The sequence below is a fragment of the Primulina huaijiensis genome, chromosome 8, assembly GCF_012295235.1.
Source record: "Primulina huaijiensis isolate GDHJ02 chromosome 8, ASM1229523v2, whole genome shotgun sequence".
In the NCBI taxonomy this organism is placed as follows: domain Eukaryota; kingdom Viridiplantae; phylum Streptophyta; class Magnoliopsida; order Lamiales; family Gesneriaceae; genus Primulina; species Primulina huaijiensis.
Window position 1 is genome coordinate 5,266,123 of NC_133313.1, and position 72,089 is coordinate 5,338,211.

The following is a 72,089-nucleotide window of genomic DNA, read 5'->3' on the forward strand; positions in this document are numbered from 1 at the left end:
ATGAAGATCAGTTAAGACTAACGAACAATAAGAGTGTGTTAAGAAGAAAGGTATGCTTAAAGTCTTATCAGCTTACAAGAAACAATCAACCCAGTTATGAGGGAACACTTCAACGTGTTATCAGCTTAGTATAGAAGCTTTTTTCCCTCAGTGTGTGAGAACACCTTCCCGTTGTATTCATTGTTCAGTTCTCACACACGCACACACCATCACTCACATATATAAGATAGTAGAGCTTAAAAGATCACAAGAAAATTTAATTTACCTTGATTGGGCCAACAATATAGAGAACGAATATGCAAGAAATAAATTATTTTCACCTTTTAATTAATAATCAATAAATATTTTATCCAAATAAACAAAGACGATAAAATAATGAATAATTTCATATTAATTTTATTTCATGCATTTAAAATTTGAAATTGTCGAATCTAATTTTACAAATCAGAATTACGGAAGTCAAAATTTAATAAAACATCAAAATTCTGGATTTCTAAATTTGGTTCAAAATTGGACAACCAAACAAGGTTTTAAATCACCAAAAAAAACCCAACTCCAAACCCTGACCCTAAACACGTAAACTGGCGTCGTCACCTCCTCCGGCGATACGGCGACCATGACCAGACGTCGTCTTACCACGGCCGACCACCTCCATACCATCTCTAACCACCTACTTGTTCAAAAACGATCAAAATCGAACGGAAATCATTCGGCAAATATACACGATTGCATGCCTTTTATGGTGGTTTTGCGGTCAATAGATGGCAGTAATAGGGGCGCCTGCAGATGGCGAACAAAATGCCGAAATAATATCCCGCAGGAAAATGGGCAGAGAACGTCTGATTTGTCCAAAATCTGGCGACCCTAAACAAAATTCGAATTTTCAACTTTTGGATTTTTTTTAATTCGAAAATAAATCTGAATTTTGGATGTAAAATTCGAAAATACTTGATCCAAAGAACATGAATTTATTCAGATCCAAATTCAGAAAATTTTTAAAAAAAAGTCAGATCTGAATCCAAAAAATTTATAGACAAGAAAAACGCTTCAGATCTGAGAATAAAACATTAAGGATCGGTTCGGGCATCTGCAAATGTGCTTCAAACACAATATTCTCCATGAGCTTCAATAGCTCGTGTTCTAAAAATGTAAACATCGATGAATTAGATCGAGTTTAGTTTTAAAACAAGCGGAAAATACTCGAAATAATCATTCGTTAAGAAAGCTGACTAATTTGAAAGCTTTTTAACTTGTGTAAACTGATTAACTAAAATAAAGAGAATCAGTTCTTGTATATATCAGTTCAGTTATGGTGAGAACTGAACTGATAACTGCTCGAACTGATCAAATTAGTTTGAGAACAAAAGTTAAACAGTTAAGTACACAAGATATGTTTATGGATGTTCGGAGACTTACACTGTTCCTACGTCACCCCTTCTACCACCTCGGGTAGGATCTACTAGAAGACTTTGATTTATACAATGCCTTGTATAAACCTACTCAGCTTAGAACTTACCCTACTACCTAACTGAACTCCTAATCTAGACTGAAGGCAGCACCTTCCATCCTATACCTGTTTTACGTCTGTGTGTTAAAGACTACAAACACATTGTTTAACGTCTTTGTGTGAAGACTCACTCAGCTATTCAATAAGCTTAACTCTCTGCATATGGAGTGCTTGTGTGTGCATGTGTATGAGAACTGATAAGATTACAACACGAAAGTGTTCTGAAACGTTTTCTTAAAAAGTACTAGAATTTTTTTTATTTTTTCTCTCATAAATTCGGCCCACTACATATACATAAAATACTTTTGCCCTATTTTAAAATAAAACATCCACCTACTATTTGAAAATTCAAAGGAAATAGTCAAAACATGCAATCGTTAAACGTTTTACCAAACCTAAAAAGCAATAAATATGAAAAATATAGCCCATACTAAACCTCTTAAAAATCTCTCAAAACATAATTAAACAGTCGCAAAATCTTTAACGTAAATCATAAAATTTAAATGCGGAAAATAGAAGCGTTGGTCCTCGGGTTATGTGCACTGACAGTCCAGCAAAGTCACCCATCAAGACCTCCAACATCATAATTATCAATATCACATGCATCAATCACACGTAGTGAGTCTAAAGACTCAACACATCATATCCTTGATAACAAGTAATACATATACAGATCACATACAACAATGAAAAATACTTGTACTTAAATAACATTTTCATAATAATGCATAACTTTAAACATAATCATTTTCGTAAACATTTTCATAACAACATATTCATATTAACATATTCATATTCGTGTTTGTTGAATTCAGATCGTGATTGTGACTCGTATTCTTAATCGTATTGGGCGATGGAACAGTCTAGAGAAAACAACAGTACTGGGCGGCGGGGACACCAGCGGGACTCTCACCGGTCAACTGGGCCTTGGCCAACGTATTAACATATTCGTATTCGTATCCGTATCCAAGAAAATACGATCGTCAGGCTCCCACTGGGACCATAACCCTCACGATATTTCCAACATATCATCGTATTTAGTCACAATCCCTTCACGTCCTTCAACATGTCGTATTTCCATCACTTAATAAAAACATGCATATAATATCGTTTTTATTTTAAACCAAGCATGCAACATATCTTTTAAAATGTCCAAATTAAACCATAAAAATTCATGAACATTTTAAAAATCATAATTTGGCAAATAAAAATTCATAAACATTTGAAATAAACATATTAGCATATAAAACAGCAATTAGAGCACTACCATGACGTTTTCTAATTTCCGGGTGTAAAATGACTGTTTTACCCCTACACGTAAAATTTCATGTTTTTGACTTGTTCTTAATTTCATTGGCTCTAACATGTCCCCAAATATTTATTTAAGCCTAAATTAAATTTCTCAAAATTTTATTTAGCTTAAATACTATACTTTTTAATTAATTCGCAATTAGTCGTTTTGAAGGCGTTTTAATCCCGAAAAAATCCCAAACTTTAATATAAAATTCCTAAATTAAAAAATTAGTCTTTTTATATTATCTTAGCCCTCGTGAACCATGACTCGACCCCCGTGATCCGTGTTTTGATTTATTTTAACTTTAAAAACCCTAACTTGACCCATAAAAGTTCACCCCGAGCCATCTTTGTTTTCTCTCGAGCCACCCTCGGACCATGTTGGACCAGACCTTGAACAACTCCCTTAGGGACCATACTGGACCCCTGGAACCTTTAGGAACCCAACCTAGGTTGAAACCAGAAGCCCCCAAACCAACCATATGCTAGCCGAGAACCCCTAAAGTGTAAGGACCCTACTTTTTGGTGCTTTGGACCCTAGCCATCGACCCAGCCCTTGAACCAGCCTGTTTTGCACTCACCTAGGATCTTAAGGACTCACTCAAGCCCAACCCTTGAACCCCAGGATGAGCCTCCCTCCCTGCGCAAGCCACCGAGCCCTGCGCATTTTCCTGAAGCTATCGGGTGGGAGTCCTAGAAAGCTAGGACTCCTTCTCTTGCCCATGACTCGAGTCCTAGCATGGCTAGGACTCTACCCTTGACCATGAACAGGCCCTGGCTAACCCCTGGTCCCAGCCGAACCAAGCCAAGCCACCAAGACATGAAAACCGAACCCTATGATCGCCTTGTACCCGATCGTGGTTCCAGCTTGTTTCCTCTTCCTGTGCAGCATGGTGCGAAGCATCCTAGGACTCTTGTGTCATGTAAAAACCATGCCCTTACCCTTCCTGGTTATGGCATCCCCTAACCACTTAATATACAAGTTTTTTTGAATCATAACCATGCTTTAAACATCACCTATTCTTGAAAAAAGAAAATCTAACCAAGTGCTTCTTGTTTTTCATGCAAAACAATTTTAAATAATTACTATGACGTGAAAGATGAGAAAAAAAAAAAAGAAGTATGATGTGTCTTTGCGTTTTAAACGCACGAATTCTCGTTGACGATTGCGAAGAACGATGACGACGGGACCTTTGGCTTGAACCATTGAATTTTTTCGAATTTTCTCTTAAAATTTTGATGTGTGTCGTGAATATGAGTTGGGGTAAGAGTTTGAATGCTCAAGGAAGGTGGTGTGTGTTGTGTAGGGGCTTGGGGCGGTTTAACATATAATATAGTTAATTATTTCCTTAATTAAGCTTAGGCACATCAAGCTCACAAATTAGGCCCATTAATACTTAATTAGAATTTAATTAAAATATTAAAATAGTTTTGTTAAAATAAGTTTGTGAATTAAATAGCTGGGTTGCCAAAAAGTTCGTATTTTTTTGTTGAAAAACCAACACCAATAAAATTTACGTCCCGACGTATACAATCACCTCAAAACTCCTTATTTTCAAAAATATGAAAATCCATCAATCATATTTTAAACAATTAAAAATAATTATTTAATAAAAATATTTTACGTTTTTCAGCCCTCGGTCTCCTTTCCTCGATCGCAACTCGAATATACCTTAAAAATACAGTTTTATGCATACTGACAATTAAATCCTATTTAACATATATTCATGCACGTCACATAATCAATTAAGCAATTAAATCAATTAATTACCCATTTTTCATATTCCCTAGATTTGCATGCAGTTGAATTACGTCGACTTAATTTTGGACCTTACATGTTCTCACACACTGAGAGAAAAATGCTCCTAAACTGAGCTTCTAATACATTGAAGTGTTCTCTCAAATCTGGGATGATTGCTTCTGTAAGCAGATATGCATTATGCGTGCCCTTCTTATCTCTTGTATTTCCGCACACATATATTTTTCCACACTTGTATATTGATAATCTTGGTCTGGTATTTATAGAGGCAATGCGACCGTACACCAAGACTCATCAAATATGATCGTTCCAATTTGAATTCGTTCCTCGAAATGTGTCTGTACTTTCCGCCATTCTGGAACATTTTTTCTTTAAGCTCTGATGCAACGTCCATTATTGTCCTTTGAGTGGACAAAAGCTTTTCCTTAATGCACACAGCTGGATTCCATTGAATAAGTTTTTCGTGTTCTGCAAACTGATTGATTCCTAACTGATGTTCTGAAGTGGTCAGTTGAACAGGTTCGGAGAAATCAGTTGGCTCGTCAGCTGAACTGATTTTGCTGCTTCAGTTGAACTGGTCAGCTAGGCTCTTCATCAGCTGGCCGGGCTTGTGAAGTTTTTCTGCTGAACTGCCTATCAGCTAGACAATCAGTTGAACTGGTCTTTGATATATCAGTTGAACGGATTCAGTTTGAGCGATCAGTTGGCGCTTTCAGTTTGCGTCTCGATAGTTTCAGTTTTTGGCTCTATAACTGATCAGTTCTAACCCCGATCAGTTTCAATTTCTGCGCACTTAGATAAATTCATTAGAAAAAAAATAACAAATTTTGTTAACATCAAAATCAAGATTGCGAACATGAAATGTTCCAACAAAACATAATTTTCTGTTTCGATCCATCAATAAACAAAATTCTCATAATTCAACATTAACGTGTCTCTGATACCACTAGTTGGAGATTTAATAAAATAAATCTATAAATCATGTGATTAAATTCATATATCACAAAAGCTAGGAATTCATGTCGAATTATCAGAAAATATAAGTAACAGTAAACATGTAACCTTATTCTTGCCTTAGATGGGAGAAAGAGAGAGATCTAAAATATGTGTGTCGTGTATATTCTGTGTTATTCTCTGCCTCGGGGACCATAACCTTATACAAATTTAGCAGTCTTCGACCCATCATAGAAGACCTAGTTGGGCTGGGTTTCTAACATAAGATAGACCATGTACAATTAATTAAATACTTTGGAAACCCATAATTAATTAGATCACGTTATTGAGTATTTTATTAGATAGCTTGTCCATGTCCAATTAATTCTAACAGACGAATCATAAGAATTTGCGGTATAAAGTAGTAAAATGAATAAATTACAACATTTGTAATTAAATTTATTGTGCAAAATTAGCTCCATGATTATATTTTTATTATTCAACTGTATCATCAGGAAAGACGCTAGGAAAGTCTCTGATAACATCAACATCCTCTAGCTTCTGATTGTCAGGAACATGTACTGAAATAATACTTTCTAGAAAAGCTTGGCGACCTAGTTTCATAAGTTTCCTCCCACAGATGTAGGAGATAATATGCGGCATTTGCTTGTTCCTTGCTGCTTCAAAGAAAAGATTTCCAGCTGGGAGATCGAATAGATACAGGCCTCTACCGGAAATCTATCGAAGCTCCATTCAAAGATAGTCAATCCATGCTAAGAATGATGTCAAACTCAGGCATCGGGAGTACGATGAGATCAGTCTGAACCACATTCTTCTGCAAACGAATATCCAGATTCCTCACAATACTCGTAGTAACCATCTGGTCACCAGAAGGAATAGAAACTCTAAAGCCCAAATCCAAATCATCGGGTATAATTTTCAGTCGCTTGACAAACGTCTCGGATATGAATGAGTGTGTAGCTCCTGAATCCAGCAACGTATAGGTACTTACATCTTAAATAAATATCCTTTATGCAACAAATATACCAACAAATCCATTTGAGTCGAAAAATTAGAGAATTTCTATAATTAATAACCCAAAATTCTCGAAAATTTCTAACTTAGCCCTTAGTAAATTTCGAAATTACACAATTTGCTCAGAATAATTTTCGAAAATTTCATTTCAGCCCCTTAAAGTTTCGAAATTCTTTCATTTGGCAGTTAAAATTTTGAAATTTGCACCCTACCCCAAATAAATTTCGAATTTCATCAATTCAGACCCTAACTTCTCTAAATTCATTGTTTTGATCCCTAAAATTTCAGAAATTACAGAAATAGACCTTGATTTCTTAGAATTCGCAAAACAGCCCAAAAATTCCCAAACTTTACAATTTAGTCCTCGAATTTTCAAAAATTTCAAATTTCAGCTTAGAACTTTCGTTCATCTCAATTTCAATCCTTGGAATACTTAAAATTACCGATTAGCCCTTGAAATTCTCGGCTTTGTGCAATTAAACCCTTGAGCTCTATGTTTTTTGCATTTTAGTCTCTCAAATTCTCGATTTATGCAATGCCAACCTCATATTTTATTTTTCTTCATTTTTATGCCCCATAATTCTTAAATTAGTTCAATTCATTCCTTTACATTCTTAAAGCTTATATTTTATGCCCAATTTTTATAATTATTAATGTCATCCCTTAAATCTAACTAAAGTAGAGCATACAACCTAGCTTCCTCTAAGTTCTTTATTATCCCAATCAATTCTACTAAACAAATTAGCATTCCATGCAATAAGGGCAACGACAAATAACATCAAGCACTAGGTTACCAGTGATCAAAGTCGTGTTTGGCTCTGCCTCTGCCTCTGCCTCTGCCTCCTCAGCATGCATGACATAAGCTTTGCCAACTGTTGGTCGTTTCTTCTTTGGGCAATCAATGGTTTTGTGACATTCTTCCTTGCAAATGAAGCACTCGAATGATCCCCACATGCACTTGTCATAGTGTGGATGGTTGCACTCTTTGCACAGTGAATTCTCATCAGATTTTGGGACGGCTCCAAACTGTGGTGGCTTCTGCTGCCCCAGCTTCTTAGACTGTCCTTGGGGCTTTTGCTTCCCCTAAGCTCTGGGAAGTCCCGTATACTGACTCTTGTTTGGCCGAGAGTTCTGCTGCCTCTTGCACTGCATTTCAAAATCAATATCATTCAAGGCATGTTCAGCTTGGAAAGCACAAGCAGTGGCAGCTGCATAATCCGTTGGTCTCATCAACATCACATCACGACGAATAGTGTGTGGGGTCCTTAACTCCTAATCGTTATTACAATGTAATTTGATTAGAGTTAATTAATTACAGCAGAAAACGAATAAAATTTTTTTTTACAATGAACCCAAAATGTGCCAACTATAATTAAAATATTAAAAATAGTATATAATAAAGTATCGTCTAAACACATCAATATGAAATAAGCCCACACATGACTGAAACCAACTACATACAAGCAACTCATATCCCCTGGACATGCCCGGGTATATAGATACATATATACACTGGTATAGACAACTCAACCTCAACTCAGATGTGACTCCCTCCAGAAGTATCCTCTCCGGTCTCTTAATAACCTGAAGTACCTACATTTGTCCACACACAAAGACAACAACACCTTCCCTCACTTGCGGGTGAGCAACTCTATATGTAAATACAACATGTATATACACAATGATATGCAATGCAATGCATGCATGTCGTGGAGATATCAGGTCAAATGTCCATCCACTGAGCATGTATCGGAACCAATCGAATTGCTATCAAATCAATGCTCGAGCTGGTACACCGACCTCAGTCAAGTATAAGGATGATCCATATGATAGCGTCGGCAAAACGTCATCGAATCCTAAATCTCAACCAATCAATCATAGGGGTCACGAATGGCTATGTTTTTATGGGCCACATAATATCAAACATAGTATCGTGCTCAACCCCAAAATCAAAATCCAATTATATAAAGGTATCCAAAGATCATAGATCAACGTGCATGTCATGTATCGATGTATGTATAAAATGATGTGTGTTAACAAAATATTTATTTATACATCGATCTACCAATCTTGAATGTCATGTATGTCACATGAACACAACAAATAACGCATATAGACACATTTTTCAGTCAAATCAATCAAGCATATATCATATGACACAGATACATGACGTATGTTACTCGTCACAACATACCTTAATTTTTCGTTCCCATTTAATGTAGCTCTAGGATTTCAGTATAGAAAATCTATCTACATGATCAAGATAATTATTTAAATCAATAAATTCATTCAAATGTAACACTAATAGCGTATTTGAATGTATCAATTCGTTCTACGCTATTCAATTTAGCCGTTACATTATTAGGATAATTATATCGCATTATAAATCCTAATAACTCGTTATTATACAATCATTATTATACATCCAATCATTTACAATCAAAATTCAAGTTTCAAAAATTTTTTGAAACTTTGAAAATTCATATAAAATTGAAATCATAATGTAATTCAATTCCGACTGCGAAAGTTAGTTTCTCGTCGGTTATTCAATCGCATATATTGATTTCGAAATCAAATACATGCTATAAATCAATTCAATAAATAAAAGTTCTGAATTAAAGAAAAAAATTACCTCAAAAGGACGCTCTCAATGTGAGGATTACGAATATATAATTTGTTTTAAGTTTTGACAACGTTTCGATATAGTTTTGAGGGATAGAACCCGAATTCTCCTCTTTCCTCTGTTTCTACCTCTATGTTATCTCTTGTTCATTATTATGATTATTGATTAAATTTTTTTATATGATGTTAATACACATCCACGTAAATCTCCCAAAATTCCACACAAAATGCCAATTCACATACATACATTAGCCTTTCCCTTTCTAATTACCATTTTTCTATCTTTCATTTATATTAAACTTTTATTTATATGTTCATGTTATCTTTTGTTCATTATTATGGATCGTCATACATGGAATACAATAGAACAAATGGAATAAAATCAAACAAGTGCGAATATGATAGCACGTAACATGTCTTCTAAACTTTCATTTATATGTTCCTGTTATCTCTTGCCAACCAATTTTGAAATCCATCACAATGGCACGTAACATATCTTCTAACATTTGAATTGTAAGCTCAGTTTGGCCATCATAGCAAAACGCATGCCCATAGCTTCTTGGAAACTGCCCCAAAATTTAGAAGCAAATTTGGGATCATGATCTGATACAATCGAGATTGGCACACCATGCAGTCTCACAATATTCTCGATGTATAAGCGGGCCATTTTCTTATAAGGATAAGTTCGCTCATATGGAATGAAATGTGTAGATTTCAAAATTCGGTCGATAATAACCCAAATAGCATCACAACCCTTGGACGAACGAGGTAAATGAGTCATAAAGTCCATAGAAATATGTTCCCAATTCCATTTTTGGATTTCGAGACTGAGGAGTAATCCTCCCGATTTCATTCTTTCAACTTTCACTTGCTGGCAGACAAAGCATTTCGAAATAAATTCAGCAATCTTCTTCATACGTCTCCACCAGAATTGAGGTCTCGATGTCAAATATATTTTTCGACCTCCAGGGTGAATACTGTATTTGTTACAATGTGCTTCAAGAAGAAGGGCAGATTTCAAACCAAATTATCAGGGACTACCAGCCTATCATTAAGTCGTAAAAAACCATCAGAAGAAATATGAAAGCCAGAAAGATGTCCCGCATATACAAGTTCTTTAGACTTTTGAATTTGAGCATCACTCCGTTGGGCCTTTCATATTTTAGATATCAAATTAGGCTCAATTTGCAATGCGGAGATGGTGACATAATTCCAATTCGAGTGAAAAGTCCAGCCAGAAGTACATATATCCTCGTATACTTTAGCAACATTAATAGAAGCTAAAACAGAGTCATGAACTTTACTACTAAGAGCATCCGCGGTAACATTCACCGATCCGGGGTGATACTGAATCTCACAATCAAAGTCCTTCAAGAGACCTATCCACATGAAATCTGATTGAGAAAAGAGATATTTCAGACTTTTATGGTCTGAATAGATGATAAATTTTTCTCCATATAAATAATGGCGCCAGATTTTCAAAGCAAATACAATGGCAGCCAATTCAAAATCATGAACAGGATAACGAGTTCCATGAGATTTTAATTAACGAGACGAATAAGCAACTACCTTGCCATGTTGCATCAGAACACAGCCCAAACCTTTACCAGATGCATCTGTACATACTACAAATCCTCTTGTGCTTGAGGGAATAGTAAGCACAGGTGTTGTTGTCATCTCGTCTTCAATTCAAGAAAAATAGCTTCACACTCATCCGACCAAATAAATTTATGATTCTTCTGTGTCATTTGAGTAAAAATTTTAGCTATTTTCGAAAATCCTTCAATAAAACGATGATAATAACCAGCTAAACCCATGAAGATAAGGAACATTCGTAGGTCTCGGCCAATTCAATACAGATTCAACCTTAGCAAGATCAACAAATATGTCATGTCTCGAAATGACGTGGTCCAAAAATACTTTGTCCATCCAGAAATCACATTTGGACAATTTGGCATATAAATGACCATTACGAAGAGTTTGAAGTACCAGTCTCAAATGTTCAGCATACTCTTTTTTCGATTTCGAATATACAAGAATATCATCAATGAAGACGATAACGAATCGGTTAAGAAAATATTGAAAGACACGATTTATTAGATCCATAAAGACAGCATGAGTATTAGTGAGATCGAAAGGCATAACCAAAAACTCAAAGTGGCCATTCCTGGTACGAAAAGCAGTTTTAGGCACATATTCTTCACGAACTCGTACTTGATGATAAGCAAAACGAAGATCAATCTTAGAGTAGATAGAAGTACCCTGAAGCTAATCAAATAAGTCATCAATACGAGGAAGTGGATACTTATTTTTATAGTAGTCCGATTCAGTTGCCTATAATCAATACACATTCGCATAGTATCATCTTTCTTTTGAACAAATAAAACTGGAGCTATCCAACGTGATATACTCGATCAAATATATCCCTTATCGAGAAGATCATGTAATTGTTATTTCAATTCTTTCAATTCCAAAGGGGCAATACAATACGGAGCTTTAGAAATAGGGCGCAGTCCTCAGTACAAGATCAATGCTAAATTCGACTTCTCAATGAGACGAAAAATCAGAAATCTCATCGGAAAATACATTCGAGAACTCTTTAGCAACAGGAATATCAGATAAAGATGGCTCATTTTTAGAGACATCAACAACATAAATAAGAAAACACTCATTCTCGCTAAATAAAAGACGGGACATTTCCAGAGAAGATACCAAAGGAATTTTAGCTTGGGAACCCTTGCCATAAAAATTCCACTTGGGTCCATCAACAGGTCGAAATTGAACCACTCCATGAAAACAATCAAAAATAGCTCGATTGGTTGTCAGGATATCCATGCCAACAATACAATCAAAGTCGTGCATTGGAAGGACGATCAGATTCAGAAATATCTCATTATCCTCATAAATCAATATACAATTATGCACAACTTGTTCAGATAGAATAATCTTTCCTGATGGCGTGGCTATCGATAAAATATCATACAATGGAGTACACATAATATCATGGGATGCAACAAATGCATGAGATATGAATGAGTGAGATGCTCTTATATCAAATAAAACACGCGCAAAGATAATCGCAAAGCATGCAAATACCTGCAATGAAACCACCAAGAACTTCATTTGCCTGATCTTCGGTCATGGCATAGACTCTAGCTTGAGGAAGGCCTTGGACAGTCTGATCACCAGGTTCTCGATATCGTGGAAAATTTAACTGCTGGAAAGAGGGAACAAGAACAGCAGATCTCATCATACAAGGGCCACCTCGAAATCCTGGCTGAGATTGGAAAGAAGGCATACCCCTATTCGAACATACACGTGAAAATAGCCTTCATGCCCACATCGATAACATGTACCAAACATACCCCGAGATTGCTCCATAGTATGCTTCCCTCCACAGTAGCTACAATAAGGAACAATAACGAGACTCCCTCGCTGGGATCCACTGGAACTAGAAGAAGATGAAGAAGCAGTAGAACCTGTTTTTTTAAACTTTTTACCTTTCAGACGCAAGGTAGGCTGCTGAACTGACACTTGAGGTGGAGGAAAGTACTAAGGACCTCCTCTTCTTAATCCAGCTTCGGCTGCCTTGGCTCGTTCAACTTCCTCTGCATAGTTAGTAGGCAATCCAGAAATAACAAAAGTATATATAGCAGGATGTAAACCATTCACGAACCTGTTATATTTAGCTTTTGGGTTTGCAGCTACATGAGACGCATATTTCAGCAATGTAGAAAATTTAGAAGCATATTCTGCAACCGTCATTGTTCCCTGCTGCAGACTATTGAATTCATTTTCCTGGGTAGTATAAAAAGATGGAGGAGAGTACTGCTCAAGAAATTGGGCCTTGAAGACATCCCATGTGACTTCAACAAAAGCCTTGTTTAGTCTAATCTCAGCTACTTCCCACCAAGATTTTGCATGGTCCTTTAACTGATCAAGGGCAAGTTTCATTCTTCGAGACTTGAAATATTCCACAATATTAAACAAGTGCTCGATATTCAGCCATGCCTTTGCTCTTTATGCACTCTCAGTGCCAAAGAACCTCGGTGGCTTCAGATCGTGGAATCGAGCCAAAACCATATCCATGAACATTTCTTCGAATTTTCCGATCATCCTCTCAGAACTACCACTCATAGTAGTTTCAAGATTTGAGGGATCCATCTAAAAAAGCATAGTATGATTATCAAATATCAACTATACATACTCATCATATCAAATCATTAATCTCATCAACAACTTATTCAAACTAAATAATATAGGAGCAAGTAATGCAATTAAGTCAAAAACAAACGCACAATTCATTCGTGCCCATTAAGTGTACACAAGCCTCAATCGAACATTCCCAATTATACTCTGATACCATACTATTTGGGGCATTTAACTCCTAATCGTTATTACAATTCAATTTGATTAGAGTTAATTAATTACAGCAGAAAACAAATAAAAATTTTCTTTACAATGAGCCCAAAATGTGTCAACTATAATTATAATACTAAAAATAGTATATAATAAAATATCATCTAAACACATCAACATGAAATAAGCCCACACATGACTGTAGCCAACTACATACAAGCAACTCATATCCCCGGGACATGTCCCAGTATATAGATACATATATACACTGAGATAGACCACTCAACCTCAACTCAGATGTGACTCCCTCAAGAAATACCATCTCCGGTCTACTAATAACCTAGATTACCTGTCATTGTCCACACACAAAGAAAACAACAGCCCCCCTTGGAGGTGAACAAACGCTCCAGATGAAACAACCATAATAAATGCAACATGTATCTACACAATGATATATGATATGCAATGCAATGCATGCATATCATGGAGATATCAGGCAAAATCTCGTCCAATGAGCATGTATTGAAACCAATCGAATCTGTATCAAATCAATGCTCGATGTGGCACACCAGCCTCAGTCAAGTATAAGGGATGATCTGTATGATAGCGTCTACAAAACGTCATCAAATCCCAAATCTCAACCAATCAAATATAGGGACCACGAATGACTATGTTTTTATGGGCCACATAATATCAAACATGTATCGTGCTCAAAATCCTATAATCAAAATCCAATAATATAAAGGTATCCAAGGATCATAGCTCAACGTACATGTCATGTATCGATGTATGTATAAAATGATGTGTGTTAACAAAATATTTATTTATACATCGATCTACAAATCATGAATGTTATGTATGTCACATCAACTCAACAAATGAGGCATATAGAAATATTTTCAGTCCAATCAATCAAGCATATATCATATAACACATATACATGTCGTATGTTACTCGAACGCAACATACCTTAGTTTTGTTTTCCCAATTTAATGTAGCTCTAGGATTTTAGTACAGAAAATCTATCTACATAATCAAAATAATTATTTCAATCAATAAATTCATTCAAATGTAACACTAATAGCGAATTTGAATGTATCAATTCGTTCTACGCTATTCAATTTAACCTTTACATTATTAGTATAATTATATCGCATTATAAATCCTAATAACTCGTTATTATACAATTATTATTATACATCCAATCGTTTACGATCAAAAATTCATATAAAATTGAAATTATAATGTAATTCAATTCCAACTATGAAAGTTAGTTTCTCGTCGGTTATTCAATCGCATATATTGATTTTGAATTCAAATACATGTTATTCCATCAATTCAATAAATAAAGGTTGTGAATTCAAGATAAAAATTACCTCAAAAGAATGGTTTCAATGCGATGATTCTGAATATATAATTTGTTTTAAGTTTCGACAACGTTTCGATATAATTTTGAAGGATAGAATCTGAATTCTCTTCTTTCCTCTGTTTCTACCTTTGTTATCTCTTGTTCATTATTATGATTATTAATTAAATATTTTTTTATATGACGTTATTCCCCACGTAAATCTCCCAAAATTCCACACAAAATGCGCATTCACATGCATCCACTAGCCTTTCCCTTTCTAATTACCATTTTTCCGTCTCTCTTTTATATTAAACTTTAATTGAGTATTTACCATTTTACCCTTCAAATTTAAATGGACTATTTTAAAATTTAATTCAATATTTTAAAATTTTAATAAACTATTTCAGATTTATTTCCATTCCAATTACAATTACATTATGAACTGATTTACGGTTCACAATTTATATAATTAATGTGACACAATCACGAGGTCTTACATAGTAAGTCGGAGGCCATCCATGAAATGTCTTAGTTTCTCAGTAGCATCTCTGGTGATGAGGGGCACGAAACGACAACCCCTATCAAAATTTCTTATGAACTCAGCCACAGACATGTCTCCTTGACGGAGACTCATAAACTCCATCTTCAAGCGTCTCTTTACGTCAGCAGTGAAATATTTCTCATAGAAGGTTTTCTTGAACTGTGTCCACGTAAGGGTGACTAGATTGACACCCTGCTCGGCTCCTTCCCACAAAGAGAAGCATCATCCTGCAGTATATAAGTAGCACACCTGACTCGATCAGCATCCTCCATATTCAGATAGCGGAAATGCACCTCAAAGGATCTGATTCAACCCTCAACAACAAATGGGTCGGTGGTACCTGAAAACTCCTTCGAACCTAGCCTCCTGAACTGATCATACATATCATGTTGTGGCCTTGGAGCCTGTTGAGACTGCTGCTCAAAAAAACGTGCTATGCCCAGCACTCGAGTAGCAGCATCCCCATTGGGAGGTGGCTGCGCATTCTCTCTACGGTCCCCATGAGTATCAGCCTGTCTATCAGTACTAGGTGCACGTCTAGGAGGCATTATATCTAATTATAGTCCAAATTCTAAATGTAACTTACGTGCAATTAAATATAAGCTTTTAACCATTTGACATATATGGATCATTTATCGAACGACTTAATCATAAATGCCAATTAACTTCAAAAAACATTTAAACATGTAACTTAAGCATATAAACCATGTAAACATGCAGGTACCATCATTAAAGTCATTTAAAACATTTAAACTTACAGACTTGAGGCTTGGCGACTGAGCTTTCTGAACTGGCGGTGGCACAACCCTTTACAAGAACGTTGCTCTGATACCAACTGAAACGTCCCTAACTCGTTATTCTTGTAAAATATACTAGAATTTTTTAAAAAATAACTCTAAAGCTTCGGCCGAACTTTTATATATATAAACTCACCATCTATTTTACTCAAAACTCAATAACTACAGTAAAAGTCATAAAATCGCAAACGTTAAACCAAACATAAAATTAGCATTTTTCAAAAGTAGCATGAACGTCATAAATCCTCTCAAAAACCACTCTTTCGCATAAACGACATCAAAATATTTAAAGTACTGTAAAAGCATTATTGTGCGGTAAAACTAACAAGGTCCTCGGGTCAATGCACCATCAGTCCAGCTAGTCCAATCATCCAACCCTCCTGTCTCAACGGAAATATCCTCACCTGCGTCATTCATACCTAGTGAATCTAATGACTCAGCACAAGTAATACTTATATATTCACACGCAACAGCGAAAAATAATTTTAATAAAATAGCTTTAACATGAACATGCGCAACCTTAAACCTTTCCTTTTATCATAAACATATACATATAAATTTCCTTTGGAGTGAAATTCGTTCATTAATTGTGACCATCCTTTTATCCTTCGGTCGATTGATCAATCTCAGCTGTAACCATGGTACCAGTCGGCGAGGCAACAGTGACCACTTTTCCGTTATGTTCTTTGGCCTATAGTTGGCGGGGACACCAGCAACCACTTTTCCGTTATTGGGTCTTGGCCTATGGAAATTCGGTGTTGGGATCCCACGGGGCTTTATCCCGTAAACGGGTTCGACTGAGGCTTTGTCCCTCACGAATCTCCATTTCATTACCCTCACAATCAAGTCACTTCATTCAAAACATTTTCATCGTTTCCATCACTTTATAAAAAAATACATGAAAAAATATCATTTTCTTTTAAACCAAGCATACAACACATCTTTTAACATTAATCATTTTCCATCATAATATTCAATAACCTTGCAAAATAAACATTTTAACATTCATTACAGTTATCGGAACACTGCCATAACTCCTAATATTTTTCATGTGTAAAGTGACTGTTTTGCCCATGAAACCCTAATTTTCTCATTTTACCCATGAAACTTAAAAATTCGACCCGAATCCATCCAAACTTACCATAACATTTTAAAACACTCCCATAAACATTTCTTAGACGTAAAATTAATTCCCTTGACTAAATTTCGTAATTCGTTTTAAAACTTGAACCGAAGTCCCGTTTTAACCTGAATCTTAACCAAACTTTAACCATATCTTCCTAACACCTATCCAGCCCCCTTTCAACCCAATTCAAGCCATTTAGAACCTTTGGAAACGCTTAGAAACCTGCTGGAATTTTCTGCACCAAATCCATCAAACCCTAGCCCTAACCATTCCATGTTCTTCGATCCTAGCCCTTAACCAATGAGACCATACCCTAACCAACCATCCTAGGGCCTAGATCGAACCCCTTAAGACCAGCCTAACACGCCCTGCATGCCAAGCCCTCAAACCCGCGTGCCTCAAGGTCGCGCGCCCAAGTCGCGCGGCTCCAGCCCTACCATCGAACTAGCACGGATCCGCCTCCTCTTGGACCACCACATAGCCCTCATAGGTCACCTGGTTGCAGCCCAGCCATCGCTCACGACCCGTAGCCTTTGCACACCCCTTGGTCGAACCCTATCCCATGAAAACCCTAGGTTTTGCACAACCTCTTCTCCCTTCCCTTCCAGGCCTGTCCAGCCCCAACAAAGACTATTATACAGCCCCTAAATCATGACCAAACCATCCCTAACCTGGCAGCCCCCTTCCCTTTAAAAAGAACCACGAGAAATAATGCAAGAAAAATCAAGTTTCTCATATGTATATCAAAAAAATGAAAATACTATGATGCTATTGGATTTTTCATGCAAACATATATATCAACACGTATTATGGCATGAATGATGAGAAAAGAAGGAATAAGACGTGCCTTTGCGTGATTCACGCACAAAAATTCAAGTCTAAATGCGAGGGAATGTTGTCGGAGCGACGGGGAAAGCTTTGCCGCGTTATTACCCTTCAAAGTAGACGTGTAGAAGCCTAAACGTGTAGATGTGTGTGCGTGTGTTGCTAGGGAGAAAACCTAGGTCTCCAATGGTTTAAGCGTGAGTTTGAGTAGAGGTCTAAGGCTTGGAAACTCAAGATTTCAATATAAATATTATGGTAGATAATTGGACCCAAAAATCTTAGTATAATAGACTCATTATAATGTAGGAAAAATATTTTTTTTAGGAAAGTTTTCGAAAATATTAATCAAGTCTCCAAAAAATCCTTGTTTTCGTCAAAAATCATTTACCGGTTTAAAATACGACTCGACATGTAAAAATATCTCAAAAGACACCATTTTCGAAAATTACATACTAATTATACCATATATTAAATAATTAAAAATAATCATTTAATAAAAATATTTTTCCTTTACAATCTCCGTTCTTCGGTCGCGAATAGCCCTTGAAAACACTGTTTTATGCATTCTGATATATAACCCTACTTTATACATATAAGCATGCATACCACATTAAATATATAACCCTACTTTATACATGTAAGCATGCATACCACATTAAATTTATGAAATTAAAATAATTTAATTAAACATTTTCTATATTTCTCAGATCTACATACAGTTGGATTACGTTATCGTATTTTAGACCTTATAGTATCCTAACCGTATATTATATAAATATTATTACAACTTAGAACAATGAACAACTAACGCATCCTTGCTCAAAAAAAGAAAGAAAGATGCCGTTACCACGTATAAATGTGTACCAGAGAGTCCCTTATCGAGACAGCACAAGACAGAACAAGATGAAAAGTATACATCATTCCCAGATAAAGACATTTACGCGTGTGTGTATTATATATTGACAGGTAAATTCAAGTACAACAAATTCCTCCTTCACCTTCTTGCCAAATTACATAGATTGGAGTATGTAATATACAATTCCTAACAAGGATTCCATCTATCCCCGATTGTCTTTACACGTCTCACTCACTAGGCGATCGTGAACTTTAAATGAGTATTAACTTCAACTCCCACAAAGTCCGTATCGTTCTCCCAAAACTAAATTGAAGTGCTATCCAATTTTTGTAGAGGTTTATTTCTTTACTTTCTATTTAACCTCGTTTCGATCCCACTGACTGATCAAGATTTCGTTGAATTGAAAAAGAAAAGACAGCTTGCAGGAAATGTGACTAATCAAGGGCTGCTTTGTTTCGTCGACCCATTGGTTTAGGTAGGCCATCGAAGATAGGTCTGGCAATTACTGCATTAGAAAGAGCATGAAAATCGGACTTCAAGCTCCACTTTGATGCAGGCCATATGGATGACAATGTGCTGGTATCTGAGTCGTCCAAACTTGTTGTGCTTGATGATTTTCGAACTCCATTGTCAACATCAGAAAACATAAAATCCCCCAAACCAGAAGGAATTGTGTTGGGCCCACCAGCTTCAGCATTGACTCCTCCTGACACAGTTCGGCTGGCTGACTTAGCCCTGAGAGCCAAGCCTTTGCCTGTAACTACCGAAATTGCACTGCCACTACTATTCTCCTCTTTTAGAAGCTTTTCCGGTGTACGGCTGGTAAAATCTTCTTCAGATTTTATATGACTTTTCACCAATTTCACGATCCAGTTATCTGAGTCGCTATCTTCAGTGTCTTGTGACAACACCTGATCGATCAGATTAGATTTCTCTGTGACAAAACCATTGGCTACGCTCTTAGTTTTTCTATGATGACTCAGTGGTGGGTTCAAAATAGGTGAACATTTTGTGAACGACACATCCTCTAGATAATTAGCTCCCCCTTTCGGGTATGCAGAGATTTCTAAGCCTTCTGCTGTGGCTTTTTTATCTATATATCTAAGACCATAGTAACCTTGCAAGCTGCTCATGGCCGGAGAGACTTTCCGCTCAGAAGAAGATTTCAATTTTAGTGATTGGAATGGACCTAATAAATCAGAATGACCGTTGCTGGGTGGGGTCTGCTTAGAGCTGCTTGGTCTGTGAAAAAGACAACGAGCTTAAAAACCACTACATGACCATTTGATAAATAGCTACTGAATTTTTTTTGTGAGGTAGGGAGATAGAAAAATTCTAGATTCCAACGGTGACTTTCAGCTGACGCATTAAGACAAAAGAATCTGATATACAGCTAGGACATTGGTTTATAGGATCAAAGAACTACCACAATGGCATTATGACATAACGAGTTGATAAGCCAAATCAACAGCAGCTCATTAAGGAAACAAGAAAAGAATGCAATTCAGAAACCTTTCAAAATCTGCAGTATCCTTTCTAGGTTAAATAACCTCCAGTTAACCAGTAATTTCAATCAACCATGTAATCTTGTGATAATCGAAGTAAAGCTGAAAGAAAAAGCCGAATATAGTAGATGTCATGATACAGGTGATATATCCACCTGATGGGGCAAAAATGCCAAAAATGATAAAACTTGGCAAAAATGTTTCTCTAAGAAAACCAACTATTTTGGAAATTTTGATGCACCAAAATATATAGTATCGGCACCACAAATGGGAAATCAGTTCCATGCAAACTTCAATTCTCAAAAGTCAAACATAAGAAGCAGGACACAGGAAGAGCAAAACCCAAAAACAGATAAACTATATGTACACTACACAATTATCACAACTCACTGGTTAACTTTACTATCACAATAAATTGACAGATCAATGACAGGAAATTACAAGAGATTTGAGCATAGGTACATCCTCTAAGGTTAATGCAATACCAACACCAAGGTCCAAATTAGAGCATCGCTGGTGTAAATAGTTCCTACTTTCTAACTGAGATTTTACTTTGATACTTAAATTATTCTGATAGCTTAAATAATTTTAATCGACAAATAATATGAAAGGGTTATATGAGTGCAATGATTTATGTTTAAAACTTTGTCATGCTAACTACTTCAGTCTTCAGGTAAATGGAATGATGCAAATCCAAATATGGCACATAACTATGACCGCCAACCACAATGGGCAATGAAGACCAATTAGTGCATAGCTTGAAGCTTGGATGATCAGCGCCTTGATTTAGTTTAATTCTTAGAACTATAATAATACAAAAAGGCCAAAGCCACAAAACTATGTGAATAACATATAGAGTTTCAAACTGCAAGAAAGGCATCTTCATGCGACATTGTGCACATCAGAAATTAAGAAATAAATCAGATTCGATGAAAAGCACCTCAAGAAATTCAAGAAAGCTGATATCCGCAACCAAATATTGCTTTCTGAGTGACGTTAATGCACTCACACTTGAAAAGGAAATAATCAAATTCTAAAAATTATCGCAGAATATTTTCCAACATGAGAGGTATGAATTATCCCAAATGCAGTTCTCCCGACACATTAAAATAGTGGAAGAAAACAGGCTCGTATTTTTAATCTTTTTATGCCATTTTATCGAGGAGTTAATGTATGGCAATAAACGCAGAAAAAAGGACAGTAAAACAAAAGGAACTGGAAATAGATATACCGATAAGGAATGTCGTGAGCATTGGGCAAGCTGGGGGAAGGAGGATGTCTCCCTGGCAATGGTATTTGAATCGTTTTCAGAGCAAACATTTGAAGATCCGTCACCAACCCATTTTGCCTCTTAATATCAGACACCTAACCAATCTCGAAAGGAACACACGTAAATACACAAGTACCATCCTTCCGTATCTAAATAAAACTGTAAAAAGATTATGCCCGCAGCTGCACTGGATCCCATATCCCATGCAGAACTAGCCAGTAACCTAGGAATCACCAAGTAGAAAACAGAGGGTTTAGTACTAGAAATCAGCCTTCTAACTTTTAAGTATTAGTTCAATTATAATATCTTACTCGTTTGTAAATATTTTTTCCCCGTTGAATCCATCGCGGCTCAAACCATCAAAACAGGGCACAAACAATTAGAAATCAACGTGCATTGGTCCGCACGAAGCTAATAAAACAAACGAAAACCGGCACTTCTTCTCTCCCTTCCCCCACCGCAAAAATACAAATACAACATAATAAACAGATATAAAACAAAACCGCGTACGAATAATCAGAAATCGCGCGAACTAGCCAAAAAAAAAAAAAGAAAATCAACGAAAATCACGGGTACCTCGACGCCGTATTTGATAGCGACACCGGCAAGGGTATCGAATTTAGAGACATGATGTAGTATGTAATTAAGGCGACCGTTGGTCCCAACCGGGACGGCGGTGGACGGAGGAGATGAAATCGGGAGTGATCTCGATGATCCGACAGCCATTGTTGCCGTGCAAAAATCTCCTCCTCCTCCATTCTCATATATTATACTCTCCTTTTCCATAAATAAATGTAAATAATATCTGCAAATAACAGAATACAATTAAATATTATGGAACGAAGATTTGCAGATCTGCGCTCGGAGTCTTCAAGCCGACCTTTCTGTCCATATANGATACTTTTTCATGGATAACCCAAATAAGAGATCTGTCTCACAAATTACGAACACAAGTTTTTGCCTAGATTTTTAGTCGCATTTCCCAGGAGTTCTCGGTTTCTTTTGATTTTGTATAAATTTTTTACAAGATTCGAAACAAATATCAAATTTAGTATACATTTCATTTAACAATTATTTTAGCATAATTATTTACCTTAATTAACAAATTTTCTTTTAAATAACAAAATATAATTTTTTATTGAACATTTGTCCGTAAATGAATAAAATATGCAAATTTTCATTAAAATATTAAAAATTTGATTATAATAATAATAAAAAAAAAAGAGAATTATAAAAGTTATTGAATTCATGGTAAAGTCAAATTGGCAGACCCACACCGACACCTTACTTCTGAATTTAAAGAAACTTTAATTTAATCAAGTAGCCATATAGAGCCAACAAAAAAGTCTAAAAACACCTAACCTTGATTAGAAATATGGCTGACTTTTTTTTCCTCTAATTTCAATACCATAATTCCTTTATCATGTATATACAAATTTTATTTGAAAATGTATAAGACAAACATATAATAAACCCCCATTCATCTTTCAAAAGTTTCATACTTGTTTAACATAGTTTTGATTATCTATTCTATTTTATTAAAGTTGATGACACGACGACAGTAACTACTTAAAAAAGACACCAATTTTTTTTCCAACTTTACCCTTATATGACATTAATATTACACTTTTGTTCATTGTTTTTTTTAAATTTCAACACACACTTTTATTTTTATTTTTTTTATTTCAACAATTCAAATATCAATTTAATCCCTCCTTAATTTATCAAATTTTACTTTAGTCCGTCGATAATGATAAAAAAAACTGTACACACACGCATCACGTGTGCAGAATAACTGAGAGCAACATTATACTCCATCTTAGATTAAATATATCAAATCCACTCAAATGATTAAGTCGATTTCAATTTATGTTATTTTAACATTAAAAAGGTAACTTTTATGTGTTTGAAATTCACTCTTATTTTCATGAAAATGAAACATTTATATTGACAGCAACCTGAGTTTCAGAAAGTGAGATATGTTTTGGGCATATTTATTAGTCAGATATATACATACAGAGAGAAAAACAAAGACAACGAAATAAGACAATAATCCACCCACCAATCTTTGTCTCATTAAATGCTACAGAGGGAATATGGAAACGAAAAGGATTAACAATTTAAAATCTGGGAACGATTTTGTGCTACTCGAGCACTTGGTGCGAACACAAATCAGCAACTATTGTCTACCAAGTCCAACTGGGGAATGGCTCGGTTTGTTTGAAATAAAAATTGATCCATTCCCGAGAGTGGAGGACTGAGTTGGGACCAGACAAGCGAGACCAAACATAAGGGACGATTCAATATACTTAGGAGGGGGCTGAAATCGGGTTATTTTCACAAACCAAACCGAACATAGAGGCCAACCTAACAACTCATGGTTGAGTGTTTTTTCAAAACAGATATTGGGTTCGAGTCATGAGACTGATCTTGAATTAAATTTTTTTTTATGTATATAAAAATACACGTGCGCGCGCAGAAGCAGGAACCGTTTCCAAAAATGGGTCTAGCTTAGTGTCCACAGCTAATATGTAGCACGCAATGCCAAAGGCTTGCTAGTATGGAGGAGGGTGTACGTGTTAATTATGTACATAGGCAACATACTTTAGACTCCAGGATAGATATTAACTTAAAATATAAGACTAAGCATATTATAACGAAACATATATATTAACAGATGTATGGAGGTGGGATGGGATTATGTAGCAGAAACAAACTGGTATGCGTAAGACTTCAAACCGAAGCTTCCACTAAGGTTTATCAAAATAATATGGTATAATTACAAAATGGGCAAAAAAGTGGCTTACACTTAGAAGTATGTGTGTCGGGATCCATTTGTCAGGAAGAATTCTAACATACACGACTCAGCCAAGGTTCTCCACAACTTCTCAACGATTCTGTCCGTTTCAAGCGAGTATAAATAGCTATACAAGCGTAACCAATTCACCTTATATGATGATCCTTGTGACCTGAAAACAGTTGGAAGAAGACAAAGAGGTATGGTTATAGGAAATAAGTTTTCGATCTCTGGAAGTGCCAGCTTAGGTTTAGCTAAAAGTCCAAGCGGTAATCACAACATAGTAGGTATATGCTACACTAAATATATCAAATAGAAGATTATTAGACGAATAATGATAGTTTTTATGCACAGAGAATTGCGAATATTTAAAAGAAAAGGGGCATATATATAAAAAAAAAAGATGGTTAAACCAGGAGCCTCTTGAGTGGCATATCAAATACAAGGGGAGACCAATAACTCAAATCAGATGTTTTCTTGATTAATATCAACGATAAAAGTAAATGCCAACTTGAATAGAAATCACAAAATACAGATCTAGTGTCTATATGGTGGATGCAGAAACGTGGTATTATCTCAATACACAAGGACATGAGCAAAAGCAAAATGTTAACATTTCACCATTGAAGATACAAACATAATGATCTAGTATCTATATGGTGGATGCAGAAACGTGGTATTATCTCAATACACATGGAACATGATCAAAAGTAAAATGTTAACATTTCACCATTGAAGATACCAACATAATAGGAATATAATAGCAAAATCAGCATTCCTTCTTGCTTTTCACATAATTTGGGTGATTTGCTGTATGTAACAAGAATAAAGAACTCCTATATAATATATTAAAAAAAAAAGATAACAAATCATTATCCTACTTCTAGATATGAACGTTCTCCACAAACTCAGGAGCAAACAAGCGAAGCTTACTGTACAGGACAACTTCCAATTCATATTTCCAGTTCATCCAAAACTCTGACTCCCATTTCATCAAACCTGAATTGTATTCATGGCACCCTTAATTGATCCGTGATAAACAAATTTCTCATTTTTCCGTCACCGATTCTGGATTTACGAATTCAAAAGTTAATTATGATATAGAAGGTATGAAGTCTTTACTTTGTAAGAGCTTGAGGTGCTCTCGTATTAGATCAATAACGGATCTTTTTGTAAAAAAATAATTACTTAATGTTACAAGGCAATTAACATAAAATTGTTTTTGACAGAAGTATGTATAGTTATGGTAACTGAAAGGTAAGATCAAAGCTCACCATAGATCTGTAAGCCTCAGAATGAATATCATGCTGGTCTCCAATTGACTGCAGACATGTCTGGTCTGTCAGGTATCACCGGGGGACCATGAACTGGGACAAAGTACAACACAAAGTCGAATCAGCATAATAGCATATACAGCGGCAATGAACATCACGTAATCACAATCAGGTTCTCCGCACTAGAAGTATCACCTGATATTTGCGTAGCAGCTGCCACAGAATTTGGGGCAGGGGGCTGAAAATTAACAGCATTTATGGGAGGCCTTTCTTGAGGCGGTTCAAAATAGCCTGCAACAAATAAATACTTTATAAATGCTCATAAAAATGCAATCACGCAAATTCTAATACTTGTTAATTGATAAACACAGACACCAACAGAGGGGCAGAAAAACAAGTCCTTCCAAAAGCAAAAGTCAATGAATGCTTCAGTATTTGCATCCTTCAGGGAAAGATAAAACAACAGTGCTATAACAGCCTTTCTACGCTACACCTTCAACCTCTAGCTTCCACAACTATAAACAACAAACAAGGGAAAAAAAGAAAAAGAAAAACAGAGAGAAAAGAAAAACTAAAAAAATACTGATCACATCTTCAGGATTTAACAAACATTGTCATCGAATTAACTTGATTTTGTACATGTGCATAAGAAGGCAGGCATTTGAGTTTATTTCATTGTTAACTCAGTTTATATTTGTTCTCTTCATTCAGAACGTAACTCAATCATTGAATGATAAACATACATGACTTTTTAGTCAATTCAAATGTTAAAATTGTACAAAGATTTCAGAGTATTTTTATTTTGTAACATCCATCTGCACAAAGAAGTAAAATTAAAATAAAAGCTGTTCAAGCAATATTTTACAAGAACTATGAGCTCAGGTGAATGGTTGAAACCATTTATTCTTAACCATATCAATAACCAAGCAAATCAAACAATCTACACATGCTTCTTAGTATTAAAGCAGTTGATCAGAGTGGACCGTCGGAAACAATCCGAAGCCAACAAATGCCAGAAATATGAAGTTTCTAAAAGGTAGCCCAAGAAAACTTCATTTTTTAATCACAATGATCTAGAATAAATAAAAGGTTTGTAACAGCGATACCTCAATCAAGGTAGTTCACCAGTATTAAATATAACCACAAAGACAGTTCCACACACCTTCATGAGGATAAGGGGGACCTGAACATGATCTCCCTGCTGACATCCACCCAACATGCGGAGAATCAGAAAACTCATTTACTTGCATCCTCCATGATTCATCTGCACCATACCTCCTCGAACATTCCGAAAAATTTGGCAGCAAGTAAGGGGGATATTGATGTTGCTGGACCGAGGATTTTGGATGAGAAAAATGAGTAGGTGGGTGTTGAGGTGGGGGTTCAGGATGCAAAGGCCTATGCGCAAAAGGTGCACTACCAGGCAATTGCCTGTGTTGCGATGATTGGAGATTCATATATGCATCGTACTGTCTATATTCCACAGTCCTTGATGAATTAAAACCATTATGTTCTACTGATTTACCAACCCCAGTGGGAGGAAAACAAGAAGATTGCTGGGACAATGCTTCACTCCTGACAGATGCATCAATATGAAATCCTTGAGTACTCGAAACCATATGGGCATGCTGATTTCCCTAAAAAAATACATTCTTTACATTTCTTAACATATAACAATGTCACGTCAATGCAACTGAAAAACATGCATAAAGTAAAAAGCCAGAAGACTCACTGTCAGTGTGCCACCAATTTCATGCAATACAGGAGGGGGTTGAAAAGCTAATGTTGAAGAAGTTGAAATTGAGGATGGCAGCGAAGGCATGTGTTGGGACATTAGTGCAGGTTGAGGTGGCAATGATTGATGACAACGCACTGGTGGAGGAGGACCAATGGGTAATGGAGGAAATAGCTGTTGCTCTGACAAAGGTGTTGGGGGTGGGGGTGGGGGTGGGGGTGGGGGTGTTGATAAGGGGAGAGGTGAGAGGGGCGGAGGTGGTGAAGTAGGTAAAGGTGGTGTTACAGGAGGAGAACCAGGAGGCAATGGGGGAGAACCCTCAGGAGAAGGCAGCCACTCAGCATTCTTGTTTGAAGTTGATGTAAAGATCCCATCTAAGTTCGGCTCGAGTGAAGCAACTTCAAAAGTGGAATCAGTAAACAATAATTTTACATCCTTTTGGTGTCCTGAAACATCTTCCATTTCAAGCTCACCATCAACATCCTCCAAAATCCGGTGTCGTCTGTCACTTGGAGTAATGGTGCAATTCTCAGGATCTCTTATCACAGGAGAACGTTCAGATGGTGATGTATCAGCAATTTCTTTGCAGAAATCTGTCCGTAAACTATCCTCCTCTTCCTCTTCTTCTTCAAAGACACGAGATGATAATAATCCATGTAACTGAAATGTAGCATTGCTGAACCAATATAAAACAGAAAAAAACTTGCTTATTAGATTAAAAAAAAAAAAAAGGATTCCATACCTCAGACTTCAATCGAGTTATTTACATTGTATGCCAACACACCCAAGCTATAAACCAGGGCTCACAATGAAGCAATATATTTCAATTTATTTCTAGAATGTAACAGATTAATGTCGTGCAAATTATGATAGTTGCGAAAAACTAAATTAATTATCAAGAAATGAACCAAAATCCACACCAAAAAAACAAAGCATCACATATGAGGGAAAGTGGGAAACAGACACTAAAACAGCTGTAAGTCATCCAAGAATATTGTTAACTTGAAACATGTAATAATTAACATTGTGATCACATCAACATTACAGAAACCATAACAAGTGATCATCTTGGAGAGGAAAAGTAATGAGAGCTCAACAAAGTGTAACTCCAAGGCACATGAGATACTACAGAGAAATTTGTTAAGCACATTAATTATGAATTAACCATCAAAAGAGAAAAATCCCAAACAACACTAGCTGATAAACTTGAGTTCGGCATACAAATTTGAAGCAGAAAGAATGCCAGAAAACTATGACATTTCAAGATTCATGAACGAAGTTAATAACTACAAGAACTAAAAAGAGTCTCACATTCATTGTTATTAGTAAAGCAAAATAAAATACAAAAAAGACCAAGCAAAAAAAAAAACAAGAATTTCCACCAACTATGGGCATTTTAAAAATGTCTCTCATCTGGTGATATTGCAAGTAGACAAAGGAACTGCCAATGATAACCTATAATGAAAAGCATAAAATGCCAAAAACATAATTACAAGAGAGGAAATATAATGTAAAGATCACTCCAAGTGGAAAGAGAGAGTTCCAGACCTCCCATATTCATCCACGAATATGCCTTCCATTTCTCTGAGAGGATCATCAATAGCTCTCTCAGCTCGGGAAGGCCGACGTAGTAAAAGCCCAGTGGATGTATCATCATTTACTACTTCAATATCATCAACGTAGCGGCGAAGAACAGACTCTGGCAAGATTTTTCTCTCAATCCATAATCGCAAGACCTAAGAAAAGATTGCAACTCAGTTATTCTGCACCTTGTCAGAAGAGTCACTTTTACATAAATTACAGTCACCTTACGAACTTGCCGGCGGTTCTCTTCTGCACCTGCACCAGGTGGGGCAGCAGCAACAATGAGACGGTCCAAAGCTGCTCGAACAGTAGGAATATAAGAGGAACCTGCTATTCCTGAAGAAAATATTCCAAGAAATAAATTAGAAGATATCTCCATCACATCAGGCGAGACAAGAATTGAGGGGAAAATTAAAAAAAAAAAAAAAAAAAAAAAAAAAANCCAAGTGTACAAAAACAGCACATTATTCTTGAGATAAGTACTGAATTATTAGTGCTCTAGATTTTTCAAACATTTGTGCCTAGAGACGTAGAGTGGAGAGGAGAGGAGAGGGCAAAGAGTGTATAGAGATAAAAGGAACAAAATCTCTTCAAACCTTTCTGACTATGAGAACACTGGGTTATTGAATCAACTAAGAAAAACAGATCCACTCTGTGATGAAGACTTGGCTCGTTTTCCAGCTTACGGATGAGAAGTTCCACAACCTGCACAAAATCAAGGGTGGAAAAACATTTTCAATTTCCCAAGGATAATGCATTATGTGTTATGATAACCACAACAAAAGAAACAATGGAGACAAAACAACAACAAACAGATAAACAGCAACCGACGTGGATCAGAACTCAGAAGGTTCAAAAGCATTTTAAATTTTCCAAGGAAAATGCATTGTGTTATGATAATCACCCAACAAAGAAATGACAGAGACAGAATGACAACAAACAGATTACATCAAGCTACACCGACCAGAACATTTGGCTTTTCCACAAACGATTGAGTGAACAGAATCAATCCGTCGCGTTCCCGCGTTACACAATCAGTCGGCGAAGCAACCACATACATTTCCCTAAGAATATAGTAGTTTGTGCACTTTTGTATTGGAATAAAAGTACTGAATTTATCTAGATGACAGTTTGAATATCCAAATCCACATTAATTTTATGAATGTTTTTAAGTTAATGATGAATCCCTTCAGTCAAATGATGTAAGCATTCTTCACATCTCTACGTAAGTTCAAGAACATAGGCATTGATATCTCCCATGATACATTAACATGCAATACCACAATATATCAAAGGCCTTTATCCATGAAAATAGCATGAAATTCCTAGGAAAATGACATCCCAAAATTCACGAAAAATCTTACTTATTCATAAGGATTAAATCAAACAAGCCAAGAATGCATAATACCCAAAGCATGTGTTCTCGCATAAAACAAAAACATTAAAAAAAACAAGTTTTCAATCAATTGGAACTAGGAGAATACCGATGATTTACGCCAGTAACCTAACAAAATCACAAAAGGGAAATGCACGGGGCCGTGTTGACAACTGAGCAGATAGCAATAAGATAGGGGATATAGAAAACAAAGTTAAAATAAGCTGACAAAGTTATTACACACTAAATATGTACCTCATTGGCAATCCCATACTTTGCACAATCAATTGCAAGACGAGTTGCACGCCCAATGCTTTCTTTGGTCCTTGACAATGTCTCTATCATCCCTTCAAAAGCATCACGAGCAACAGCCGCTTCAGTATCTCCAGTTAAAGGATCCCCAATAGCATGATCGGCCGAACTCAACATTCTCTCCTCGAGAACTTCATTTTCATGTTGACTGGTCGATGAAAGATGGTGACCATCAGCAGAAGGAGAAATGGAACGTAACCCTTGTACATCCGGTTGCGCGTTGCTTGATTCAAAGACCGTGGTATCAGGGGCAGGGCTTGGGCTTTTTCTGTGCAATTCAGATTCATTATCCAAAAGTGGAAAAAGAAATCCAAAAGAACTCTGTAAGTGAGCTTCTCTTTTTCTAGCCTGAGCAGCAGCTATGAGATGTTTCATGGACATGACAGACTCTGGAATTTTTGCATTAATCGAAGAACTCGTTTCCTCATGTTTAAAAACATCCACCCTGAGCAATGTGCATTCAAATATAAGCAAAGCTAACAGGAAACTAAATTAACGTTCATCTATCAAGACCTTCTAGTTACCTTTCATTAAGTGGGGCAAAGTTTTCATTAGGGTGTCCCAGCATGAGAGAAGAATCGTTGATCCTTGAATCTGACTTCACAGCAGCATTCCTTTTCTCTCGAGAAGAAGCTGCTTTACTTCTATCAATTATCACTTCGTGTGGAGATGAAGTTAATCTGTCAGAAGCAGTAGGAAGAATTCTGTTGCCTCCTGCAGGAGCTTTCTTCTGAGAAACATTGCCAGGTTCCTTGCTGAAGTTAATGATCTGCTGTTCAGCTAATGGTCTGGTACCAGTGATAGACCCGGGAAACTTTTCAGGGGTAGCAGAAACTGGTCTAATCTCCATAGAGGTTAATTTTTCATCATCTATGTGGGATAAACTAGAAGATACATGTCCAGCTGATAATTCTCCAGCCATCTTCACCAAGCCTAGCTGAAAATTTGGAGATGGAGCTTTGTTCAATACTCGAGCATATTGTGCCTGTTCCTTTGAACGATCATCAGTAGTTCCTCTATCTCTAGAAAATATTTGATCATTGACACAACTCTCACCATGCACAACACTTTTATTTTTAGAATCTGGTGCACGTGGAGTAACAGAAACCTTATTGGTAAATCCTTCATGAACTGGAGTTTTGGGTATTTCGTCGTCGTCGTCGTCATATAGTCGGACAGCTCTTCGTTTTGAGGGCAACTGTGTAACTGGAGATCGAACTTTGTTAGGACGTACTGAGTCATTTTTGTGTAATGAAGAACCTCCTAATTTACTTTCAGAAGCCGTAGCAGAACTAGGCATCAACTCAAATGCTCTGCGATAACGCTTAGGTGGGGGAAGACCATCTTCATCAGAAAAATGATTTGACTCGTTATTTATTTGTATTCTGGAGGGCTGCTGACTCTGGGGTATCCCATCTGATGTTGACCTCTTGAGTTCTATATCACTCATTTTTCCATCAAGAACATTAGGACTTCTGGAATCATTTTTCCTGTTTCTTTGCGATCTTGACATGCTAGCATCATTTCCAATGTCAGTACATTTTGGCATTTTGGCAGGACATGTACTCACACTACTCTGAAAAGCTTGTTTTTCAGATCCATGTTGGGTCTTCATCCTTTTCCTGGAGATAACTTCACTTTGCTCCAAATTTATTTCAGCATCCACACGTCTATCTTTGGAGTCGCAGTGTGTTTTATCCACCGCAACTCTTTTTTCCTCGCCTACAACTAAAACTGATTTTGAATTACCTGTAGATGACACCTTTGTATTGCTATCTGAAGAAAACTTTCTTTGCATTCTGTCCCCAGTATACTCAGGAGGTACAGCAGAACTACTATTCTTGTGCACTGTACCCTCAGGTTTCTTCTTCGATCCAATTGCCAGCTTCTTTTGGTGGCCATTTGCCGATTCACTCCAGCCACTATCGGAATGCCTACCCTCCGCTTTCACATTACCAGAGCATTCCTTCTTAACATTGGAATGTAGATTAGTAAGATCTTTAGAAATCTTACTAATCTTTCCTGAAGATACACATGTAGATAAATTACAATCCACTCCACCTGACAAGTAAGGGTTTATATCTTGACATTCAATCTCACCTTGTCTTAGTGAACAATGCTCTAGCCTAGAGCCCAGCTCACCCAGACTATTGATCTCTGTTTTGCAGTGTGATTCATTCATTTCAATCCCAACTTCTTCACTAACCTCCAAAGTATCATTTACCACCGGATCAGTAGAATGTTCTGATGCAAAAGTTTGTTCGCTGTTGTCATCCCTTGAACCACTTGAACTTTCACGCTGTAACTTTTCGTATTGCTCACAGATTTCCTTCACTGCTTGGGCAAAATACTTAACTGTCTTACCCTGGCAGCGAGCAGACAATTTATTTTTTGCTTCAATGGTGAATGCCTGAATATCCGCAGGAGCGACAAATGCTCTGTCATGAAAAGGAAACACAAAAATTCAAAGGAGAATATCATGTAAGCCATTAGCCATCCTTGTTTTTTCATTCTAAACATCAGTTATAAAATACCAAACATTTGCAGATGCTAGAAATAAAGAATGTGTGCATCTGCAATAAAGAATGTGTAACGAACTATATATGAAATTACTTTTAAGAAAAATGAAACCTTAATAAGGGAATTTCTCGATTGTGGTTGAAACTTGTATCTATTCAATTTAATATTTCCATAACCAAACAGCAGACCACATATCAATACTAAATTCCACAATGATGCGGAAGCATTTTCCCGGTCAAATATATCTTCAAACAGCAACCACCTTCTGAAATATCAGCTGCTGAGACTAGTCATTGCCGAGGAATAAGATAATGAGAGCAGCAGACTCTAATATTTTAAGTGCTCTATAAAGCTTTAGACAATATTAACATCTATTTCCCGTAACCAAAATTAAACAGCGAGAAAACGCGCTCGGAACGGATCAATAAAATCAAGGAATAACTTTACTAAAAGTAGGAAACTGTGGATCAAAGTATTGAAAAAAGAGGAAATTATATTACAAATAGAAGAGATCTCACCAATAATATATAGTGAAAACGTATCAAAATGAGATAATTAACCATTTTCATCCAGTTGAAGGGTGAACAGTATCAAAGGATACTCTAAAAATAAGGATCGCACGGCAATTTGAGGTATTTAAAGCAGTAGGAAGCAATTGCTTCAAAACAAAGCAACAAACTACATCATACAAATATTTATTCTCATCGCCCCAACACAGCATAAAACAGTCATGAGGCAACGTGTGTGATCTTATATAATTAATGTATTATAGGAAATGCATCTAACTGTTTGCATTCCCCTTAAGGAATTGCATCCAATTAAAAAAGTGCCGCCATAAATTTCAAAGACCTGAACCCATAGCCAGGATCAAACCTAGAAATGTTAATTCTACATCGCACTTAGGGAAATTATCAGGAAAAATATTAGATTACACCTAGTTACAAGGGCAATGTATAAATCTTCATTGGATATCAGTGCGTTAACATCCACCTCAATTTAATTAAATTAGTATCAAAACAGCCTCCACTAAATTGTACCTCTAAAAGTGTCCAATTGCAAGAATACTCCTAATCTTTCACCCATGCAATTACCCAAAAATTGATATTAAACCCTCACAAGATCTAAAAAATAAAAAGACCGAGTCAACTTGGAAATCAAGCCCTCTCAGCATATGTACGAGGAAAAGATTAAAAAAAAAAAAGGAAGTGCTTACATCTCTAATGTACCAAAGAACTGAACAAAATATTTTTTAGGATCAGGAACGCGCTTCCAATCTTCAGGTCTGCTTATCTGGAATTTAAAGCCATAAAAGGTTAGTCAATCAGCCAACTGAAATTTGACTTAGCACTATCAAGAAAGAGCCAAGAACATCAGCTTATGGACTAAATCAACAAGCGAACGAACACATTGTGAAAGCAGCCTAATGGCCTTGATCAAGAGGAAAATAGTTAGCATACATTCAAATATAAGGTGGGGTTTCGACATGGTCCGAAATGTAATGGCATCAAATGGAATTAGACACCCAGGAATACTTCCTATAATTAGAGTATACAGATACGGTGCACAAAAGCAAAAGAAACCTGAACACAAAAGACGACTAACAAGAGTCGGACATGTGTGTCCAGATAATCACCTACATGTATGGACTGATGATATGTGCCGGACCAAGGGGAGCATTTACAAAATTAGGCAACACAATTTTAAACCAAATAATTAGCGATTGAACGAAAATCCAGGTTCCAATGCCTTGAATGCAACTCCGCTGAAGTTAAACCCAATATGAGTAAATGCAAAATCAACTACATGTTATACCCCTATGTCTTCTAGTTCTGAAGACCGCAATTCACCTCTCAATATTTCAATCAAACTCGGAAACTCAATGCAACTCCATAAAGGTGTTTAGTAAACGAAAATTTAAATTCCGTTTTCCAGAGAGAATAATTCATCGTACATCATATAAGCATATAAAAAACTTCTTAAAAAAGGAAGAACTTTATGAAAATAAAGAGCGATAAAGAATAAACGCATATGGACATACATCAAATAGAATAAGAATACACCTTGGCAGGCCAGGCCGGGAAACCCTTAACCTTGGCGAGGACGAGATCGCCCAAACTCAACTCGTTCTTCGTCTTTTCGCCTTTCGCTCCACGCTTTCTCGCTGGAGGCATGCCGTCCAATTCTTCGATTGAACCACAACAAATTAAAATTTCAAGCAGCCCTAGACCCAACGATAATCCTCCGGGGCATCCCCGAAACGGCGTCAATTGCCGGCACTCAACCTTGTGTTGCCGCGTTAGACTCCACCGATCATAGAGAGAACAATTGTACGTGAATTAGAATCGAAGGCGGCGACGGAGACGGAGACGTAGACCGAGGCGGTAGCGGTGGCGGTGGCGGTGGTTTTGGTGTGGTGGCGGATATAGAGAATGGAGAAAGGCAAATACTAAGAGGGCTGATTCACTATTTCAGAATAATATTGAATTAAGATTTTAATTTTTGCATATTTGATAGATTATTAATTATTAATTAATCAATAAAATAATTGATTTTTAAACACTATAAAAATTTAAATATATTTAAATTTTCAATTGATTTTTAATAATTTCATATAATTCAATAACATATAAACATTAAAACTTAAGATATAACTATAAATTATCAAAAACTATCTTTGATTCAAGGGGAAGTTGGTGAAAAATCCTCAATCAAAATATTTCTTTGGGTTCACTCTCTACCCACAAAATTGTGGTACTATGTCATAGAAAATGTGGTACACTTCATGTGGAAATGTGGTACTAAAAAAATATCCAAGGACTGAACACAAAAAAAATCGACGGCTGGGGACTGAATACCAATTTCCCTTTGATTCAACCTCTTTCACCTCATATCACCTCTCTTCTCTTCTCATCTTTTCATTTTTCATATATCTCGATCATCCTCTATTTTTCAAAATTTATAACCATATACATTTTTCATTTTTTTGTTAATTTTTTTTAATATAATGAGAATTTTTGAATTCTATAATTGATTTTGTCATTTTTAATTTATGATTTATACAGATTTATGCATATTCAATAATAACAAAAGATGATTCAAAAAAATAATATCGCTTAATTCTTAGTAGTTGAATAGTCTCACAATAAACATGATAAAAAAATATAATAAAAATTAAGATTTTAAGCTATAATTTATAAAAAAAAAATTATGATATAAATGTTCTTTTGTTGTTTAAAAATTATATTTTATTTTTTTATTTAATGAATTTTAATCTTGTAATTGTACAAAGTTTAAAATTATAATTATGAATTTTTTTATATAAAATTATTAATCTAATTATAAGAGAAGCATAAAATTTTATTAACTCATAGAATTCAAATTAATAGTGTTTTTTAAATAAATAAATTTAAACATTATTTTTTTTAACTAAAAATTGATTTTTTAATTCTTTTTAGAATTTTCACTTAATCTACAAACTATCATGTATATATACACATATATATGTATATATATATATATATATGTTGGATGTTCGCAATCAATTCAGCAACAACTAAAAGATTATGGATTCATTGCAGAAGAATCACCAATCTTCTGTGATAATACAAGAATAATTGCGATTACATACAATCTAGTTCTTCATTCTAGGACCAAACATATTGATGTCAGACATCACTTCATCAGAGATCGTGCTCTCAAGAAGACAATCAGACTGGAGTACATCTCAACTTAACAATAAGCAGCTGATATCTTCACCAAGCCACTACCCGAGACTAAATTTTCTTTTTTTCGCAATATACTTGGTTTAATTGATTTGTCTTAATCTTATTCGCATTATTATATGTTCTTGTTGTTAGTCAGTTATTACCAGTCATATTGCAGAAAAACAAAGCAGTAAAGCAACAAACAGCAATGGGCAAAATAGAAATTTTATTGATAAAACCTAGTTGCTATTACACGATTCAGTTCCCTATCTACTGCATCTTGCCAAAGAGACATCCAACTGGATATCTCGTCGGAGGAAGTTCTTCTGAAGCTCGCTGAAAAAGAAATTCTTCCCAGAACTAAATGCTCCTTCATGAGCATCAGGAAGTTGACTCTTTCATCTAAGAAGAGATTTGAAGTATGAATAACGGAGAGACGCCGCTTATATTTGATGTCAGTTTCCTTTTGTTCATCTGAGGCAACTAGTCCATCTCTCTGAAGAGATTGCAGATGGTTTTTGCGAAGACAAAGTCTTCGAAATCCTTCTTCCAAGCTTCTTCAAATGACAGCCTCTTTGCAAGATTGGACTAATTGGAACTGCTAGCCTTGTCCATCTGCACTTATGTTATCTGCTGAATTATTTTGTATCTAATGAGTTTGATCTTATTTATAGAGAAATTCAAATCAACTGAAGAAACATATAGAAGAATATGAAGAGACTTCAGTCAACCATCTATAATTAATTCTCCGAGGATGAGATTCTCTAACTCTATCTTAATCTTATACATTTATTTAGGGAGAATGTCGAGTTTTAAATTGGTTAACTGATAAGACAATCGTCAGTTGGTCTTCAACTGAACTGATTCAGTTTTCAACAGATCACTCAGTTATTGACCTAACTAATCTTATCAAATAGGTTAACTAATTATCGATGTAATTCCACATTAAGTGATGTGACTGTAAAAATTAAGCATTTAATTATGTCACTCATTGTATAGTATTTGATTATGTGGCCCCACGTAGTTCAATCGAATTCTATTCACGTTTTCATCACACGTACACACGTTTTTTATTCAAATTAATCTTGGACTGACACGTGTCCAAAAATTTGAACAGTCAACAACATAACTAATCAGCCGTCCTTATTCAATTTTACTTTACAACGTTTCATATTCTCAGAACTTCAAACTTTCAGAGCATTCAAACACTCAAAGCATTTTTTCTTTGCATAAATTCAGAAATCAAGCTAAATGGCAAACCAAACACCCGCATACATTCTCAACGCGATGGCTATTGACTTCGAATCAGTTATTTCTACCAAAGATGAAGCAGTTGGAGGTGTCTTTCTGAAACTCGAAGCAGTTGGTTTGAAGAAATTTCTTGGATTGGCAAACCAAGAGATTTATCCAAAGGAAGTTCAACAAATTTAGGCGAACAGCACAATCTCCACTGACGGCAAAATCATCTCAATCGTCAACAACCATATGCTGACAATAGATGAAGAATCTTTCAGTTCTCTCTTCCAGCTACCTCCGATGGTTTATCTCATTTTTCTGAGGTAAAGATTGCTGATATTGAAGAAATGCAGTCTTTCTTGTCTGCTGATGGAAGGAAGATCAAAGTATCTGATCCGAAGAATGAACTGAAGCCAGAAATTCAGTTGATGGCAGATATAGTGGCCAAGGGTGTACTCACCAAGGCATGTTCATATGTTGCCCTCACCCTTGAGAAGTTTCCAGTGATGACTGCTATCATGAAGGGAAGGAGACTGAACTGGTCTTCAATCATATTAAACATACTGAAAAATATGGTTTAGTCCTCCAAGCAGTCCTACAGTTATTATAACAGTCCAGATTCGATGATTGTCCTTATTGTACCAAGACGAGTCTTTCCAGAGTGCATATGTCCTCACTCACACGCACCCTAGAAAACTTTCCAGGAGGTCACCCGTCCCAAAATTGCCCCAAGTCAAGCGCGCTTAACTTTGAAGTTCGTATGTGATGAGCTACCGAAAAGAAGATGCACATTCTTAATATGAGTAGTATCAATCAAATCCTTTAAGCCCTCCTCAACTGCATAGTCCCATACCTGAACAGTTTCGAAATCCCTCTCTTTCCTGTGTAAGATCGGTTCATTCATGTTCCCTCCGCCTAGAAGCCTGCCAAGAGCCGCTCATTGTCTGTGCAATCTCATGGCACCGACAATCAACTCCCGCCCTCTTCGGCCCCCGCCCTCACATGCCCACCAGCTTCCGCTTGGTTCGTCCTCGAACCACACCATACTAGGAGAGGTTAGCTCTGATACCAACTGTAACGCCCCATATTCTACGACTGTCCTCATTGTAACAAGATGAGTCTTTCCAGCGTGATTATGTCCTCACTCACACGCACCCTATAAAACTTCCCAAGAGGTTACCCATCCCAAAATTACCCCAAGTCAAGCATGCTTAACTTTGAAGTTCTTATGTGATAAGCTACCAAAAAGAAGATACAACTTCTTAATATGAGTAGTACCAATCAAATTCTTTAAGTCCTCAACTACACAGTCTCATACCTGAACAGTTTCGAAATCCCTCTCCTTCCGGTGTAAGATCGGTTCATTCATGTTCCATCCGCCTAGAAGCCTTCTAGGAGCCGCTCATTGTCCATGCAACCTCATGGCACCGGCGGTCACCCCCGCCCTCTTCGGCCCCGAGCCTCACATAGTTGTAAGGTCCAGGAAATTCGAACTACGTAACCTGACTGCATGCAATCTAGGATTTTTATTTAAAATATATGTTTAATGATTTTTATGCATTTAATGCGTGATTATTGCATGGCTAAGGTTTATTTCAAGATTATTTTTAAGTTTCATGCATTAGGATTTTAAGTTGCATTTCGCGCTCAAACGTGTAACGGAGACCTGAGATAATCAGGAAATATATTTTTATTGAATAATTAATTTTAATTATTTAATATGAGGTGTTTTTAATTATGGTTTTTTAAAATGAACATTGGTTGAATATTTTTACTCGCCGGATCATATTTTTAACCGATACGCAAATTTTATGGATTCGGAGGACTTTTTGAGGGTTGGTTCGGACAATTTTTTAAAAAATGTATCTAAACGAAGTATTTTTCAGGAGTGTTATTGGGCTTGATGGGTTTGTTTTAATGCTTAATGAGCTCAAAACCTTTTTAAATTTTAATTAGGGCATATTAATACATATTTTATTAACCTAAACTCCATCTAATCAAACCCTAAACCTACTTAACACCTCTTGGCCACCCACCTCATTCTCCAGCAGCCACTTTCACGTGAAAACAGTAGCAAACCAGCAGCCATTTCGAAATCCTCCATAATTCTTCAAGAAAGCTTCTCTCCCGCTTCTTCGTTTCACGTCCCATGCACCTATCTTCGAGTATTCGAGCTCTTAAACGCTAAGGCACACCATGTATCTTTATTTTCACATCATTCATGCTGTATTTATGCTGATATATGTGCCATGTATGAAGGTTTCATAGTTCTTGCATGTTAAATCGTTTATGCATTCGGTTTGTCATGAAATCCGCATATTTATGCATACAACTCACGTTTTTCATGTCTTTGTGCAAGGGGCTGCCAAATTTTTGTGTTAGAAGGCTGTTTAGGACAGGAGTGAAGGGGACACATTGCTGGAGTCGGAACTTGGTGAGTTTAAGTGAGGGATCGATCGGTACTTGGTATACGTTGGCTCGGTTTTGGCAATATCAAAGGCTTTGGTGTGTGCCGCCGTGCATGGCCTAATTTCCAGCCAAGAAGCCGACCTTCTTGGGTCCGTGACAGGGCTGGAAGAGGGCCATGAACATCTAGTCGTGGTCTAGGAGTTGGTCGAAGGGCTAGGTTGTCGTGTGGCTCGGTTGTCTTGTGCGGCGTGGTTTCGAGGGTATCGCAAGGGGCTGGTGTTTTGGAAAGTAGGGTTAGCTAGGTTTGGTCAAGGAGAGCCTCTTGGGTTCGAACTTGGTCCCAGTATAGCTGGTCAGCTTGGTCTCGAGCTAGGATCGAATGATAGAAAGTTTGGTGCACTAGGGTTTCGAGTATACACGTATAGAAAATTCCAGCAACCTTTGGAGCTTGTTTCGTGGGTCATAAATAGGCTGGAAATAGTGGTTTAGGGGCTGGTGGTGTTGGATAAGGTCATGAGTTAAGTTGGGAAAATTTTGGTTAAGTTGATTCGGGTTAAAACCGAGATCTCAGTCCAAGTTTTAAAACGAATCGTATAAGTTTTGAAACGGGCTTGATTTTACGTCTAAGAATGCTTGTAATTATGTTTTGGGATGTTTTAAGGAGTTTGGTAGGTTTCAGGTCGAAATTTTGAGGTCCAGGGGTAAAATGGTCAATTAGGGTTTCTAGGAGCAAAATGATCATTTTGCACCCAGGTCGAGTTTTTAGGCCTGACAGCGCCTTGATCACAAATTTAACATGTTTTTAAATTTTTACGTATCATGTATATGACCTTTTGGTAATTATGAAAAATACGTTGCATGCTTGGTTTTAAGGAAATTACGTATATGCATGTTTTTTATAAGTGATGAAAATGATGATGTTTTTGAAGAATGAGAGTTTATTGTGACTGAAGATATATATATGATGAGCTGTAAAGCCAAGGCTCAGTGGATGGGTAATACTGTCGTTGATGTCCCCGCCGTCGGGTACCACGATTATATGTTGATGGATCCATCGAATAGAGCTGATACGAATAGAGGTGATACGATAGAGCTGACACGAACGTCACAACTAACGAACTGAATTCGACTAAAGAAAATGCACAATTATATGATGATATGACGAGATATTTTGACACATTATGCTATATTACGCCATGTTTACGTTTATGCTTTTAAGATCATGAAATGTGTGTTGATTACTGTACTTTTCATTGTTGCATGTTATGTATATGTATTCGTTATAACGTTACAGGTGTGTTGAGTCTTTAGACTCATTAGATGTGAATGATGCAGGTTAGCATGTTGATAAGGAGGCTGGAGGTGCCGAAGTCTGAGTAGACGGGGCTGGATGTGCGCACGTGAAACCGAAGACCATATATTTTCCGCAGATCATGATTTGAGATAGGAGTGGACACGAATATTTTTACTCATTCATTTTATTATTTTATTGGTTATCATGATTTTCACTCGTTCATATTTGTTTTATTTTAAACTGTAGTAGTGTTTTCATCCTATAGATGATTACTATTAATTTTGAAAGGTGAAATTTTCAGCAATGTTGCATGCATGCATGATTTATGAATTTTCGAAAATGAGCTTGTAAAAAAAAATTTCCTAGCAGTGTTTTAAGTAGTAGATGTTTCAGTTATGCTGTGTCACTCAGCTACCTGCTGAAAAATAATGGTTTGGTGGATGACTCAGCCGAGAAGTCATTCAAGTTTATAGTCTTCGATGCCAAGAACGTTCAGCAGTCAAAGACTAAGCTGGACTTTCTCCTGAGCAAATTGTGAACGTGAAAAAGGATATTGGAATGCTGGCAGCTCCCAAATCAGTTAAGAAGACAAAGACAAAGGACTTGGCTAAGAAGAAGACAATCAAGAGGAAATTGATTGTCAGTGAAACTGAATCAGAGAGGACTCATTCTCCGAAAATTATGAAGAAGCCAAGGTCCCAAAAGACCAAACCAGCAGTTTTGGAAGCTATTCCAGCTGATATATTGACACCAACTGGAGCTGAACCGCCTCTTATTGCTATACCTATTAGGGCAGTTCCAGTTACATCAACAGCTGAAAAGAATCAGCAACGGACTCCAATTGATCATCCGAAAAAGACAATCACCGAATCTGGTGAAAAATAGACAACAGTTGGTGTTCGCGCCCCACTCATCACTGTTGCCAGACAAACTGTTCTACCAGTTGCTCGAACAAAGGGAGTGGTGATTCAAGATAAGGTGGATGCCACCACCTCAGGGCTGAGCCTTTCTCACGCCCTAACTGATCCTAAAGGCAAGGGCAAGTTAATTGAAGAGCACAGGCCAACCAATCCAATTCAAACTCATATCGATCTCATCTGGATTGAAATAAATGAGTTCTCTGAATCAAAATTGGAAATTTATGATGAATGGGTTAGGTTCAGGACTGAAGTGTTTATCAGGTGCTTGAAGAAGACATCAGTTTTGAATAAGTTCATCGCCTTGGAAACCATAGTCCTAAGGACAGTTAAAGTTGTCACTATTGCTCAAGCACTGTAGAGGAGAACTTATTTTTTTGATCTGATGCGTGTAAAGAAGCTAGCTGAAGTCAGAGCTCAGCTAAGAATGAATTATGATCCGATTAGTCCAACTTCCTACAATGACAGAGCAGTTTTTCAGCTGCTGGACTCGGATTTCTTATCTTTGCAGATGAAGATCAAAGCTTGGGAAATGGATCAACAACTATATATCCCAGTTAATTCCCAAAACCCAACATCAACGGAGCAGGCTGAACCTTCTACAACTCAGTCAGAGCCATCCAAAGAAGCAGTTGCTGAACAAAGTTCAGAATAAGTAACTGCTCCTTCTACTTCTAAGGATGCTCAACCATCATCTTCTGCTCTTCCAAAATCTCCTTCAATGAGTTTTCAGCTGTATACAGAAGCTGAGTTATCATTGGCAAATAATGATGAAGTTATCCAGTCAGTTGCCACTGACATCCAGCTGAAACTTACAACTGAGCAACCAGTTGCAGACCATAGCACAACAGACCAAATAGCCTCATCTGAGCGCAACTGAGCCATTTCAGTTTGAATCTGTTGTTCAGTCAAGGCGGCTATATTAGAAGAAGTTGAAGAATTAGTTCAGTCGACTGCCATGACTGAACTACCCTAGCTCAAGAACCTTCTCAGGAACCAGTTGAAGAAATTATTATTGAATTAGCTCAAGCCGAGACTGAAGCACCACAGCTGGACATGGTTATTTTCAATGAAGAAGACAAGGATGAAAATCTAGATACACCTGAAGCCTTGTCTCCTCAAATATCTATGGCCACTGATCTTATGCTCGAAGAAATTCAGTTAAGCTTGCACAATCTAATCTCAACTGTTTCTGATATGAAGTCAACCCAACTACTACATACATTAAAGATTGATTCTATGAAGGAGAGTATCATGAAGAGCCTCCAGCAGGTTACTAAGGATATCACTTCCTTATTTCTCCAAATAGATCAACTGAAGAAGGACCGAGTGACAGTTCCAGCACTTTTCCAAACTCAGGACATGCTGATCAATCGAGTGGATTTTGTGCAATCAACCATGAAAAAGAAAATGGATTTGATGCATGAACAAATGTTAAATGCTATATCTCAAGTCACTTCTGATGTCCGTATTCTCTTTAATAGAGTAACTGGTGTTGACAAAAAAGGGGGAAGAAGAGCTAAGAAGAGACCTAGTCAACCGAATGATCAAGAACCAGCTGATAAAATAGCTAAGAAATAAAGATCAGTTGGAAGACAGTTTCTGTTCAGTTATTATTTGATTTGGCAGAGTATCAGTTAGAAGATAGAAGACTATTATTCATTCGTTCATTATTTAATTCTTTGTACGAATCTGTACAATGAAAGATTATTTTCAATGAAAGATTATTTTATCTACAAAGTTCAGTTGATATCATTTCTTGAATTCTATGTTTTGTCAAACACCTAAAAGAGGAAAATTGTTAGAATCAGAATTTCGGAGTTTGACAAATTAAGTGTTTAAAGCTTGCCCGAACTGCTGGAGTCACTTGAACGCAACGTAACTGAAATTACGTAACTGAAGTTATCTGAACTGATTATTAATGCGCTAAAAATCAAAGGCAACTGAACTGATAAAAGCTAACTGGAACTATGTATTTAACTGAATGATCAGTTGAGACTGATCAATTACACAGTCAGTTCATCTAATAAGCTATAGAGTTAACTGATAAATCAGTTTGACACGTCATCAGTTATGAACGTAGCTAACAACCGAAAGTTTGTACAAAACAGCCTGAAACTTGTAGTGGGAACGCCGCATATCAGAATGCTACAATTTACTGGTGTCAGAAGAATAATGAGGTGTCTAGACAAGACAAATCAATGAATATAATTATTTGAACGTATTCAATGTTACCGTTGGGAAGCAGAGCCTATAAATAGTCGAGAAGATCAGCTGAGAAAATAACTTTTACGTGCACATTCATTCTAAAGAAAACTCTAGAGTTAAAAGCTTTCAAAGATCAATTTCAAAGAGCTCACGTTTATCAGATATATTCATAGCATTCAAGCTATATTTTGAACACTAGCACAAACACTTATTGTTGTTATATTCGATCTATCTTAGATCAGTTGTGCTTAGAAAAACACATCATTTGCATACTGATAATATTGTATGAATACTAAAAGTTTCAGTTTGGCAGTTTAAGTCCAAACTGAAGTGGGTTATTACAGTTGCTGTAATTTAATCGAAGTATTTTAGTGAAGATCCTATCCTAAATATAGAAAGGGTGGCGTAGGAGAATTTGAAGTCTCCGAAGATACATAAATCTTTGTGTTCTTTGTTTTCAAGTATTCAATATGTCATTCAGTTTATTTCCGCATTATTTCAAATAACTTATTGACATTGACCTCAAGATTCGCTAATTCAGTTTATTACCAAACTGATTCATCCCATCGAAAAGATTTGAAAATCTTGAAGTGTTTATTATACCCCCTTCTAAACACTTTCACCCACCCAACCGATCCTAACATAATTTTATTCTTAAACTCATAAAATGAGTTTTAAATTCAATTATTGAGATTATATTGAAAGTTTTATAAAACTTTATTCTATGAAAACCAGAAAAGAAGACATTCTTGGTTTTTAAAAATTTTTGAAAATGTCTTTCAAAATCTAGTTCTAAATTTGTTTATCATTTGGTATAAAATATTTGGTGCTTCAGCAAAAATTCTGCCATAATCTTTCAAAATACTTATGGGGAAATGGATCTCTTTTTCTCCAAGTGTTCAAAAACAATTCTCTGAAAGTTGGAGTGATGCAAAATACTTGTGTCTATTATTCATGGAATCTGGTATTCCATGGATCTGGAAATGGAAACCAGAATTCGGTTATACTAAAAATGGAATTCCTTGTTAATGATGAATGAGCCTTATAAATTCTGGGAAAAGATTCTACGAGATGATCCTGAAACAAGAAATCCTTATGGTTTCGAAACGATCCAGAATCTGAAGGAAAAATTGCATTATATAAACAAGAATTTGCCAAAGAACAAGAAAAAGAAAAGATTATATCAGTCCCTTCAAAATTATCACTCAAGAATTTAATGAGATATATTCAAAAGAAAAAATGATTGATTTATATATTGAAAAAATGAAGAAATATCTCTATAAAATTATAGGTCGTTCATATTCAAAATCTGATAAATTAATGATTTCATAAACAAGTGATACTCAGTTTGCGAAACTCATGCAAATGCAATATGCCCAAGAACCGGATGAAGATATTCTCAAATTTTCAATTGATGATGTATTTCAAAAATTAAAAGAATCACTAAAGGATAACATCAAATGACAAGATGAATCTACAAACCATATGAAGAAGTGACATATCACCAACACTGTGTGGAGAAGTGACATACCACCACTATGTAATTTACTGTTTATATTTTCTTTTGGAATCCGGGATTTGAAATCCGATTCTATTATCTATATAATAGGGATGTTTGTAACCTTAGTAGGACACGGCTGAGTTTGTTTTTCTCTCTCTTCTTGTAAAATATTCCCGTCTAAATAATAAAGCTTTTAGGTTCTGATGGACAAAATTGTAAGTATTTATATTTATTTTGGTTTTTTAAATTTTTAATATTTAATATTCATTTTTTATTTCTAGCGTACATGATAGCATAAAAAAAAAACATCTATATATCTACAATTAATGTTTTGATTTATTAAACCTTGGCTATTCAGCTTAAGTATACAAAGACTCAAGTTTTTAAAATTGTACCGGATTGGCCGGTTCGACTAGCTTGACTGGAAATTGACGATTGGTCTAGTCTGGACCTACTCTATAAATCGTTATAACAGGCAACTGGTCAGACCTATCGTGACATGGTGAACAAGTTAAAATCAGGTCTAACCGGTTCACCACTTTTTTTTTAGAATTTAAGTATTTTCTTATATTTATTTTTAAAAAATTATTTATTATATTTTAAATTTATTTTTAGTTATATATGATTATTTGGATTTTGAACTTTGTTAAAAATATTATTTTAGTAATATTAGAGTTTATTTTGATTTTTTTTGTCTAAAAATATAGATATAATTATATTTGATTATATATGTTTTTTATTTTCAAATTTGATAAATATATTTTTTTTTATCTATATACGTAAATAAGATTTTTAAAATTTAAAATATACTATTTACTTTATTATATTATTATTTTATATAATATAATAATTTTTCAGTCCAACCGTCTGATTAAACGACCCTACCTTTTAAACAATTTTTATCAGACGATCCAGTTATGAAAGGATTTTACTCAATCACTAGCAGCTCTAAGCATAATGTTAGACAAGCACTCTACTGTAGTTACAATGATGAGTCAACAACGTATGATTCAAGCAGATTAATCATTATCTTAAATGATTGTTTATTAATCCAAAGGTATTAAAAACCGTAAGATGTACTGTGGAAAACTTGAATTACTTGCTGGTAATTCTTCAATCTTGAACTCTTTAACTTTAGAAATCCACTTGCCATGAAATAAAACCAACGGTGTTATTCGCTTTTATCATTCACCAACTACGCTCCAATTTTAATTCTCAATTAAACAAAAAACTAGGCTCCAATTTTTTTAGGAAAAATAATGTTTTGTCCCTTACATTGGTTTTAGTCGATTAACTTGTCAAATTTTAATTTTGATACACTAATTTTTAGTTTGTGGATACTTTGGTCTAATTGCTTACAAGGCGCCAAACACGGAACTATTTTTCGGTATCACTTCAACATTTTCTTGATATAATAAACATAAGAATTTTATTTAATGAAAATAATTCTGGTAGGAGTAGGATTATAAATCTTCATAGGAGGACTCCTGATTTGGGTAATATGAAATAAGGCTATTTTTCACACAAAGTTGTTCACCAAAATTTTCTTCTCTCTTCCCTTCAACTAAATTTTCGGCCATCTTGAAGTTGAAAGAAAAATTTCACAGTCATCATCGTCGCAGGATCTCTAAAATTCATGCGATCCACTCTCAACGCAGAAATTGTTTGAGATCTCTAGTGCGATCCAAACAAAGAATATAGTCTCTGAACATGGAATTTATTTGACGATCAAAAGGTGAGAGATCCGTTCAAATTGATATACAAGAAGGACTATCTCCACTTAAAATCTGAAATAGTTTGGAGTCATATTTAAATACGCAAAATGTAACAATTCTAAACATCATATGGATGTTTAAATTCATACGACGTCCAAAGAACGTTTCGAACGACGAAAATAAAATTTTAAAACTTTTGTTGTACCTCGAGAAAATGGTACTCCAAAATAACCAAGATCTAACATAGAAAAGTAAATCATTATTGGATATCTTCTAAAATCTTCCCATCCAGGAAGTCAAAACCACCATCTATATACATTAATTACGAAGTAAAATGTATTGCAATCCTTGTGCTTTATTATGTCAAATATGGGAACCGTTGGATGTCGTGTCGCCTTTTCAGTAACATAGCGATTTAGGATATTAACCAACGGCTCAATGTGGCGCATGGGCCGCAGGATAATATTCCTTGGGACGACTTGATATCTGCGCACAATGGGAACCAAATTTTGAAATATCTACGAGTAACAGCTCATCGAATGCGACGACACCCACCATCTCATTCTTTACATTTATTCAGCATCTTGGTTAAGAATTTCTATTTATTTTGAGAAACAAGAGACTATGGCTAAGAATTATATTGTATAATTTAAATATTTTTTTTACGACATTACAATTTAGTAAGTTTTAAAAATAAACACATTCACTTAGTATTGAGTTAATACTCATTTTCATTCAGTTTGTTCACCACTTTTCCCGACATAGTCCTTCTATTTGATCTGCCAAATTTGTCCCTTAATTTTCTTAAATACACGCACTTATTTTCATCCTTTTCGTCAACTTCGATCAAATAGCTGATGCCATTTTTGGTCCCTTTTTGTTATCGCTTTCCCAAAGATGAGGTCTCTTTTATTTGGTCCATTAATTCATACCTAACTTTCTTAAATGTAATTATTTTCGTCCCTTGGCCAGGTTTCCGCTAGTTTTTAACTGAGACCAAGTCATGTTGCATGACCCAATCTCCCCAAGATCGTTAAAAACTATGATGGTTGTGTCACCAACCTCATTTTCCCCCAAATTTAAGAACTCTGATTGTTCTTCTTCGATGGTTGAGGACGGTGAAGGGTTGAAAGCTAGAATGGAACAATGCACGCCTAAAGCTAGAATCAAACAATGTTCGCCTATTTTGATTGCGCAAGCATGTTGTCTAGATGCTTAACACAATTTGTGTTTGTCCTTGTTTGATTCCATCTTTCGACCCTTCAACCCTTCAATCATCCGCAACCATGGCTGAGGACACGTTAAACCTCTCAAATTTTAGATGTAAATGAGATAAGAAGACAACCATCAATCAGTTTTTAAAATTTAGGGGTTATCGAGAGCATTTGATTGCATAGACAAAAATTCATTTTTAAGAAACTTATGGGACAAATTTTGCAGACCAACCCAGAAGAGGGTTGATTTTTCTCAAATGATAAACAAAAGGAACAAAAATGATATTAACTCCTTAGTCTCGGACTCAGTTGAAACGAAAATAACTGCATTTCAGAATGTTTAGGCACGAATTCGACGCACCAAATAGAAGAGGGACAGTTTTTAAAAAAAGTGAAATAAAGGAACGAAAACGGGTATCAACCCAAAATAAGATTACATGATCAATCCTCAGTTGTTACAAGCTGGTGCAGTTAGGCAAATGAAGTTTTTGCTTTTGCTTGCGTATAATATAAGCAAGCGCTCGGACCAACCCAAAACACACCATCAAAGCGTCATAACATGTATATTAAATCATCTTTAAATAAAAGGAAAATTGGCTCCCCAGCCATCATTTTTTTTTATGTTCAGTACTGGGTACTTTTTTAATACCAAATTTCCACATGAAGTATACAATATTTTGTATAACATAGTACCACAATTTTGTGGGTAGAGAGTGAACCCAAAGAAATATTTTGATTGAGATTTTTCACCAACTTCCCCTTAAATAAACCTTTTTTTTTAAGAAAAACTTTTAAGAATAGGAGTTTATACCTATGTAGAATAAGCCATGAGACAACAATTGATATAAACCTTTTTAAATTTTAACCGATAGGAAAATGGAAAGGATCTGGAAAGATCCATTTAACTAGTGAAAAAATAGCATAATTCGAGGGAAACTCCCAAAATATGTGAAAAGCTCGTTGGGAAATGGCCCTACTTCAAAAGCCATGACGACAATTAAAAACAGCTAAGTTATATAAACGAATCCGTTGCCAAACTATGCAGAAGGATTCAAACCATCACTTGCATAGTCCCGATGAAACCAATAAGAGGAAATCCAATGCAACAGCAGTTGAGCAAATAAGCAATGGTAACAAATCCAGTTGACAAACAAGACCAACGTTTCAAAACCGCTTTTCCATTTGGAAAGGCATAAACGAGCATCATACAAGAGAAATCAAATTCCATACGTCCATTGACACAAAAGATTATACATAGAGAGAGGAAAATTAAAAGGCAAGACAGCAAATACATTGCCTCTTAGACAAAAGGGGTTCTTCAATCATATTCTTGATCTTTCTGATGTCATCACATTTTCATGACATACCAATAATCCATGTCTTAAAGAGTGCTTTGAAACAAATTATATTATACATTGAAAAATAAAAATTAAAGAAAACTGTACCTTCAACCGGTAGAAAAGAGCAGCAAGCTTGGGCTCATGCATGGGTAGTATTTTTAACCTCAAAGGACCTGTGAAACTGAAAATGAACTAAAAATGCAAATGATGTGCCACAACTGAAATAGGCCAACAGCACCCCATGTGAATGAATAATGTAGCCTGACCTTGAAAGTTGATGGTTTGGCCCGACAAATACAAGTGACTGAGATAAAATAAAAAAATAAAATAAAAAGATGTATGGGCAAAATAATTATAAGATAAGAAAAAGGTGGCAGGGTGGCTGGCTTCAAATATCATGTAAATCAAAGTTGTTGAATTAATGCAGTCTGCAAGCAGGCAGCATCAGACTGACATGGGGGCCTAATACGAGCACCGATAAAGACCAGCAATCAGTTGAAACAAGTATTCAGCACGATAACCATCTCCCTTCTGCAATTGCAATCCCCAAGACACTTCCACTCATCAATCCTTCAAAAAGTTCTTTGAAGCAACTGTAGCCAACTTCCCCCCCCCCCCAAAAATGGCAAAATAAATGAACCCGAGCCCCCTGATGCTGATGCATGAGTTAGTGACAGCAAGATGGAAAATGCTTCCGCTGTCGATGATGGCAATGACTGACGTGACACTTCGACCCGACTCGACTCGATACGACCATATGCATGAAGGTTTAAGTTATATGCAACAAGTGGACAGAAACTCAAACAGATATGGCACGACTAATGGCCATCCTGGCCCACTCAGCGGATTCTTTAATCAAATGATCATCTGAAGACAAGCATTCATTTAAAAAGTCTTTGCTTGACAGAGACTGCTGAATCAAAGAACCCGCATTACTGCCCAAAGTATCAGCTAGATCTCCAAGGACTCCTATTGCAGTTTTCATCACGACATCATCCCTGAGATTGATAGAAAAAACAATCAGATTAAAAAGTAGAAAATCTGGATTAAAACTGTCATTATAAAGAATAGAGATACTCACATATCTTTCTCCATGTAAATGCTGTCCAGGAATTGCAGAATGTGAGGTGCGTATGGAATCAGAAGTTGGGTTTTAGGAGAGTTCTTGAAGCCCTGAAATATCCCAGAATATGCCTCTAAAATTCCATTCCGTAGAAGGTTAGTGTATTCTAACATTTCATCATCAACACCTGATGTGTGGGCAGACAACTCTGCAGCACTCTGCAACATCGGCATGGAATACATCAAATACTTCTCAAAGTTCTCTCCAATTGCCAGAGCTATGTCTCCAAAGCATGAAAAGATTGGAGGCTTCACAGACCGGTGCAACTGGTTGCTTGACAAATCTTTAAGAAGCTGGGTCATTATTCCATCACAATAAGGTAAAATAGCAGCCTCCAAAGCCCTGCACAAATCCCCCACAACACCAACGGTGACAGCACAGACTTGATATTCCTCGAAATTCTGAAGTCCCATCTCCAAATACTTATAAAAATCTGGCATGTACTTAGCAAAGTTGTGACCTGTTGCATAGGCAAGGGCACCAATGGCAAGCATCGCTTCTTCATGAACAGTGGCACTTCTACTAGCAAAAACTCGTAAAAAAAGATTCATTATCTGATCCGCATACTGCATAAAAGCATACTTGGTCGGTTCCGATGCACCTAATTTCTGGATGATGACCTGCAAGCACCCACATAGAAGGCCCTGTAATTCATTCTGCTTCTCTCTCTCATCAGAAGAAAGTTTCTGTGCTTCGAGAGTCTTGTGAAGCTCAGTCATGATTACTTGAACTAGTTCCAAGACTAAGTGACCCGTTTCATCAGTCGAGCACCTTACTACTTCATTTAGGGTCTCATAGGCAGCTGTCCTAAGTCGAGACTCACCTGCATCTTCTCTATGAGTGACATTGAGAAGAGACTGAACAATTTCCTGGAAATAAGGTGTCAAAGGTGATGAACCCACATCCTCGTAACCTTGAGCTAAGAAATAGAGAGCACCACATGCTTTCTCAGAGACATTAGGTGCGTCTTTCATGCTCTGGAGGAGAACTGTGATAATCTGTTGGCAGTTTGCTGGGGTAATGATAGGAGTCTCCACAGTTGAACCATGAAGAAATTCAAATATTCTTCCCAGGGTCCACGCAGTTGTATCCTTAACATGGCTATTTGGATCATTGGTCAAAGCAGTGAGCATGAAACTTAAAGCAACATTGACAATAGGAGTTAGCTTGTCAGGTGAAGGTCCTTCTAATATGGAACCAAATGCATAAGTGGCAGCTTCTCTCTGCCTCCAGTCTCCCTTTGTTATATTCTCTTCGATAAATGGCATGACGAGAGGTACAATATCATCCCCCACCGTTCGGGCGACCAAACCAAGGCAAGTTCCACCAGCCATTGCAAGATTCCAAGCACCCTCATCCTGATCCTGATCTTCTTCTTGCTTAAGGAGTGTCTCTAATAACATAGGAACCAGAGCAGGTAGTGCCTGCTTAATAAAATAATAGCATGGAACATCAGAATCTGCGGTAAAACCACCTCCATACTCTTCCAAAATATCAATCTCCTCATCACATATGGAGCTCCAAAATTCAATTGCCTGAAGAGCAATCGGCTCAGCATCTTCTCGGACAGCCTTGGAAGTGATATTGAAAATGTCTTGAATGTACGGAGCTAACTTATCATAATATGTTGACCCAATTGAGACCAAACACTCGAATGCAGCCTGCCGAATCTTCCCTTCTGGTGAGAGTGTGGCCTCACAAACAACTCTCATTATGTAATCTCGCTCCATATCATTCGAAAAGTTAGCCTGGGCAAATCCCAAAGCATTATACAGAGCCCGGGTGGCAGCAAGACGGACATCTATATTTCCTTCATTAGCATTCATGCCTTGAACTACTGCTGTAAGTATTTTGTTTACTTGATCTTGATCAACAACCTCTGGACCAACTTCCTCACATAAGTACCCCAGTGTTTCAAGGGTAGCTTGTTTAACATGGGAAGGAATCTGGTGGATATTTGATAGAAGGGATCCTACCAGCTCAGGCCACTGACGATGCGGCAATTCAATGCCTGCAACTTTTGCAATGACTTGTGATGCTGTGGACCTCGCATCAGATGCAGTAGAGGAGAGGGTCTGTAACAAGCATGCCTTGATTTGGCTCTTTACAGCAGCATCTAATGATAACCATCTTTGCACAAGCTCATACTTTCTGTGCTGTTCCTTGGCATCCAAAGCATTTTTAAGAATCAAACCTGCTAGTTTCCGGCTTTCAACTGGTTTTTCCTCACTAGCAAGCTCTCCAGAAAGGGATAACAAGAAACCAGGAAGGTTTTGTTCCTGAAACTGTTTCAAGGTCTCCTCAGAGTGCTTCCTTACTGTTGAATCAACTGCTTGTGCGCTCAGAAGAACCTGGGTAACTTCCATAGCCATATTCTCCCTACTAATTTCATTAATAAAGATCAAGTTACTCACATAAGAATTCAAAACGAGCCTAGGTTTAAATGCTAGTAACAATAAATGGATAAATATACATAAAGGAAATCAACCACTATGAAACACCATTTAGATTGAAATTTAGACGAATAAGAGAGATAGAACGAATTCCGCTGCATCGACAGAGTTCCAATGTAAAATGAGTCAAGTAATATCATTAGAAAGTGAATATGGAAAAAATGAGTCAACTAGAAGTTGCAGTAAAATAAGCTGATAGAAAGTTGTCACAATCAATAGTTTAGCCCATTAAAACAAAAAAGGCAGAAATGAGACTCTGATTACCCAAAAAAAAGTAGGGCCTCACATTTCAAAGCAAATCAGTCTATTGCCATTAAATCATCGGGGAAAGGAAAAACTATTCCTAACAACTATTGACGAAAGAAAAAAAAGCTACATTAAGTTTCGTCTTTGCCATATGACTAATCAATAAATAGAAAGAAGCCAAAACAAACCCAAAGCCAAACATCCAGCATCCAAGAAAATCTAAATCGATAATTGATCAGAATTCAAATCAGTGCAATATTTTCCAATGTTAACATTTCAAAACCATTACAATGATTACAAATCGTCCACTTAACCACATTCATACTTCATAATAAAAATGAAGAGACAAAGAAACATATTAAAGAACGAACAATAAAAAAAATACACCTTGACAAGAGCTCCTAAACGACGTAAACTCATAAGAAAAACAAGTTAAGAAAAAAAATCCGATCTAAAAACACTCCCAACATGGACTCCGGCAAATCCAAGTCTCCACATTGACAAAGCAAAATATTCAAATTTTCAGTTTCAACTACCGAATAAGCAATCAGATCAACTAATACACAGATCCAGTAACCCTACAGAAAACATAGGATAAATAAAAAATTTACTCGATTGCAGCAAGAACAAATTCATTTACAAGGAAATTAAAGCACAAAATATATACACCAATAAAAATCAGCGATTTGAGAAATTACCTGGGGAAAAAGGACGTAGAGGAGGGAGTGGGCTAGCGAGAAGCGATCTCACACTAGATCGGATGGATTCAGAAGCGGCGCCCCTGTAAACCCTAAATAAACCGGCTTGAGAGAGAGAGAGAGAGCTTGTTCGTTTAGAAAGAGAGATTCGGAAAGTGCGGATGTAAAGCTGACTAGCATTATGGAAAATCTAAATTAAATAATTAAATTTATTTTTGAGGCAATCATTCTCTTCCCATCCTGCTTTTTATGAGTGTATANATATAATATATAAATAAAACAGAAAATATTTATATCTGCACCAGTGAACAACATGCAAACACAATCAAATTTTCAATTTCTAAAATAATTGAAGGATGTTGTTTTACCAATGAATAGCAACAGTGTTAAGTGTACTATCCAAATTTATTAAATCGTATAACAATTCAAATATTGTGTTCCGATCAAAGACAATTACAATCCATGGAATCGCACAACTGACGTTGTCTTTGAAACTAATTGGAGAATAAAATATTTGTTGATTTATTAAAAACTATAAAAAAATGATAATATTTTAAATCATATAATAGTCCAAAAACGATAGTTCTCTTATAATGGCAATTATTACAACAACAATAATATATTTTTATCTTAAAATTTCAAATAAGTTTTTGTAAAATAATTTGAATGATAGAAAAAAAATTTTATTTATCGAAAATAATGTATTAATTCATATAACTTTTTATTTTTCATTTAAAATAGAGTAGGTCTCTTGTGAGACAGTCTCACAAATCTTTATCTGTAAGACGGGTCAATCCTACCGATATTCACAATAAAAAGTAATACTCTTAGCATAAAAATTAATATTTTTCATGAAAGACCCAAATAAGAGATCCGTCTCACAAAATTCGACCCGTGAGACCGTCACACACAAGTTTTTGCCTTTAAAATATCAAATGTTTACTTGACATTTTAAATGTTAATTAATTTTCAACTAACGCTTGGCTTTAAGTAAATAAAAGGAGAATGTACAAGTTCCAAATAGATGTATCGTATCAATTTTGAATTTTTATTTATTTTAATATGTAAAATATGACTAAAATAAACAATTTTGAATTTTATCTTTTATTTTAATATACAATTCTGTTGTGAGAAAGTAAAAATTTACGGTAAAAAGTAAAAATCTCAAACTCTTAAAATTATCACACTACACACTTTATAATATTTTTCTCTCAACTCAATTGTGATTTTCTTCACAAATGAGAGATCTATTTATAGAAAATTTTTACAAATAATCCAAAAATAAAATACATCATTACCTACATCATCACACACTAATTTTCAATATTCAACACCTAATTTTACCTAATTTTCAACATTCAACATTCACATTTTCAACACAAATATTTAACACATTTTTAAATAATTTTTCAACACTCCCCCTTGTGATGATGATCATAATGATTGTATACATTACGTGTTTTTATACTGCCTCGTTAAAAACCTTACTAGGAAAAACCCATTGGGATAAAAACCATAGTAAGGGAAAAAGAGTGCAGTCACGTAAACTCCCCCTCATGTTGACACGAACAATTCTTCACAAATTTCGTAGATTGCGCATCCCAATATTATATATGTGCTTTCTGAATATTGTCGTAGGAAGTGCCTTTGTGAAGAGATCTGATGAGTTTTCACTTGATTGAATGTGACGAACATCAATACATTTATTCTTCTCAAGCTCCTTGGTGAATGCGAAGAACTTAGGAGGAATATGTTTAGTTCTGTCGCTTTTTATGTATCCTTCTTTCATTTGAGCAACACATGCAGCATTATCTTCATATAGTATCACAGGCTTCTCGTCGAATGATAATCCGCATGAGATTTGGATATGTTGAGTCATTGATTTTAACCACACACATTCACGGCTTGCTTCATGTAGTGCAATAATCTCGGCATGATTTGATGAAGTTGTTACAAGTGTTTGTTTCTGTGAACGCCAAGAAATTGCAGTGCCTCCACGAGTAAATACATATCCAGTTTGAGAACGTGCTTTGTGTGGATCAGATAAGTATCCAGCATCGGCATAACCAATTATACTTGGATTAGCATCTTTTGAATACAAAAGTCCCAAGTCTGTCGTTCCTCGTAGATAACGGAATATATGTTTAATTCCGTTCCAATGTCTCTTTGTTGGATATGTGCTAAATCTTGCCAATAAATTTACGGCAAAAGATATATCAGGCCTTGTACAATTTGTAAGATACATAAGGGCACCGATAGCACTTAGATATGGTACTTCTGGACCAAGAATATCTTCATCATCTTCACATGGACGGAATGGATCCTTTTCTATGTTTAATGATCTAACAACCATTGGAGTACTTAAAGGATTTGATTTGTCCATATTAAAACGTTTAAGGATCTTTTCTGTATAATTTGTCTGGTGAACAAATATTCCACATTCTTTTTGTTCAATTTGTAAACCCAGACAATACTTGGTTTTTCCAAGATCCTTCATTTCAAATTCTTCTTTCAAGTATGACACAACTTCTTGAATTTCCTTATTTGTTCCAATGATGTTTAAATCATCAACATATACAGCAATAATTACGCATCCGGATGTTGTTTTCTTAATGAAAACACAAGGGCATATTGAATTATTTACATATCCCTTTTTCATCAAGTGATCACTTAGCCTATTATACCACATTCTGCCGGATTGCTTCAACCCATATAATGATCTTAGTAATTTCACAGAATAACATTCTCTGGGTTTTGAACTTTGTGCTTCAGGCATCTTAAATCCTTCAGGGATTTTCATATATATATTACTATCAAGTGATCCATATAAGTAGGCTGTAACAACATCCATAAGACGCATTTCTAAATTTTCAGATACTGCCAAGCTAATCAAATACCGAAACGTAATTGCATCCATCACAGGAGAATACGTTTCTTCATAATCAATTCCAGGCCTTTGAGAAAAACCTTGTGCAACAAGTCGAGCTTTATATCTTACTATTTCATTTTTCTCATTTCGCTTTCGAATAAAAACCCATTTGTATCCAACAGGTTTTACACCTTCAGGTGTAAGGACTATAGGTCCAAAAACATTACGTTTATTTAGCGAATCCAATTCAACCTGGATGGCATCTTTCCATTTTATCCAATCCTGCCGATTTTTACATTCACCAAAAGATTTTGGTTCATGATCTTCATTATCATTTATGATGTCGATTGCCACATTATAAGAAAATATATCATCAATTTCTTCTATATCTTTTCGGTTCCATATTTTTCCAGTATTAATATAATTGATAGAGATTTCATGATTCTCGTCAGTTTGTGGTTCTGACAAAACATTTTCATCATCATGTGTTTCTTCAGGAACATCATTCTCTATTTTGTGATCATTATGTGTTTCTTCAGGAACATCATTCTCTATTTTGTGATCATTGTGTTTCTCTATGAATTTTCTTTTTCGAGGATTTTTATCCTTGGAACCAACTGGCCTTCCACGCTTCAGGCGTTTAATGACATCATGACTATCTTCAATTTGTTTCTTCGGAATTTCAATTCGAGCAGGGGCATTTGCAGCATGTATATATGATTTAGTTACCCCTTTTGTGTCTGCAAATGCATCTGGTATTTGATTTGCTATTCTTTGCAAGTGCACAATTTGCTGTACATCTTTTTCACATTGTTTTGTTCTTGGATCCAGATGTAACAATGATGATACATACCATGTAATTTCTTTTTCGGTATGTTTCTGTTCTCCCCCTAACATTGGGAAGATTTCCTCATTAAAATGACAATCAGCAAAACGTGCTGTGAACACGTCGCCTGTCTGTGGTTCAAGATATCGAATGATCGATGGACTATCATAACCAATATAAATTCCAATCTTTCTTTGAGGTCCCATTTTCTTTCGTTGAGGTGGTGCAATAGGCACATACACCATACATCCAAAAATTCTCAGATGAGAAATGTCTGGTTCTTTACCAAATGCAAGCTGCAATGGGGAGTATTTATGATATGCACTTGGTCTGATGCGAATTAATGAAGCAGCATGTAAAATTGCATGTCCCCATATAGAAATAGGGAGCTTTGTTTTCATAATCATTGGTCTAGCAATCATTTGCAGACGTTTAATCAATGATTCAGCCAATCCATTTTGAGTATGTACATGAGCAACAGGATGCTCAACAATGATTCCCATAGACATACAATAATCATTGAAAGTCTGGGAAGTAAATTCACCAGCATTATCAAGTCTAATTTTCTTGATTGTATAATCGGGAAATTGATTCCTCAATTTTATTATTTGAGCAAGTAATCTTGCAAATGCAACATTTCGAGTTGACAATAAACATACATGTGACCATCTGCTGGAGGCATCAATCAATACCATAAAGTATCTGAATGGTCCACATGGTGGATGGATTGGTCCACAAATATCACCCTGAATACGTTCAAGAAACATTGGTGATTCAGTTTGGATTTTGGCTGGTGATGGTCTTATAATAAGTTTTCCAAGAGAACATGCTTTACATTGAAACTTATTATTCTGAAAGATCTTCTGGTCTTTCAATGGATGACCATGTGTATTTTCTATAATTCTTCGCATCATTGTTGAACCAGGATGTCCTAATCGATCATGCCAATTGGTTAATATTGAAGAATTATCAATTACCATGTTTGATTCAATGGGACGTATATGTGTATAATGCAATCCAGTAGGGAGCATTGGTAGTTTTTCAATCACATATTTCTTTCCTGATTTATATGTGGTAAGACACATATATTTCTCATTCCCTTCATTCATTGTTTGAGTATCATACCCATGGGAATATATATCATTAAAACTCAACAAATTTCTTTTCGATTGTGGTGAATATAAAGCATCATTGATCAAAAATTTTGTACCATTAGGTAACAAAAATTGTGCTTTACCACATCCTTTAATCAAGTCTACAGGACCTGATATTGTATTCACCGTTGTTTTTGTTGGTTTTAGTTCCAAGAAATATCTTTTATCTCGGAGGATAGTGTGCGTTGTACCACTATCAGGTATGCAAACTTCAGCTTGGTTCGTAGCATTTTCCATATTTGAACTTCAAAAAAATATGCAATGAAATAAAATTATTGACAATAAAATACAATACAATATAACACACTATAAAACATTATCATACGAATACATAAAAAATAAAATATTTTACATATTTATTCCACCATCAAATTGATCATTATCTGAGAAATCAATCAGAAAATCTCCAGCATCAAAATGAGTTGAACCACTCAAAGGTTCACTGTGTTCAGTAAAGTTGGTCTCCTTTTCTTTCCCCTTTATTGATTCTTTATAAAGTTTACAAAGGTGCTCAGGGGCTCGACAAATACGGGACCAATGTCCTGGAGTACCACATCTGAAACAAGAACTTTCAAATCTTTTTGAGTGATTCTCATTAACACTCATATTCTCTTGATGCCTTTTCGGTGGGTGGTTTGGGACGTTCTTTTGAGATGAGTTATAGAAATAACTATCTCGATTATTTTCAAAACCACGGCCGCGTCCACGACCACGACCACTTCCACGTCCACGTCCACGTCCACGACCACGACCACGACCTCGATTTTGTCCTCGACCAAAATCTTGTCTGTAACTTTGATTTTGGTTTCCAGGTTTAAATTCATTTTTGCTTACAGCATTTACTTCTGGAAATGCTGTTGATCCAGTGGGTCGGGACTGATGATTTCTCATTAATAGCTCGTTGTTCTTTTCCGCCACAAGAAGACAGGCGATGAGTTCAGAATATCTCGCAAATCCACGCACTCTATATTGTTGCTGTAGTGTTATATTTGATGCGTGAAACGTGGAAAATGTTTTTTCAAGCATTTCCGATTCTGTAACCTCATGTCCACAAAATTTTAACTGCGAGATTATTCTATACATCGCTGAATTGTAATCACTGACTTTTTTAAAGTCTTGGAATCTTAACATATTCCATTCATCACGGGCGGTCGGAAGTATAACTTCCCTTATATGTTCAAATCTCTCTTTTAATCCTTTCCACAGAGCCATGGGATCTTTTTCGATGAGATATTCACATTTTAAACCTTCATCAAGGTGTCGTCGTAAAAATATTATAGCTTTTGCTTTTTCTTGTGATGAAGATATACCATTTTCTTTAATGGTCTCGCTTAGACCCAATGACTCAAGATGCATTTCTACATCAAGAGTCCATGGCATATAGTTTTTCCCAGTAATATCAAGAGCGATGAATTCGAGCTTTGCCAAGTTTGCCATGGTGGTACTAAAAATTACGATGCATTTTATTAGTTAATGAATATTGCAATACAAAGTAATGGATAAACAACAAGTACAAGTATTCGTAAAAATAAAGAAAACACACGAGGAGGATATTCTCCGATAAATACAAGACTGGTGAGTATGATAACCAAAATAATTAAAAATAACCTCGTGAAAGCCATCTTCTTTTTTTCTTCGAAAATTTGATGAAGAATAATTTTTAGAGAAGAAGAGAAAGTTGGAGTGATTGAATGTATTTGTGAGATTGTATTTATAGAGCAAAAACTAGCCGTTTTGTTACCGTTTATTACCGTTGGTGTATAAGAAAATAAATGTATGTATTTGTATAATTTTATGGTAATAATATGGTGTATATAATATTAGTCATATTTAAATAATTATGTATATCATATCACATTATTATAATTAGGTGTCATAAGTTATTTTGTTTAAAAAACCTTATAGGCTTTTATACTTGTCGTATCCCTTACCGGGAGTGTGGGATGTCGTCTTAACATCCTCCCAGGATTTATAACAAGTTTTTGAAAAAATTATTTTTATTATTTCTAACAATAACATTATATTATATATTACATATATAAACAATAAATAAATAACAGTAAAATAAATATTATTACTTTTGTTACCTTTTTCTTCTGTTCGGAGCTTGGAAAAATATAAAGGACTTTTAGAGCTTCGTGCTGATAACGTGTTGTGAAAAAGTAAAAATTTACGGTAAAAAGTAAAAATCTCAAACTCTTAAAATTATCACACTACACACTTTATAATATTTTTCTCTCAACTCAATTGTGATTTTTTTCACAAATGAGAGATCTATTTATAGAAAATTTTTACAAATAATCCAAAAATAAAATACATCATTACCTACATCATCACACACTAATTTTCAATATTCAACACCTAATTTTACCTAATTTTCAACATTCAACATTCACATTTTCAACACAAATATTTAACAAATTTTTAAATAATTTTTCAACAAATTCAAATTACATACTGTTAAAAATTGATTGTGATTGGGTGCTGTTTATGAATGAATGGACATGCTTTTCTTGCCTATATAATAAATAAATAAAAATATATGTAAATACCATTAAATTAAATATAAAAAAGGAATGGCGATTAAATATTAATAGATTTATTTTTTTATATTTTTTATTTTAAAAAAGGGCAAACGTCAAAGTTCATTATGGTGACATATATGAATCAATTGCTATCAAATCATATCAAGATAAATTCACTATTATTTCCAGGAAAAGTAACTGTGTAAAAAAACACAAAGTAAATTTTGATTCAAAATGTAAATGAGTAGGTTTTTTATGAGACGGTCTCACAAATCTTTATCTGTGAGACGGATCAACACTACCGATATTCACAATAAAAAGTAATAATCTTAGCATAAAAAATAATACTTTGTCATGGATAACCCAAATAAGAGATCCGTCTCACAAAATACGACCCGTAAGACCGTCTCAAACAAGTTTTTGTCAATGTAAAAATAACATTAATTTATCTTTTTGGACATGTCTAATCCCTAACTCATAAACATATTAAATAAAAAAAATTAATAATGTTAAGAAAGACGACCCTTTTGATAATTGATCCATTGATCTGACATTGGTCGGTGAGCTTATGTGATGACGACAAGTTCTAAAGAAGATTGGTGATACACTAATTTTATTATTATTATTATAAGGTAATTCACACTAATTTTAAAAAGTGAATAAAAATTTGTTATATAAATTTAGAGGATATTTAGATAAATTTGTTTAAAACAGCTTATGAATTATCGTGTCTTATTAGTTATTTTAAGAACTTATAAGTTGTATGATTTTATTTTAAAAAAAAGTGTTAAAATGTTTGAATAAAATAAGATAATGAAGCTTAAAATTATTGACGTGTTTGGTATTATCAGATTTTTTTGTTATGATAATTATCAAAAGGGCATAAAATTACGGAATTGATAAACGTGATAATTATATAATTAATGATATCAATTATTATTATAATTGTTAAGTTTAGAATACCGTAAGTTTTGGCAATGAGAAAAACAACAACGGAGTTGTTTCAGGTTCAACTGTCTCTTTCATTAAATTACAATATTTTAAGCACTAGATAAGTTAGATCGCTCATTGTTATATTAAAAGATAAAGTTGCAGACAACATAAGAATGCCCTCTCTTGAATTTTTTTATAATTGGACTGCTAAATCAAAGAAATACTCATACTCTAACCGGTCAGACATTAACATATCAAGATGGATACCAAAACTCAAGTTGTTCAATGTTTGTCGCAAAAATATGTCAAGCGTAGTATCCTGCCAACTCATGACTGACATAAATATTTCATAAAATGTCAAGATTCAATCAACTTTCAGAAGATAAAAGAGCCGAAGCTGTAAAAAGCAAAGGAACGTTTAATGTAGTGTACGATGAAGAGATATTGACAATACCAATCGGTTAGGAGAAAGTACAAATGATCATTGATAAAGTTTTTCGACTGCTGGAAGTCTTCGAGTATAAATATGCATATTAAGAACTTCTTAACTACGAAGAAATCAATAAGTTTCAATATTTCAATCTGTGATATAAAAGATCTCGAGCACATTTATTCTTTATAAGATATCAAGTCTTCGCCTATTTTTTCTTATCAGATCATAATGGATCAACTTGTGTTATCCTACCAACTGTAGCCATTCAAAGCTAACCGTTGGAAATTTTGATATTTCTAGTGAATCGAGGGTTCTTAAACAAGTCATAACTTGCTATGTTGAATTGATACTAAGATTTTCAACTTAAGTAATGTGATAAGTCTTAGTCGAAGTGGGTTTGTACAAAGATTGTATAAATCAAAGTCTTTTTGTGAATTCCTTCCTAAATTGAACAAGGGGCACATAGGAGTATTTAAGTCTCCGAATATCCATAAAAATCTCAGTGTTCTTTACTTTTTTCGCACTTAATTTATGTTCCTTTTGCATATTGAATATATAACTTATCACGAAGTCTAGCAGGACCGTTTTCCACAATCAAAATTATTTTTAAGAGATCCATTTAAACATATTCGTTCAAGAAAAGGATTTTAACATCTGAAAATTGTTAACTACAGCTCAAGTTTTTAAAAGAAATTTTAAAATAGTTCATTTAACTCCCCTCAAACTATCAGAATGATTTTTCTTGAATTTTATTATTNTTGAAAAATATGTACCTAGGCACAGCTGGCGGCACAGGATGATGACATTTGGTATGTCATCACAGAATTCAGTACACGTGAAACACATACATTTATTTAAATTATTTATTCAAGTTTAAAACGATTTGTTTAGCGATACATGATTTATTTATTTGGATTATTTTAAATTATTTATGCTTAGGTGATGCACGTTAAAATATTTTCTCGAGTTTCATGTTTCAGGCGATTATTCGATGCGGGATCGAGGAAAAAAAGACAGACGACGATTTTTGGCAATTTTAAAATGTGGTATTTTATTTTAACTTAAGATTGAGGCATTTTAAATGATTTATTTAGTTTTAAGAATTTTAAAGCCTAATTTAATTATTTAGTGATTTTAAGAGTTTAAAGCTTTTAAAATTTAGCATTTATGCATTTTGTTTTAAATTAAGAGATTTTATTTAAAGTTAGAGGAATTTTAGTATTTTAATTAGTTGTTAATTATTAATTAAGCAATTTTATACCCTTAATTAACTTAAAATACACACACGAGACACTCACACACATTTTTCACTTTGCAATTTTAGATTTTTGAGAGGAAAAACTTAAGGTTCTTAAGCTTCCAGCAGCTGCCCCCTTCCCCTTCAAAGATTTCAGCAATTCTCGTCCCTTTTCTTCAAGATAATCGTGCCATGTTCGTCCCGGATCAACCCTCGCACCTTCCCCGATTCGGTATCGTCGTTTCAGAATTTTTAAAAACCAAAGGCATGTATATTCTTTCATTTATGCATCAATCTCGTCATAGTATTTGTTTTTATGTTTATTATGCATAAAAATCCATGTATGTTGTAAAAAGTTTGAGCAAAAATTTGTTGGATTGGTTTTGAAACGATTTTAGATCTGAAAACTCGAAATTTGATGTCATTTTAAATACTGCGACTTTTTGTTCAATTTTTTGGAAAACTTTCAACATATAAAACATAGAACTTTTTGATACCTTCGATTTGACAGTAAATTCTAAATATTTGGATAAGAAATGAGTTAGTTATGATTTTTTTTGTGGGACTGCTCAAACTACGTTTTTCTGAAAATGCGTTCTTGAAGTTTTATTGTTGCAGGCTTCGTTGGGGATCGACGGGTGATCGCTGCTGCATTTAAGTACATAGAGAATGATGTTAGGATGATTGTTGGTATTTCAATTTGTGTCATTAGGCACTTGGTTGAATTAGAAGTCGTAGGAATTGATTTGGTGTCAAATGTCGTGTTCACGGATTGGGTTGCATCGTTCGTGATGCGTAGTTGTTTTCGAGTGTTTGTTGGAGTTTTATTAAGTGCCATAGCATCCTAGGATGGGTTTCGAGGCATTGGTTCATGGTACGTACGATCGAGTTAGGAGGAATAAGCCTTAGGTGTAGTGATTCCCGTTAGTTCGCATTTCCAGCACCTACACGGACCCGTAGCCAGACCATGGCACGGGGTCTGTGCAATTTTTCCTTCAAAATGTGATTTTCCAGCACCTACACGGACCCCGACACGGACCCATACACGGGGTCGTGTCCTTTTTAAATTTTTTTTTATTTTTTATTTTTGGGTTTGTTTTGAGGTTTGATGTTATGATTTAGTACGATGCTTAAACGAGGTCAAGTCCCGAGAGATTTAGAACATTATAAGGAAATTTGTCATTTTTGGGTGTGAGCATAACTATACATCTAAGCTATGCAAGATAAGTATTGAAACTCATGTTAGTGTGTGCAGCAGTGGCCCCAAGCGAGATCCAACGAATCCCTCAACGCCAAGTAAGTATGTTCGACGTGCAAAAGAAAATACTTTTAAGTTTTTGAAGTATGCTAAATTTCTTGTGACCAAATTATGAATGTGTTTGGAAGTCGGTGAAGGTGACCGAAGACCTCTCCACCCCGGTAAAGCATGACCGGGTTTAGATCAAGATTGGAAAGCGGTAAAGCATGCCAGGGACCAATCCACCCGTTAAAGCATGAACGGGAATCTCATGTATGTGGTAGTGGACTTTTTCTGCCAGCCCAGTACTGTGGTTTAGTCTGATCAGGCACTTTTATGTATGAGTCACTTGCTTTGAAACCTATCTTTACGCAAAATGATGTTATGTATGCTCAAGTATGTTTAAGAAAAATTTTATGATGATGGCACGTCTACGTTTATGCTACTACGTTCAAGTTTCAAGTATGTTTATGCTATTACGTTCAAGTTTCAAGTATGTACGCTCTATTTTAAAGACACATGTGGTTTTATTACGTATTACTTGTTATTTCCAGTTTATACATGTTGAGTCTTTAGACTCACTAGACTTGATCGATGCAGGTGAGGAAGATGTTGAGGAACGAGGGGTGGGGACTAGTGAGCCGTCTTGGATTGTGCAGGAGGCTAAACCCGAGGACCGCCCATGTTTTAAGATTTTATTGCACGACGATTTTAATACTCTGATTTCACGTTATAGTTTGCGATGTTTAAACATGTATTTTTCCTTTAGCAAACTTTGATTGTGATCTTTTTATTGCAAATATTTTTGTTGAACAGTTTATGGATGATCGCAATTTGAAAGTTTATTTTTTATTTAAGAAAATTTTTATTTTTCCGTAAATTTTGAAAATAATTTAAAAGTACGGTATGTTACAAGATGTTTAGCAAAATTAAAACTTGTTCTACTGACAAATAAATTTGGGAGAAACTAACTAAACTTTGTGAAAGTAATGATCACACCAAGGAGAATAAGTTGATCATAACCATTCAAAAGTTTGACAGCATGAAGATAAAGGCTGGAGAAACCATGAGTGAGTTCAATGAGAAGTTTAACAGTATCGTAATCGAGCTAGAAGCTCTTGGGAAAGAGTACAACAATAGAGAAGTTGCATTAAAAGTAATAAGAGCTCTTCCAAGAGAATGAGATAAAAAGACAATAGACATACGGGAGTCCAGGGATCTAAAAAAAACTTGACCTACATGATTTATTTGCAAATTTTAAAGCTTATGTGTTCAAGTTAGGGATCCAGACAGAAGAGGAGTCATCTACCTATCAACCAACCAAAGATCTAGTCGCTACAACTCCCCCACCAACCAACATCCAAGAACCTTACAGGAGGAAATCTGTAAATCATATAAGCAATGAGTTCTTTCCTATATTTGTTAAAAAAATTGGCATAATTATGTGGAAAATTAAGTCTAAGTTTAATTCTTATTATAAAAAAAAAATCAAGTTGATAATAATCATGCTTGTTTTTTTAGTAGATTAATCAGACTTCTTTTAACTGTGAGAAAAAAGAGCATTTATTTTCGACTGCAAGATGCCCAAAAAAGATGATAAAAAGAATTTTAAGAAGAGACTATCCAAATATGAAAGAAGATCTTATAAGAAGAAGAAGGATAAAAATGTGCTTGTTGAAACGACCCTAACTTCTAAATTCATTTAATTTACACTAGTTTTTTTTCAAACAATATTCTTAATTCCTACAAAATGCATAAATAATTCATCATAAATAAACTAGCATAACTAGTCAAATAAATGAATTCCATAATATTTATAATCATTCATTCGAAATAAGTAAAATAAGCAAAAAAAGTTTAAAATTTAAACAGAATAACTTCTAGCATCCTAACAGTTTGTAATTAAAAGTAATAATCTATAAATTCATCAAAATCTTTAACATATGCATAATTTCTAGGTCTTCGGGTATGCACTGCTCTTCTCGGATTACTTGATAGTCTGCACCTCACGACTCAACATCATTATCATCACCTGCACTCATTCAAACCTAGTGAGTCTAATGACTCAACATGTTCAAACCTGATATAACAAGTACATAACTATACAATCACATGTGTAAAAATTACGTTTATAAAAAAAAATAGATTTTTCATACAAACACGAAACCTCAAAAAATATTTAACTTTTGAAATCATGCCTAAATATGAACTTTCCCATAAAAATATCGTTTTTAAGTGAAGTCCGATCCTTGATAGTGACAACATTCAGTCAATTGATCAATCTATAAACCATAATACTAGACTGCCGGGTTCAACGTCCACTTCTTCGACGATCCCTCCGACTATCATAAAATAAGTTCACTGTTCACTGGTTCAACGGATCCATTATTATTGAGATTCTTGTTCTCGTTTTCGATGGTTCACTCCCTTTTCATTGCAAGGTCACCGTTCCCGTTTTCAACAGATCCCTTACTACTTTTACATCAAGATCAAATCACATTCTTCAAAATATTTTTTTTACTGTATCATTTCATAAAAATATGCATAACTTTCCATATTCCTTAAAGCTTCCAAAAATGGCTTATATCATTCCTATACGTCGAGACTACTAAAAATAGCATAAACATGCATATACGTTAAAACTTCTGAAAATAGCATATTTCATGCAAATACATTAAAACATCTAAAAATAATATTTAACATGATATGTAATTGTTTTAGGAAGTTACAAGCTGCCCTCGACTTTTCCTCAAACCGGTTGCCCACGTTTCAACTCTATACTTACCCGGACGACACTGGACTTTTTTCTAACGAAATCGACTCGATTCCACAATTTTAAAAATACACAAAATACCCAAAAACTTGATGGAAATTTCATCTTAGGACTTACGTTTCAAAAACGACTCGATTCGCACACTGAATGACTCGTTTACCACCGTTTTCGCGTTTTCGAGCAAACAAATGACCAAATTACCCTTCCGACTCTAACAAACCCGAGACCAGACCTTTATTAACATTCTAAGACCCAATTTAAGCTGCTGGAACTTTCCAAACACAAGCCAAAACCAAAAATTGAAGAAAACATTTAACCTAGGCCCATTACGTCTATATTTTGACAAGTTTGGACAATTTACGACTCCGAACGGACCACGACTCGAAACGAACCCAAACCAGGCCCTAGAACTCTTCCTTAGATCCTAAATAAGACCATGATCAGGCCCTTTCAGACACAGACCAGGTACCCTACGTCCTAGACTTTGAGCAACAGCAAGGCACCGCATGCACCCCTTGCGCAGCAGCAGCCCTCCCTCACGTACCAGCGGATGTTGCAGCTTTTGGCTCAAATCTTGGCTCATCTTAGACCCTCACCAGGACCCTAAGGCACGTCTCTAGCCCCTGGTCCAGCCCTTTCCTCCATTCCCTTGCCCTTGGAACCACACGCACCAAAACAGCCCCAACAAGGGCAGATTTTGGAGTCATGGTCCCAGCGCTATACCAGCCCGTCCAAGCCCTGACCGAACCCTTCCTAGACCTTCTTAGGACCCCAAACCTTCCCTCCATACCTTGATTAGCACCTCATGCAGCCCCCTTGGCCGAGGAGCCCCAACCCGACCCGACCCACTTTTCCCTTCTCGGCCTGCACGCAATTTGCGTGCAAGTGGTGCTGCCCTTGAGGCGTCTCCTTCTGCTATAATCCATTCAAAACTTACTCTTAGACATTTAGATTGACTCTTAACTCTCTTGGTTTGCATCTCTCCTTCAACAATTCTCAAAACGTTAAGAATCCTTCATGAAAACATGAGATGAACATGTATGAAACTTAAAACCATCATCCCTATGAATTTTCACACATAATCAAATACATGCAATAATATGGATTGAATGGTACATAAAAAAATGTTTGAAAGCATGCCTTGATCGTTTGTGCTTATGAAATACGAGAGATGGCGCGACGAGAGACGAACGAGGCTTGCAAACTCCTTCCTCCCCAGGCTATGGTGTTCGGCCACCCTAGGTTTAGTGGGTGTGAGTTGTGTGTGTTGAATGTGATGAAGGAGGTGTGTGATTTGTGTGTGGTAGGATAGGAATTTTTATTTAGTTGCTAGGTGGGCTTCTAGGTTACATAAAAAGCCTTATAATTATTTAATTAATCGCCACTAATATAGGCACATTAAGGAGTTAATTAAATCCATAATTAATCCACTAGAAGTCCAAACAATATTTAAAAATATTTAGTGTCACTCGTTTTTTGTATCGTAAATCCGAAACTTCTCATTTTCTAGCAAAAGTTCGTTACCGATTAAGTTCGTCCATGAATATTTATAAATTCGCCAATTTCTTATTTTGGATCGCTAAATCTCGAGTTTTTAATTCCTAAACTTCTAAAAATAGACATCTCATCAAAATCGTCCCCGATTCACTAGCCTTGGCCGTACATTGCGCATTCGACAGCAAAAAGTACAAATTCATTACACTTGGATAAATATTCCTTAAATCATTCCAATACTAAAACATACCTTTAGACCATGTATTTAAATAAATTCTAATTAATTTTAATGCATGCATGTGGTTAGTGTGCTTGAGTTTTCAGACATTACACTCGTAGCTGAGGAAAGCAAGAGAAAGTGGACTAACTGTGATTCAGAAATTTCTAACTCAGAGACTTCTTCCAGCGAGTGTGAAGAAGAACAAGTTCAGTGCCTCATGGCGCATGTTGAGCTGGAAACCACAGAACTCAAGATGAAAACTTCCTTTGACATGGTATTTAACTTCAATTATAGTGAATTCACACGAGAAGATCTTGCCGCCAAAGCACTTCATGACATGGTACATGATTTTAAAATATTATCGCAATCATTCGAGGAACTAAAAAACATAGAGCAAAAGTCTAATGAACAAATCAGGGACTTTAGCTGCTCACAGCAAAAATAACTTGATAGTTTGAGGGTGAAGTTGAATCTGTTAGCAACATAGAATGATGATTTGCAAGGAGTGTTCCAAGTCACTATTAATGAAAATAAACGACTAACACAATTATCCAGTTCTTGGAAGAAATCTTCTGTTTCTATTGAAAAGATGCATGAGATACAGAAGAAAACTGGGGATAAATCTAGTTTAGGGTTTGGCAACAATGAATGCAATTCTTTTGATGCAGGGACTCAATCTTGTCTGATAAGGGAAAATCTAAGATGATAAATTTCATCCACTCCAGAAGTCCAACCTAGATGGAATATGTCTTATGAGAACAAATTTGAGCATAGAGGTCTTGGCTAGGTTGATCTGGAGAGTTCTAAGTTCAGCCCAATATAGCTAAAATGCAGACAAGATCAAACTAATCACAAAAGCTCGAATTGGTCTAGCAAGAAGCCAAGTCCAGTTGGACACTACTTTGTGAAGGAAAAATCTAGTCATTACCACAATTGCAAGCCAATTAAAAAGACATT

General features: G+C 35.6%; 3 protein-coding genes across 12 annotated transcripts; all 3 read right to left on the bottom strand.

The window, feature by feature from the left end:
* Nucleotides 1–19,435: 19,435 nt before the first annotated feature.
* LOC140982014 (uncharacterized) lies at nucleotides 19,436–22,502 on the bottom strand. The gene is made up of 3 exons (XM_073448430.1): nucleotides 22,353–22,502; nucleotides 21,738–21,871; nucleotides 19,436–20,243 (listed from the first exon to the last, which is right to left on the bottom strand). Exons 1-3 carry the CDS (start codon nucleotides 22,500–22,502, stop codon nucleotides 19,436–19,438), a joined length of 1,092 nt encoding a protein of 363 aa, XP_073304531.1.
* Nucleotides 21,738–35,836, bottom strand: LOC140982642 (ENHANCER OF AG-4 protein 2). Of its 9 annotated transcripts, XM_073449249.1 has the most exons (15): nucleotides 35,434–35,836; nucleotides 34,587–34,663; nucleotides 32,954–33,291; nucleotides 31,378–32,875; nucleotides 30,797–31,298; nucleotides 29,763–29,871; nucleotides 29,390–29,502; nucleotides 29,131–29,318; nucleotides 27,580–28,258; nucleotides 27,010–27,484; nucleotides 26,043–26,138; nucleotides 25,848–25,940; nucleotides 24,584–24,745; nucleotides 22,088–22,660; nucleotides 21,738–21,999 (listed from the first exon to the last, which is right to left on the bottom strand). In XM_073449249.1, exons 1-12 carry the CDS (start codon nucleotides 35,542–35,544, stop codon nucleotides 25,876–25,878), a joined length of 4,251 nt encoding a protein of 1,416 aa, XP_073305350.1. In that variant the 5' UTR covers nucleotides 35,545–35,836; the 3' UTR covers nucleotides 21,738–21,999; nucleotides 22,088–22,660; nucleotides 24,584–24,745; nucleotides 25,848–25,875. The 9 variants fall into 9 exon arrangements, with proteins under 9 accessions (XP_073305350.1, XP_073305345.1, XP_073305346.1 ...); XM_073449244.1 differs by having other exon boundaries at nucleotides 22,088–22,581; nucleotides 31,378–33,291; XM_073449245.1 differs by having other exon boundaries at nucleotides 21,738–21,871; nucleotides 22,353–22,660; nucleotides 31,378–33,291.
* Nucleotides 35,837–50,683: 14,847 nt separating this feature from the next.
* On the bottom strand, nucleotides 50,684–55,611 carry LOC140982237 (importin subunit beta-1-like). Of its 2 annotated transcripts, none has more exons than XM_073448669.1 (3): nucleotides 55,432–55,611; nucleotides 51,993–54,413; nucleotides 50,684–51,909 (listed from the first exon to the last, which is right to left on the bottom strand). In XM_073448669.1, exons 2-3 carry the CDS (start codon nucleotides 54,404–54,406, stop codon nucleotides 51,711–51,713), a joined length of 2,613 nt encoding a protein of 870 aa, XP_073304770.1. In that variant the 5' UTR covers nucleotides 54,407–54,413; nucleotides 55,432–55,611; the 3' UTR covers nucleotides 50,684–51,710. The 2 variants fall into 2 exon arrangements, with proteins under 2 accessions (XP_073304770.1, XP_073304769.1); XM_073448668.1 differs by having other exon boundaries at nucleotides 51,993–54,416; nucleotides 55,432–55,610.
* Nucleotides 55,612–72,089: the final 16,478 nt, after the last annotated feature.

Coding starts and splice junctions, on each gene's coding strand:
- LOC140982642 (XM_073449244.1), bottom strand. CDS start 35,544: ATGCCTCCAGCGAGAAAGCGTGGAGCGAAAGGCGAAAAGACGAAGAAC. Junction 34,664..35,433: donor TCCCGGCCTGGCCTGCCAAG/GTGTATTCTTAT, acceptor TTTAAATTCCAG/ATAAGCAGACCTGAAGATTG. Junction 29,503..29,762: donor GTGTTCTCATAGTCAGAAAG/GTTTGAAGAGAT, acceptor TATTTTCTTCAG/GAATAGCAGGTTCCTCTTAT.
- LOC140982014 (XM_073448430.1), bottom strand. CDS start 22,502: ATGGCTGTCGGATCATCGAGATCACTCCCGATTTCATCTCCTCCGTCC. Junction 21,872..22,352: donor CTATCAAATACGGCGTCGAG/GTACCCGTGATT, acceptor GAGATTGGTTAG/GTGTCTGATATTAAGAGGCA. Junction 20,244..21,737: donor GCTCACGACATTCCTTATCG/GTATATCTATTT, acceptor TCTTTTTCACAG/ACCAAGCAGCTCTAAGCAGA.
- LOC140982237 (XM_073448669.1), bottom strand. CDS start 54,406: ATGGCTATGGAAGTTACCCAGGTTCTTCTGAGCGCACAAGCAGTTGAT. Junction 51,910..51,992: donor ATTTACATGGAGAAAGATAT/GTGAGTATCTCT, acceptor TATCAATCTCAG/GGATGATGTCGTGATGAAAA.